Source organism: Lolium perenne, chromosome 3, assembly GCF_019359855.2.
Source record: "Lolium perenne isolate Kyuss_39 chromosome 3, Kyuss_2.0, whole genome shotgun sequence".
Classification (NCBI taxonomy): Eukaryota; Viridiplantae; Streptophyta; class Magnoliopsida; order Poales; family Poaceae; genus Lolium; species Lolium perenne.
Window position 1 is genome coordinate 337,428,570 of NC_067246.2, and position 72,089 is coordinate 337,500,658.

A 72,089-nucleotide genomic window follows, 5' to 3' on the forward strand; every position below is an offset into this window, starting at 1 on the left:
TTGACGTGGTAAGTGTAGAGATGTTGATAAACATGATTAAAGGCTCAGACGAGAGGCCACATTGGGATGTGGTGGGTTGTTTCGTTTCTGCCGACCCTAGGAACCGAGTTCTCGCCTCTTGAACCAAGACCGAGCGTACAACCACACGAGGCCCTATTATGGTACCCTCTCGACTCACTAACTTGCCTAGTAGATTCCATGAGTCACATAGTTTGCGCGTTATTTGGACATATGCATGGAAAATGTTTGTGAAAAGGTGCATAGCATACAGGTAGGTAAGCGTGGCCGAGGTGGCTTGGGTTAGAGTCCCTGGTGAAACCCACCTCGCCTCACATCGTTAGGGACCGACTTCGGGACTTGACCCGTTACGGTGGAACAATCCTTAGCGCGTGACTCATGGTCTCGGCGACAGCAAGGTAAAGGTCGTGGTCGACCACCCTCTGCCGGCTTTCCACGGAAGAGAGCTAATATATTGGCATTAAGAGTCGGTTGGCACGTGTGGGTAAAGTTGTGCACCCCTGCAGGGTTAAATCTTTTCGAAAAGCCGTGTCCACGGTTATGGACGACTTGGGAATGGATTCTGTGATCATAGACAACATGAACCTGATCGTAAAACTTGGCAATCAATGTGTGTTTGCGGATACCTTCTTCGGGTGTTGAGGGGGTGATCCGAGGATAGTGGTTCGAGATGATGAAGATTGGTGGATACAAGATGATGATCAATAGAGATAGAGATGTCGCTCTCTTATCCCTTTTCAAAGGTTCTGAGTAGTCGAGCTTCTCTTCTCTCTTATCTTACAAAGGAAAACTGGCTTTACGCAAAAGAAGATCTACCACAAAGCCCGCATACCCGCTTTGCTAAAAGGTTGTACTAAGTCTTGCTGAGTCCCTGTACTCAGCTTTGCATGCTTTTGTTTCAGATGAAGTTGCTGCAGCCGAAGGCGGTTTCTACGTTAACATCGACGGTTAGTTTGGAGTTCCCAGGCAGCAGCCTGCGACTGATGGGCTGGGACGTCGCTTTATGTTATGGCTTCTTAAGCCCTTTGCTATCTTGTTATTTAGAATAACATAATTTGCTTCCGTTGCTTGTTGAATGTTGGGTCAGTGACCTCTGCGTGTAATAATTTGGATCTTACTCTTCTAAGAGTTGTAATATATTCTTTTGAGTCGTAGAGTCACTGTTGTGTTACCGATTCTCTCACTGTAGTCTCTCGAGCTCAAGGTTAGGCTTATGTCGGACGAAGATCTGGTATTTGTCTAACCCTGATCCCGAGGGTGCCACAGGTTTTGGTATCAGAGCAGGACTGCCTGTAGGAAACCCTTGTTCACTGGTCGATGTTGAGTCTAGTTGTTGCGAAAACTATTTGAAAGCTAAAGTTTATTTGCAAAACTCTGAATAGGATTCTTTTTACTCCTTATCTGGTGTCACTCTAATGCTGAGTCATGTTATCTGGTTTTGATTGGAAAAAGATTTCTCTTCTTTCCTATCAATTCAAATCTCTAGGATACACGGGTTTGGGTTATTTTTCTCCAGTACTCCGTATCTGGTTGCTTGTCTCAGAGTTTCCAGAATGCCTCAGTTCATCTGAAGCATTATTCCTTTATTCTTGCTTCGGGTGCTTAGCATCCAATTGTTTGCCTTTATGTGACATGGTGATGGTATGTCATCTTTGCATTCCATCTTCATGGTTTGTGAGTCGGTTAGTAGTGTGTACATTTTGTATGCTTGTTCAACTACTATGATCGATACGATGATATATCTTCATATCACATGTCTTGTCCTTCAGCATGCACATTGCATTCGGTACATGCTATCCTTTTGTTAAATCCTTCTGGTGAATCCATGTCTCATGGTTTTTGTTTTCTCCTCAGGATGTCAGGCGGTACTAGAAGTGGTGCTGGCCATGGTCGTGGTCGTGGTCATGGCCGTGGCAATGGCCGTGGAGATGGCCACGAGGAGAATGCTGACCTTCCTCCTCCCCCTTCTATGGTCCAACTTATGGCCATGTATGAAGCCAATCGCGCAGACAACATTAGGCTCCTTGAAAGGATTGAGCGTAACACAGCTCAGCGTCATGAGGAACAAGTGGGGATCCGAAGCTTCATCCGCCTCACCCCACCAGTGTTCAGTTATTCAACCGAGCCACTTGATGCTGACTACTGGCTCCGCACCATCGAGCGCAAGCTTGAGGTTGCCCAAGCTGCTCAAGCAGATTGGGTGAACTTCGCCACCTACCATCTTGAAGGAGCTGCTGGTTCATGGTGGGAAAACTTCCTGTTGATGCAGCCTGCCGGTCATGTCGTAACTTGGCCAGAGTTCAAAGCTGCTTTTCGTGCATATCATATCCCAGAGGGTCTAATGGATGAGAAAAGAGAAGAGTTTCTGAAGCTAACGCAGGGCAGTGGTTCTATCTGTGATTACCAAGGTAATTTCTATCGTCTTGCCTGCTATGCTCCTGAAGAAACTTCCACTGATGCCAAGAAGCAAGCCTTGTTCCGCAAGGGACTGGATCCTGATCTTCGTCGAGATCTTCATCTCCTGGACTTCCCAACCTGCCAAGATCTTGTCAACAAGGCTATGAAGGCAGAAAGAGGAAAGGTGGACTATGAGGAAAGTCGCAAGCGTACTCGAGATACTTCTCAGTCTTCTGGATCAGGCAATCAGCGCCGTCGTGTTTTCATTCCATACAGTGCTGTGCCTCGTGCTCCTAATGCACCAAAGTCTTCTGGTTATGCTCCTCGCCCACAAGCTCCAAACAATGCTGGTGGAACAAACTATCGTTCCGCTACGGGTACTCCAGGCAGTGGTGCATGCTTCACTTGTGGTCAACCTGGTCACTATATGAAAGAGTGCCCCCACAATACTTCTGTTCGTGGTGCTCCACCACCAAAGAAGTTTACCAATCCTCCAGTTGCTGGTCGTGGTCGTATGACCCATGTCACTGCTGAGGAAGCTGAAGCAGATCCAAGCGTCATAATGGGTACGCTTCGAATCAACTCCATTATAGCTACAGTTCTGTTTGATTCTGGAGCATCGCATTCATTCATATCCCAAGAGTTTGCCCAATTGCATGGGATAACCTTTGTGAAGTTGCCTACTACTCTAATGGTTCAGTCCCCGGGTTCCACTTGGCGAACCAATATGGTTAGTCATGGGAATAAAATTGAGATTGGATATCTTCTTTTTCCAATTCCCCTCATTGCCCTCAAGTCAACCGACATTGATATCATTTTGGGCATGGATTGGCTAGCTAAATATCAGGCTGTCATTGATTGTGCAGCCAGGTCTCTTACTCTAACCGATCTTTCCGGAAGCTCCATTCTGTATTGGTCTCCATCAGCAACACCTCCATCAGCAGTACATATTCCTGATGCTGAGTTGTATGCCCTTGATGTCTTACCTCCGCTTGAAATTTCTGATGTTCCGGTGGTTTGTGACTTCCCTGATGTCTTTCCGGAAGAATTACCTGGCATGCCACCTGATCGAAGTGTGGAGTTTGTCATCGAGCTGGTTCCTGGAACTGCTCCTGTATCTCGACGTCCTTATCGTATGCCTCGAGAAGAGTTGGTTGAACTGAAGAAGCAGTTAGAAGAGTTAGAAGGGAAAAGATACATCCAACCTAGTACTTCTTCTTGGGGATGTCCTGCACTCTTTGTCAAGAAGAGGGATACCAATGTTCCGCGTCTGGTTGTTGATTATCGGCCGCTCAACGCAGTAACCATCAAGAACAAGTATCCTCTACCTCGAATCAATGATCTTTTCGATCAATTGAGTGGTGCCACAGTCTTTTCCAAGATGGATTTGAGATCAGGCTACCATCAAATCAAAATCCGAACGGAGGACATTCCAAAAACGGCGTTCATGACTCGTTATGGTCTTTACGAGTACACCGTCATGTCCTTTGGCCTCACAAATGCTCCAGCCACTTTTATGCGGCTCATGAACTCAGTGTTTATGGAGTATCTTGACAAATTCGTCATTATCTACATTGATGATATTCTGGTCTACTCCAAAACCGAAGAAGAACACACCGAACACCTACGTTTGGTGCTGACCAAGCTTCATGAACATCGCCTCTATGCCAAGTTCTCTAAATGTGAGTTTTGGTTACAAGAGCTCATCTTTCTTGGCCATGTGGTCTCTGCAAAAGGTGTTGCAGTCATTCCAGATAAAGTTCAATCCATTCTTGACTGGAATACTCCTAAGTCAGCCAAAGAGATTCGGAGTTTTCTTGGATTGGCGGGGTATTACCGTCGATACATCGAGAATTTCTCCAAGATCGCCAAAACAATGACTGATCTTCTGAAGAAAGATAAGAAGTTTGAGTGGTCAGAAAAGGCTGAAGAAAGTTTTCAGACACTGAAAATAAAACTGACTACCACTCCTGTACTTGTCCTTCCAGACACAAGCAAAGACTTTGTCATCTTTTGTGATGCATCTCTTCAAGGGCTCGGATGTGTGTTGATGCAAGATGGCCATGTAGTGGCTTATGCCTCTCGACAGTTGAAACCACATGAGCTCAATTATCCAACTCATGATCTAGAGCTTGCAGCTGTGGTCCATGCTCTTAAGCAATGGCGACCTTACCTTTACGGTAACCGTTGCGAGTTGTACTCAGATCATCAAAGCCTGAAGTATCTCTTTACCCAACCGGATCTGAATCTCAGGCAGACAAGATGGTTGGAACTCATCAAAGACTATGATTTGGGTCTTAACTATCAGCCCGACAAGGCCAACATCGTTGCTGACGCCCTAAGTCGGAAGTCATATTGTAACAATCTAATGCTCAAGCAATGTCAACCTGCCCTCCATGAGGAATTTGCAAGACTCAATCTTGAAGTTGTTCCTCAGGGATTCCTTGCTAACTTAGAGGTGAAACCCTCTCTAGAAGACCAGATCAAAGACGCTCAGAAGCGTGATTTGGGTATCACTAAGATCAAAGAGAACATTGCTAGCGGAGATGCTAAATGTTTCTCCGTCAACGATCAAGGTGTTGTTTACTTTGGTAACCGCTTGGTGGTGCCGAAGAAAAAGAGCCTAAGAGAGCTTATCCTCCGAGAAGCTCATGAGTCTCCTCTATCTATTCATCCTGGAAGTACAAAGATGTATCAGGATCTTCGCCAAAGGTTCTGGTGGACCCGGATGAAAAGAGAAATTGCTCGCTTCGTAGCTGAATGCGACGTTTGCCGTCGTGTAAAAGCTGAGCATCAAAGACCAGCTGGTACTCTTCAACCTCTATCTACTCCTGAATGGAAATGGGATGAAATTGGTATGGATTTCATTACCGGACTTCCCAAAACTCAGAAAGGAAGCAATGCTATATGGGTAATTGTTGATCGCCTATCCAAGGTTGCTCACTTCCTTCCTATCCGAGAAGACATTACTGCTAGCAAGTTGGCAGATCTGTATGTTTCCAGAATAGTATCTCTTCATGGTGTTCCAAAGAAGATTATCTCTGACCGAGGAAGCTTGTTTACTTCCAAGTTCTGGGCCAGTTTCCAACAAGCTATGGGAACTCGTCTTTCCTTCAGCACGGCCTATCATCCTCAAACTGGTGGTCAAACCGAGAGGGTGAATCAAATCCTTGAAGACATGCTCAGAGCCTGTGTTATATCCTTCGGCAAGAATTGGGAAAAGTGCCTTCCATTTGCTGAATTCTCCTATAACAATAGTTTCCAATCTAGCCTGGGCATGGCACCTTTTGAAGCTCTTTATGGACGGAAATGTCGAACCCCTCTGAATTGGTCAGAAACCGGTGAAAGACAGTTCTTTGGACCGGACATGATCAAGGAAGCAGAAGATCAAGTTGGCATTATCCGAGAGCGTTTGAAAGCTGCTCAGTCTCGTCAAAAGAGCAATTATGATCGTCATCATCAAGAAGTTCGCTATGAAGTTGGCGAGCAAGCTTATCTTCGAGTCACTCCTTTAAGAGGTGTCCATCGTTTTGGTATAAAAGGCAAACTAGCTCCTCGCTATGTTGGTCCTTTTCGCATCCTTGCTAAACGAGGTGCACTTGCCTACAAGTTGGAACTCCCTCCAACTTTTCCTGAAGTTCATGACGTCTTCCATGTCTCCCAACTCAAACGTTGCTTCAAAGATCCCATCCGTGGTGTTGATCACGAAACAGTTGACCTCCAAGAAGATCTGACCTATCAAGAGTATCCTATCCGTATCCTTGATGAAGCTGAGCGTAAAACTCGGCGTCAAACCATCAAATTCCTGAAAGTTCAGTGGTCTCATCACTCTGAGTCAGAAGCAACCTGGGAACGAGAGGATCGTCTCCGATCTGAGTACCCTGCCTTCTTTTCTAAAACTTAGGAATCTCGGGGACGAGATTCTTGTAAGGGGGGTAGAGTTGTAACAGAACCACTTTGCTAATAAAGTAATGTTGCTAGTTTTTCATGTGCATGCATGCATTTGCATTAATTTGAGAAACTTTGCACTAAAATGTTATGAAACAATGTTGCAAATAGTTGTAGTTTGCTCTAATAAAAATTTGTGCAAAAATCCCCTCAAATTTTGGGTCAAAACACCCCAAAAATCATCAAAATCTACCATGTTTTTCTTTTTCCAGAGAAACCCCAAAACCCAGGGGGTTATGGGCAAAATCGCCCCCCTGTCTTCTTCTCCACGCACGCAGGCACGCAGCTGCCTGGCGCGCCCCTTGCCGTCGATGGCGCCGGCGGCCTGGATGGCTCCCGCCGCCCCCTGGCCGCCTATAAAGGTCGCCGCCGACCAGGGGAGAACCTCCATTTCGCTTCCCCTCCCTTTTTCCCCTTCTCTCTGAGCCGCGCCCTAGCAAACCCTAGCCCGGCCGTTCGCCATCGCCGCCGCTCCGCTCCTTCCCGCGCTCCGCCGACGAGCCAGGGAGCTCCGCCTCGACGCCCTGGACCTCCTCCAAGAAATGCCGCCGCCGGGAGCCCCCAATCGCCCCAATTGGACGGGAGCCCGAGCTCGCCGGCCACCGCCTATCGCCGCCGTTTCCGGCCACCTCCGGCGACGCCGTCTTCACCGGCGTGCTCAGGGTGAGCCCCTGGTTCTCCCCGTGCCCCTGGCCCTCTCTCTCTCGCTCTCTACCGCCGCCTCCACACGGGCCTGCAAGCCCCGCCGTCGGCCATCGCCGCCATGGTCGCTCCGGCGACCATTGGTGGGCGGCGCAGCCACCAACGAACTCCCCGCGACGCGCTGAGTCGTTTGCCCCCGCGCCCTCGCCCTATCGCGGCCTCAATCGGCCGATTGCTGCGGCACCTGAGAGCTCAAGGTCGTGCTGACGTCAGCATGACGTCAGCATGACACAATAAATCTTTTTCTATTTCTGTTTAATTCCAGTAATTGTTTAATAATTCATATTAATTCAGAAAATGATGAATTTATATATCAATTTGATCAGAAAAACATTTCATATTCGTTTATCCATGTTTCATACATGTTTGAAACAATTAAAGGTGGAGCTTATTAGAAAACCCTAATACACCCCTCTCATATGGCGGTGTCCGATGCCGGAACCCCTTTAATCTGACGATGCACCTAGGGTTTACCGAATTCCTGTAACCTGACATATCATTCATATTGGATGCGCATTGCATTATGCCATGTGGTGATTGTTTATTTCCCTTTCCGGTGTTTGGTTCTTCGCGATAGGATCTGAGCCGGAGTCCGACGTCAACGCCACCGAAGAACAGTACTCATCCGCTGAGGGACAAGGCAAGCCCTAACCTGGTTCATCTATGATTTTGAAATGCTTTTATCTGTGGTTCCTACATATCGCATACGATTCAACTGTCTTTTACCGGTAGATAGAGTTACCCTATCTATTGTATGTCCGACCTTTGTAGCCTCGATACCCTGATCCACTGCTCCTAGCATAACTAGGTTTGGCATGTGTGCGTCGCGAGAGCCTTTATCTCTTTATGCTTAGCCATGCTTAGTTTGTTGCGCTACTACTCCGGTCTTCGGACTGGAGCCTTACAATGAATTGAATCTAGCATGACAGGTTGACGTGGTAAGTGTAGAGATGTTGATAAACATGATTAAAGGCTCAGACGAGAGGCCACATTGGGATGTGGTGGGTTGTTTCGTTTCTGCCGACCCTAGGAACCGAGTTCTCGCCTCTTGAACCAAGACCGAGCATACAACCACACGAGGCCCTATTATGGTACCCTCTCGACTCACTAACTTGCCTAGTAGATTCCATGAGTCACATAGTTTGCGCGTTATTTGGACATATGCATGGAAAATGTTTGTGAAAAGGTGCATAGCATACAGGTAGGTAAGCGTGGCCGAGGTGGCTTGGGTTAGAGTCCCTGGTGAAACCCACTTCGCGTCACATCGTTAGGGACCGACTTCGGGACTTGACCCGTTACGGCGGAACAATCCTTAGCGCGTGACTCATGGTCTCGGCGACAGCAAGGTAAAGGTCGTGGTCGACCACCCTCTGCTGGCTTTCCACGGAAGAGAGCTAATATATTGGCATTAAGAGTCGGTTGGCACATGTGGGTAAAGTTGTGCACCCCTGCAGGGTTAAATCTTTTCGAAAAGCCATGTCCACGGTTATGGACGACTTGGGAATGGATTCTGTGATCATAGACAACATGAACCTGATCGTAAAACTTGGCAATCAATGTGTGTTTGCGGATACCTTCTTCGGGTGTTGAGGGGTTGATCCGAGGATAGTGGTTCGAGATGATGAAGATTGGTGGATACAAGATAATGATCAATAGAGATAGAGATGTCGCTCTCTTATCCCTTTTCAAAGGTTCTGAGTAGTCGAGCTTCTCTTCTCTCTTATCTTACAAAGGAAAACTGGCTTTACGCAAAAGAAGATCTACCAGAAAGCCCGCATACCCGCTTTGCTAAAAGGTTGTACTAAGTCTTGCTGAGTCCCTGTACTCAACTTTGCATGCTTTTGTTTCAGATGAAGTTGCTGCAGCCGAAGGCGGTTTCTACGTTAACATCGACGGTTAGTTTGGAGTTCCCAGGCAGCAGCCTGCGACTTATGGGCTGGGACGTCGCTTTATGTTATGGCTTCTTAAGCCCTTTGCTATCTTGTTATTTAGAATAACATAATTTGCTTCCGTTGCTTGTTGAATGTTGGGTCAGTGACCTCTGCGTGTAATAATTTGGATCTTACTCTTCTAAGAGTTGTAATATATTCTTTTGAGTCGTAGAGTCACTGTTGTGTTACCGATTCTCTCACTGTAGTCTCTCGAGCTCAAGGTTAGGCTTATGTCGGACGAAGATCTAGTATTTGTCTAACCCTGATCCCGAGGGTGCCACAATCCGTCTTCTTCCTCAAACCCATTACCTTGGCGTTCGAGTTCAACAAAGCCACGACCGCGGTTACCACGCCCAACACCACGACCAACACCAGGTGCTTCATCTTGAAGCTCAACATCTTCATCCTCATGGTGTTGTTGTTGTTGGGTCAAATTATCAACAGCGAGTGTCAAAGCTTGAATATTGCGCTGAATATCCGTCATTTGATCTTGCATAGCATTGACGGTCGCATTAGTAGTATCCAGCTTTTTGGAAACCCCGTCAATGGTCTCCTTTAGTTCTTCGTCCTGAACACGGAATTCACGTCGCATCTCATTACGAAGAGCTTCATACTCCCTCCATGTCATCACATCAGCAGCATCCTTGTTTTTCTGGTTAACAATTTTCTCATCACTAGAAGACATGGTTAGTAGATTAGTGGACTAAAACAAATATATATGGTGGTACTCTCACAACTCACTCAAAACTGATAAGAAAAGGAAATCTTACCGCTCCAAAGTGAATTAGTATTGCTTACCACTGATATGTCTCCAAAGTATCGATAATTTCTTATGTTCCATGCTTGTTTTATGATGATACACACATGTTTTATACATATTTTATGTCACATTTATGTATTTTCCAGCACTAACCTATTAACAAGATGCCGAAGAGCCAGTTGCTGTTTTCTGCTGTTTTTGGTTTCAGAAATCCTAGTAAGGAAATATTCTCGGAATTAGACGAAATCAACGCTCAGGGTCTTATTTTCCATGAAGCTTCCAGAAGTCCGAAAGGGAAACGAAGTGGGGCGACGAGGCGGCGACACGCCAGGGCGGCGCGGCCCACCCCCTGGCCGCGCGGCCCTGCTATGTGGGCCCCTCGCGTCGCCCCTAAACCTACCCTTCCGCCTATAAGAAGCCTTCGTCGATAATAACTCCAGTACCGAGAGCCACGATACGGAAAACATTCCAGAGACGCCGCCGCCGCCAATCCCATCTCGGGGGATTCAGGAGATCGCCTCCGGCACCCTGCCGGAGAGGGGAATCATCTCCCGGAGGACTCTTCACCGCCATGGTCGCCTCCGGAGTGATGTGTGAGTATTTCACCCCTGGACTATGGGTCCATAGCAGTAGCTAGATGGTTGTCTTCTCCTCATTGTGCTATCATTGTCGGATCTTGTGAGCTGCCTAACATGATCAAGATCATCTATTTTTAATGCTACATGTTGCGTTTGTTGGGATCCGATGAATATGGAATGCTATGTTATGTTGATTATCAATCTATCATCTATGTGTTGTTTATGATCTTGCATGCTCTCCGTTATTAGTAGAGGCTCTGGCCAAGTCGTTACTTGTAACTCCAAGAGGGAGTATTTATGCTCGATAGTGGGTTCATGCCTCCATTAAATCTGGGACAGTGACAGAAAGTTCTAAGGTTGTGGATGTATTGTTGCCACTAGGGATAAAACATTAATGCTTTGTCTAAGGATATTTGTGTTGATTACATTACGCACCATACTTAATGCAATTGTCTATTGTTTGCAACTTAATACTGGAAGGGGTGCGGACGCTAACCCGAAGGTGGACTTTTTAGGCATAGATGCATGTTGGATAGCGGTGTATGTACTTTGTCGTAATGCCCAATTGAATTTCACACTACTCACCATAACATGTATGTGCATTGTCATGCCATCTTTATTTGTCAATTGCCCAACTGTAATTTGTTCACCCAACATGCTATTTCTTATGGGAGAGACACCACTAGTGAACTGTGGACCCCGGTCCATTCTTTTACATCGAATACAATCTACTGCAATACTCGTTCTTACTGTTTTCTGCAAACATCATCATCCACACTATACATCTAATCTTTTGTTACAGCAAGCCGGTGAGATTGACAACCTCACTGTTAAGTTGGGGCAAAGTATTTTGGTTGTGTTGTGCAGGTTCCACGTTGGCGCCGGAATCCCTAGTGTTGCGCCGCACTACACTCCGCCGCCATCAACCTTCAACGTGCTTCTTGGCTCCTACTGGTTCGATAAACCTTGGTTTCTTACTGAGGGAAATTTGCTGCTGTACGCATCACACCTTCCACTTGGGGTTCCCAACGGGCGTGTGCTTTACGCGTCAACAAGCTAAATTTCTGGCGCCGTTGCCGGGGAGATCAAGACACGCTGCAAGGGAAGTCTCCACTTCCAATCTCTTCACTTTGTTTTTGTCTTGCTTTATTTTATTTACTAATTTGTTTGCTGCATTATATCAAAATACAAAAAAATTAGTTACTAGTTTTACTTTATTTATTATCTTGTTTGTGTTCTCCATATTAAAAACACAAAAAAATTAGCTACTTGCATTTACTTTATCTAGTTTGCTTTATTTACTATTGCTAAAATGGGTACTCCTGAAAATACTAAGTTGTGTGACTTCACAAACACAAATAATAATGATTTCTTATGCACACCTATTGCTCCACCTGCTACTACAGCAGATTTCTTTGAAATTAAACCTGCTTTACTGAATCTTGTTATGAGAGAGCAATTTTTTGGTGTTAGTTCTGATGATGTTGCTGCCCATCTTAATAATTTTGTTGAATTATGTGAAATGCAAAAGTATAAAGATGTAGATGGTGACATTATAAAATTAAAATTGTTTCCTTTCTCATTAAGAGGAAGAGCTAAAGATTGGTTGCTATCTTTGCCTAAGAATAGTATTGATTCATGGACTAAATGTAAGGATGCTTTCATTGGTAGATATTATCCTCCTGCTAAAATTATATCTTTGAGAAGTAGTATAATGAATTTTAAGTAATTGGATAATGAGCATGTTGCCCAAGCATGGGAATGAATGAAATCTTTGGTTAAAAATTGCCCTACCCATGGACTGACTACTTGGATGATCATCCAAACCTTTTATGCAGGATTGAATTTTTCTTCGCGGAACCTATTGGATTCAGCTGCTGGAGGTACCTTTATGTCCATCACTCTAGGCGCCGCAACAAAGCTTCTTGATAATATGATGATTAATTACTCTGAATGGCACACGGAAAGAGCTCCACAAGGTAAGAAGGTAAATTCTGTTGAAGAAACCTCCTCCTTGAGTGATAAGATTGATGCTATTATGTCTATGCTTGTGAATGGTAGGACTAATGTTGATCCTAATAATGTTCCGTTAGCTTCATTGGTTGCCCAAGAAGAACATGTTGATGTGAACTTCATTAAAAATAATAATTTCAACAACAATGCTTATCGGAACAATTCTAGTAACAACTATAGGCCATATCCTTATAATAATGGTAATGGTTATGGTAATTCTTATGGGAATTCTTACAACAATAATAGGAATGCAACCCCTGGTCTTGAAGCCATGCTTAAAGAATTTATTAGTACACAAACTGCTTTTAACAAATCTGTTGAAGAAAAGCTTGGCAAAATTGATATACTTGCTTCTAAAGTTGATAGTCTTATTGCTGATGTTGATCTTTTGAAATCGAAAGTTATGCCTAATGAAACTAAAGATATTAAGTCATTTGCTACAGCAAACGCCATCCAAGTTAGAATTAATGAGAATATTAGATTGATGGCCGAATTGCGTGCTAGGTGGGAAAAAAGAAGAGGATGCTAAAGAGAATAATATAGCTAAAGTTTGGACTATTACCACCACTAGCAATGAAAATGCTTCACATGTTGGCACACCTCCTACTATCAATGGTAAAATAATTGGTTTTGGCAATGTTTCTACTTCTAATGCAAAGCTTGCAAAACTGCCTGAACCTGCTAAAACTGCTGAAATTGCTTGTGATAAAACTGTTGAATTTTTTTCAAATATTGGGGACAATGATCCCATTGCTTTAGATCATAATGGTTTAGATTTTGATGATTGTCACATCTCTGAAGTTATAAAGTTCTTACAAAAACTTGCTAGAAGTCCCAATGCTAGTGCTATAAATTTGGCCTTTACAAAACATATTACAAATGCTCTCATAAAAGCTAGAGAAGAGAAACTAAAACTTGAAACTTCTATTCCTAGGAAGTTAGAGGATGGTTGGAAGACCATCATTAAGATGAAGGTCAATGATTTTTATTGTAATGCTTTATGTGATCTTGGTGCAAGTATTTCCGTTATGCCTAGGAAAATCTATAATATGCTTGACTTGCCACTATTGAAAAATTGTTATTTGGATGTTAATCTTGCTGATAATTCTACAAAGAAACCTTTGGGGAGGATTGATAATGTTCCCATTACGGTTAACAATAACCTTGTCCCCGTTGATTTTGTTGTCTTGGATATTGAATGCAATGCATCTTGTCTCATTATATTGGGAAGACCTTTTCTTCGAACTGTTGGTGCTATTATTAATATGAAGGAAGGTAACATTAAATATCAATTTCCTCTCAAAAAAGGTATGGAACACTTCCCTAGAAAGAGAATGAAGTTATTTTTTGATTATATCATTAGAACAAATTATGATGTTGATGCTTCATCTCTTGATAATACTTGATACACACTTTCTGCGCCTAGCTGAAAGGCGTTAAAGAAAAGCGCTTATGGGAGACAACCCATGATTTTACTTCTGCACTTTTATTTTATATTTGAGTCTTGGAAGTTTTTACTACTGTAGCAACCTCTCCTTATCTTTATTTTATTGCATTGTTGTGCCAAGTAAAGTCTTTGATAGTAAGGTTCATACTAGATTTGGATTACTGCGCAGAAACAGATTTTTGCTGTCACGAATTTGAGCAGTATGCTCTGTAGGTAACTCAGAAAAATCTGCCAATTTACGTGAGTAATCCTCAGATATGTACGCAACGTTCATTCAATTTGAGCATTTTCATTTGAGCAAGTCTGGTGCACCTAAAAAATTCGTCTTTACGGACTGTTCTGTTTTGACAGATTCTGCCTTTTATTTCGCATTGCCTGTTTTGCTATGTTTGATGGATTTCTTTATTCCATTAACTTTTAGTAGCTTTGTGCAATATCCAGAAGTGTTAAGAATGATTATGTCACCTTTGAACATGTGAATTTTGATTATGCACTAACCCTCTAATGAGTTGTTTTGAGTTTGGTGTGGAGGAAGTTTTCAAGGATCAAGAGAGGAGGATGATACAATATGATCAAGGAGAGTGAAAGCTCTAAGCTTGGGGATGCCCCGGTGGTTCATCCCTGCATATTTCAAGAAGACTCAAGCATCTAACATCCCCTTCTTCATCGACAACATTATCAGGTTCCTCTAGTGAAACTATATTTTTATTCTGTCACATCTTATGTGCTTTACTTGGAGCGTCTGTTTGTTTTTGTTTTTGTTTTGTTTGAATAAATTGGATCCTAGCATTCGTTGTGTGGGAGAGAGACACGCTCCTCTATTGCATATGGACAAATATGTCCTTAGCTTTATTCTTAATGTTCATGGCGAAGGTTGAAACTGCTTCGTTAATTGTTATATGGTTGGAAACGGGAAATGCTACATGTGGTAATTGGTATAATGTCTTGAATAATTTGATAATTGGCAATTGTTGTGCTCATATGGATCATGTTTAAGCTCTTGCATCATATACTTTGCACCTATTAATGAAAAAATACATAGAGCTTGCTAAAATTTGGTTTGCATGATTGGTCTCTCTAAGGTCTAGATATTTTCTAGTAAGGGTTTGAACAACAAGGAAGACAATGTAGAGTCTTATAATGCTTGCAATATGTTTTTATGTGAGTTTTGATGTACCGGTTCATACTTGTGTTTGCTTCAAACAACCTTGCTAGCCTAAGCCTTGTATTGAGAGGGATTACTTCTCATGCATCCAAAATCCTTGAGCCAAAAATTATGCCATTTGTGTCCACCATACCTACCTACTACATGGTATTTCTCTGCCATTCCAAAGTAAATTGCTTGAGTGCTACCTTTAAAATTCCATTCTTTGTCTTTGCAATATATAGCTCATGGGAAAAATAGCTTAAAAACTATTGTGGTATTGAATATGTACTTATGTATCTTATTTCCTACTCCCTCCGGTCCTAAATATAAGCCATATAGTTTTTGGCACGGAAATTAAGAAACACACTTTTGGGAAAAATTACACCTTGTTTGGTTAGGATTAACCCTAGGCAATTAATGTGAGCTAATAGAGGACTTTGCATAAGCTAAGAAAACATAATTGAATCACCAAAAATATTTTCTATACAAGTGGGGCAACGCAGTAAACCTTATATTATGGAATTTTTCTCAAAACACTATATGGCTTATATTTAGGACCGGAGGGAGTATTAAGTTGCTTGTTGAGCGATAACCATGTTCCTGGGGACGCCATCAACACTTTGTTGAATATCATGTGAGTTGCTATGCATGTTCGTCTTGTCTGAAGTAAGGGTGATATATCATGAGTTGAATGGTTTGAGTATGCATATTGTTAGAGAAGAACATTGGGCCGCTAACAAAAGCCATGATCCATGGTGGAGTTTCAGTTTTGGACAACGATCCTCAATCTCTTATGAGAATATTATTTGTTGTTGAATGCTTATGCATTAAAGAGGAGTCCATTATCTGTTGTCTATGTTGTCCCGGTATGGATGTCTAAGTTGAGAATAATCAAAAGCGAGAAATCCAATGCGAGCTTTCTCCTTAGACCTTTGTACAGGCGGCATAGAGGTACCCCTTTGTGATACTTGGTTAAAACATATGTATTGCGATGATAATCCATGTAAATCCAAGCTAATTTGGACAAGGTGCGGGCACTATTGGTAATCTATGCATGAGGCTTGCAACTTGTAGGATATCTTATACATAATACATATGCTTCATTACTACCGTTGACAAAATTGTTTCTTGTTTTCAAAATAAAAGCTCTAGCACAAATATAGCAATCAATGCTTCCCTCTTCGAAGGGCCATTCTTCTACTTTTATGTTGAGTCAGTTTACCTATTTCCTTCCATCTTAGAAGCAAACACTTGTGTTAACTGTGCATTGATTCTTACATACTTGTATATTTGCATTCATCATATTACTTTATGTTGACAATATCCATGAGATATACATGTTACAAGTTGAAAGCAACCGCTGAAACTTATATCTTCCTTTGTGTTGCTTCAATGCCTCTACTATGAATTTATTGCTTTATGAGTTAACTCTTATGCAAGACTTATTGATGCTTGTCTTGAAAGTACTATTCATGAAAAGTCTTTGCTATATGATTCAGTTGTTTAACCATTGTCTTTATCATTGCTTCGAATCTCTGCATTCATTACATGTGCTTACAATAGTATTGATCAAGATTATGATAGCATGTCACTTCAGAAATTATCTTTGTTATCGTTTACCTACTCGGGGACGAGTAGGAACTAAGCTTGGGGATGCTGATACGTCTCCAACGTATCGATAATTTCTTATGTTCCATGCTTGTTTTATGATGATACACACATGGTTTATACATATTTTATGTCATATTTATGCATTTTCCGGCACTAACCTATTAACAAGATGCCGAAGAGCCAGTTGCTGTTTTATGCTGTTTTTGGTTTCAGAAATCCTAGTAAGGAAATATTCTCGGAATTGGACGAAATCAACGCCCAGGGTCTTATTTTTCCACGAAGCTTCCAGAAGTCCGAAAGGGAAACGAAGTGGGGCGACGAGGCGGCGACATGCCAGGGCGGCGCGGCCCACCCCCTGGCCGCACGGCCCTGCTGTGTGGGCCCCTCGCGTCGCCCCTAAACCTACCCTTCCGCCTATAAGAAGCCTTCGTCGATAATAACTCCAGTACCGAGAGCCACGATACGGAAAACCTTCCAGAGACGCCGCCGCGGCCAATCCCATCTCGGAGGATTCAGGAGATCGCCTCCGGCACCCTGCCAGAGAGGGGAATCATCTGCCGGAGGACTCTTCACCGCCATGGTCGCCTCCGGAGTGATGTGTGAGTAGTTCACCCCTGGACTATGGGTCCATAGCAGTAGCTAGATGGTTGTCTTCTCCTCATTGTGCTATCATTGTCGGATCTTGTGAGCTGCCTAACATGATCAAGATCATCTATTTGTAATGCTACATGTTGCGTTTGTTGGGATCCGATGAATATGGAATGCTATGTTATGTTGACTATCAATCTATCATCTATGTGTTGTTTATGATCTTGCATGCTCTCCGTTATTAGTAGAGGCTCTGGCCAAGTCGTTACTTGTAACTCCAAGAGGGAGTATTTATGCTCAATAGTGGGTTCATGCCTCCATTAAATCTGGGACAATGACATAAAGTTCTAAGGTTGTGGATGTGCTGTTGCCACTAGGGATAAAACATCAATGCTTTGTCTAAGGATATTTGTGTTGATTACATTACGCACCATACTTAATGCAATTGTCTGTTGTTTGCAACTTAATACTGGAAGGGGTGCGGACGCTAACCCGAAGGTGGACTTTTTAGGCATAGATGCATGCTGGATAGCAGTCTATGTACTTTGTCATAATGCCCAATTGAATTTCACACTACTCATCATAACATGTATGTGCATTGTCATGCCATCTTTATTTGTCAATTGCCCAACTGTAATTTGTTCATCCAACATGCTATTTCTTATGGGAGAGACACCACTAGTGAACTGTGGACCCCGGTCTATTCTTTTACATCGAATACAATCTACTGCAATACTCGTTCTTACTATTTTCTGCAAACATCATCATCCACACTATACATCTAATCCTTTGTTACAGCAAGCCGGTGAGATTGACAACCTCACTGTTAAGTTGGGGCAAAGTATTTTGGTTGTGTTGTGCAGGTTCCACGTTGGCGCCGGAATCCCTGGTGTTGCGCCGCACTACACTCCGCGGCCATCAACCTTCAACGTGCTTCTTGGCTCCTACTGGTTCGATAAACCTTGGTTTCTTACTGAGGAAACTTGCTGCTGTACGCATCACACCTTCCACTTGGGGTTCCCAACGGGCGTGTGCTTTACGCGTCAACAACCACTTGTAGTGATGACTAGTGCACGGATGTAGCGAAGCGAATATCAATGGTATAAGAACAATCGCACGGCAAAGCAGGGTATATGTGGGGCTGTAGGTGGGCTACCTATTTGCACCAATAACAAGCTCTAGCGCTGACCGTAGACAACCACTGATACTCACACAAGGCGATAAATGTGGCAATGGAACTATATGGAAGAAAGGTTGCAATGCACTCGAGAGACGCTATCAAAGCTCAACGGGACATGCACAAGATTGCTCAACTACGGGTGCAGTTAAAGAAAAACTTAGGCCTTCACTTGATTCTACTAGCACTTCACTTTTCTTTTTGGATTTTCTTTTGTATAACACGCAGCTATGTAGCTCTTTTTTCTTGTTTTCAATTTTTTTTGATTTTATGACTCAACTCCTTGATAACACGGCCAACAGATAATGCAAAGCACCAAAACCCTAATGAGCAGCCTGTCGAGCGGTAAAACTAGTCTCTTCCGGGGAAGTTCCTAGTAACTTATATCGAAAGGCTGTGGCTATGGTTTGGACAAACACACTATATGCTATGTGGACCGGAGCAACAAAAGCTGACTCTAGATGAAAGCTGAAACACAAACCCTAACAATACTAGATGGAAGAAAAAAGATACGCAAAAACAACTACGAAAAGCAACTAAAACTCGAAATTAGTGCAATCTAAGGCTATGACAAACCCTAAACATAATATTTTTGGCTTTTTATGGATAGGAAACACTCACAACTCAACTATGGGGTGGATTGTGGATGGCTTACGGAGGAAACACTGAAATCTGATACCAAGATGATAAGGGGTGGCCCGATCTTCTCAGTAAGCAATGGTGGTAATGATGATCACGGGATGAACACATCGGAGATAACTTGATAATGAAGTGGAAGATAACTTGTATGACGCAACGAGATCTCTCGATTGGTCCCTGTCGCCAATGCAACAACTCTCAACCCTGCAAGATATTCGCAATTCCACACACTTGCGCACGTAGCTGCTGACCACGAAGCGGTAAGTTGCAACCTTCTAATTCCCAATGGAACATCAGATCACACAAGACTTTTAGAATTACACCAAATCAAGACAATATGGTGTAGGGATTCAATAGAGTTGCCAAGCAATCAAATATGAACTAGGGTTTATCTTAAACGTGGTCTAAAGCTATTATGGGGGCGTCCCGGGCACTTATATAGGTGTTCAGGACGACCTCAGGTCGAAAAGATACAAAAATAACCGACCCAGAATAGATCTGGTCGAGACAGACTTGGACTCGGCCGGCCTCGGGGTCGGTCGACCGGGCCTGGGGCCAGGCCAGTCCGGTTCAAACCGGGCCTGGCGACGGGTGGCGATCGGAGACGTGTCGTGTCTTGCAGTACAACTTACGGTTGGCATAAGTGCAGCGTCCGGTTGGCGCCGGGGCGAACCCGGCATGCCGCCCAGTTGGACCGGGCCAGGGACCGGGTGCGCCGGCGTGGCGGCCGGTCTGACCGGATGCTGGGCCGGCCTGGACTTGGGCTTCCTCTCTCGCGCATGCCTCCCGCTCCTCCCTCGCGCGTCCATGGGATGTCTTCATGTCCAGCTCCATGTCCAGCTTCACGTCCATCTTCACGTCCAACTACTCCTCTCCTCCTCGTGCGATGCTTGCTCCCTCTTCATACCTGATCATACTTAAGTAACATGACTTAGGCAGTATAAAGTTCTCATCAATCAAAGTATCATTTAGGAACAAGTTCACCTGTTGTTTAAGTAGCTTCACACGAGCCCTTGTAATAGGTCCAATGCTAACTTCATGACTTGAGCTTCACAGCAGCTTCATCTTCATCTTGCAATGACGGAGGTAGTAGTGTAGTAGGGATGTCCTCATCATTACTTTACGGTCTTGCATTAGAACACATCCAAGTCCATTCTTGGAAGCGTCACAGTATACCGTGTAATTCTTTCCAGGTTCTGGAACTGCTAACACTGGTGCTGCGGTTAACTTCCCCTTGAGTATCAAAAAACTCGCTTCACATTCCTCAGTCCACACAAATGGAGTGTTTTTCTTGAGTAACTTGGTCATTGGTCCTGCAATCTTTGAAAATCCCTCGATAAATCTTCGATAGTAGCCTGCCATTCCAAGAAATCCTCTTATTTCCTTCGCATTCTTGGGTGAATTCCACTCCAACACCGACTGAACCTTGATTGGATTTACAGCTATCCCTTTTTTGGTTATGACATGTCCAAGAAATTCGACACTATCCAACCAAAATTTGCACTTTCTAAACTTAGCATACAACTGATGTTCTCTCAGGATTTGCAAAAGTATCTTCAAATGCTTTGCATGTTCTTCTTTATCTTTGGAATATATCAGAATATCATCTATGAAGACTATCACGAACTTTTCCAAGTACTTCATGAATATCTTGTTCATCAAATTCATGAAAATAGTTGGTGCATTTTTTAGTCCAAATGGTACAACCAAGTATTCATGGTATCCATACCTTGATACAAAAGCTGTTTTGGGATCATCTTCCTTTTTAATCTTGATTTGATGGTATCCTGACCTCAAATTTATCTTCGAGAAGACTCCTGCTCCTTGAACTTGATCAAAAATATCTTGGATTCTAGGTAAAGGATACTTGTTCTTGATTGTTACATTGTTGAGATTCCGGTAATCTCCACACATTCTCTTGCCTCCATCTCTTTTATCCACAAAAATGACTGGTGTACCCCATGGTGATACACTTTCTTGGATAAATCCCTTCTATTCCAGTTCATCAATCTGAGCTTTCAACTCTACTAACTCCTTTGGTCCCATCTTGTAAGGTGGTTGAGCTATTGGTGCGGTGCCTGGAATCAGGTCAATAGTGAATTTTATCTCTCTATCGGGTGGCATACCCGATAACTCGTTGGGAAATACATCTTGAAACTCATTTACTACAGGGATTTCTTCAATTTCCGCCTTCTTCAAGCTATTAAGCTCCAATCCTATCTCTAATTGAGTTATTTGTCCCCCTGAAACACTATCTGCCCTCCAATGGAATTGCAGAGTGATACTGTTTTGTCTCCACAGTTGATCACTGCTCCACTCTCCATCAACCAATCCATCCCTAGGATGACTGATATATCTTTCATGGAAATGATGAAAAGGTCCACGAAACAAACACAATCACATATGGTCATGAACTGTGCCTCTTTCACGTGGGTTACTAAGATCATTCACCCCGCAGATAAGACAGTTATGGGATATTCTAGCTTAGAACATCTAATCCCGTATTTCTCCACAAACTCCCGTGCAAGAAATAATGTAGTGGCTCCCGTATCAAATAATACTTTTCTAGGATGAGAGTAAGAATGCTGAGCGTACTTAGGACTGCTTGATCCGACAACAACCTTGTTCCAAGGTTGTTGTTGTTGTTGTTGTTGTTGTTGCCGGCTCGTCCTCCTCCTAAGTTTTGTCCACTCCACGATGCCTTGTTCGGACACTCTGGCTTGATGTGTTCATCCTTCCCGCAACCGTAGCATATGATCCTAGACTTCTGACAGTCCTTCTGCACATGTAGCATAAGATAACCCACGGTGTTTGTAAATACTCCCCGAGATATTGAAATTTTTCTGGTTGGCGCCCGTGGTTTCCCCCCTCCGTTGGAGGGATTTTCCATGTTAAATCTTGTGTCTCCGCTGCGATTTCCTTTTTGTTCTTCGTTATTTGCTTGTCGCATTTATAACACTCCCATTACTACATTTTTTCATATCCTCTCGCGAATAATCTAGCGAGTACATTACCCCTAGATTTTTGCTCCACAGTTTTCACCTGTTAAATGCAATACATTTTCCTCTATCATAAGGATTCCTCTCACGTCAATATGAAGATCTTCTTGTTGCTTGCCTTATTCATATGGCCGGAGCGTCAAGTTTCGGAAGGCTTCGCTGGTGAACTCCATTGGGCGTATCATGCCTGGAACTTGTTAGATCGGATGAGATTCGATCATGCTCACCCGTGTTTTTTCCGAACGTTTGGTTTTAGGAGGGAGCGGCGTGAAGCTCTGCTATCATTTGCCATCTTGGGACATATCTTCTACATTCCATGGTGAAGTTAGCTACGGAGAATGTCATGAAAGCTGAGATTCGAGGACTTGTAATGGTGGTTTAAGTCTTCGCGGCGATGAGGAATTTGCTTGGTGATTCAGAACTCATAACAACAGTATGCAAGTGAGGGCGACAACATAGGAAAAGTTCAAAGTCTGACTTTTCGAGCGAAAATCCAAGGCCTGCCCTTAATTGGTTGTGTCTGACAATGACCTTGTTGAAGGCATCGTTTTGAGACTATGAACTTTCTCAAGAGTGAAAACCTGTGATTTATGATCGCGCGACTACGGTGTTTGTGCACCGTTTCCTTCTTGGAGGCGTCGCTTTTGGAGAATTTGGACTTTATGTGTTATCTTGATGGTGTTTGTACTGCTGCTATAAGGAGTAGATCACTGTAGCACGACTTTCCTTTGTAAAAGTTTTTAAACTGTGTGCATCCGTAGTGCTATTAGGGTACTACGTTGTTGTAGAGACTAGATGTAATTAGTATCTTTGCGATATTAATATATTTTCTTTACCTAAAGAAGAGTGCATGCCTGCAGCCGATGCTTCATTTACAGATGCTGGCCTTGCACACTCTCAAATTGGATCCGACAATGAAACACGGGTTGCTCGCTAAGCTGGAACCATGCCGTGCCAATTTTGTATTTTCCTGAAAAGGTAGACTTTGTCAAAACCTAAAAGTAGGCCGGCCCGCATTACATCCTCCAAATAATAGACATTTGGAAGTCCAAATGAAATGCATCCGTTGTACATAACACACAGTTCATGACACGTGCAACATTCTAAATCACTGTTTGTTGACTTAGTAAACTAGAAGTTTTTGAAGAACCTAACTGCCGCTCTCCTTGTAGTGTGTGGACTATATGAAAACGACATCCATATATATATATTAGCCTGTTGATGTGTTACTAATTAAATTAAATGAACCTATAGAGAAGTGAACTGCATACTCACTCATCATTCTCTGGGTAGAGATCAGTTGTAAGTAGTAACCAAACAAGAGCACATCATCGTGCCTTAGCTAACCAAACAAGAGTACTCGATCAGCGCCAAAGTCCTTGCATCATTGCATGGCTTCCCACCTTGTACTTCTCTTTCTCTCCGCCGTCGTTGCCTTGCTCTGCGGCGCGGAAGTTTGTCACGGCGGCCGGCTGCCGTTCTGCTCGACAACCGGCAACTACACCGACGGCAGCCAGTTCAAGAAGAACCTCGAGGAGCTCCTCCACAGCCTCTCGGAATCCGCCGCAAGATCGAGCTGGTTCAACACCAGCACCGTCGGGACGGGCGGCGACCAGGTGTTCGGCCTCATCATGTGCTACGCCGACCGCAACGCCACCGAGTGTCTGGACTGCCTAGCCGCGGCGCCGGAGAGGACGGTGACGCTGTGCCGGGGCAGCCGGAACGCGAGCGCCAACTACGACGCGTGCCTGCTCCACTACTCGGACACGCGCTTCTTCGCTTCAACCGACTTCACCTACGGTGCCGACGCCGCCGACGAAATGATAATGTCGTCGTCTCCCAACACCACGGACGTGGAAGCCATGAGCCCCGTGAGGTCGCAGCTGATGGAGGAGCTCATGGAGAAGGCCGGCGACAGGCCAGAGCGGTTCTACAACTACAGCCTGCCATACAGGGACGCGGTGCTGGGCACGGACGTGATCAGTGGGCTGGCGCAGTGCACGCGGGACCTGGCGCCCAGCGAGTGCAACCGGTGCATCTCCGGCTGCTACTACCCGTATGTGCCGACCTTTTTCTCGAACAGGACCGCAGGGAGCATCAAGGGATACAGCTGCTACCTGAGGTACCAGCTCGGCGCGATCGATATCACCCCGCCGCCGGCGCAGGCAACTCTGGCCCTGCCGCCCCCGGCTGTGCCTGCGTCCACGTCGTCTCCAACGCCAGGAAGTAAGTCTTCTTCCAACCTCTGTTTAAAATAGCCGGCTATAGCCTGGCTTCCGCGAGGCCTGCGGCTATAGCTAGAGGCTTTAGAGGCTATAACAGAAATAGCCGCTAATAGCCCGGCTAAGGCTATTTACCCTTAATTTAGCCTTCCGCTAACTTCCCGCTCAATGGGCCCAAAATTTTGGATCAAAAATTTCAGTCGATCGGCCCATTTGCTTGGCGAAATAGCCACCAAGCTCTAGTTATGTAATTATGGGCATAACTATGTCCTAAAATACGTAATGATATTGTAATATTTGGACAAAACTACGTATTTAACTATGTGTGAACTATTATGTGTATCTCCTATGTGAAGAAGTTATTATGTTATTAATTTGTGAATTATTGATATATATATGACTATATGATGCCCAATTTTTTTTTCATTATTTAGCAAATCCGCTATATGGCTATAGCCCGCTATAGCCCGGCTATAGCCTTTCATAGCTTCAAAAAAAATCGCGGCTATCGGCTATAGCCGGCTATTTTAACCAGAGCTTCCAACTGATTCCATGCTCTGGTCATGTCGCTTGCTGCATAATCGGGAGGAGGCTGGCTCTCGCATCTCCTACGTAATGAAAAATTGATCCACCGACCTAATCCTAAATTAACCAGGGCTTGCGATCAAGCTGTACGTCGGGTCGGCGTCCTTCATCGTGATCTTCTTCGTGACCTTGCTCCTCGTGCGGCAATGGAGAAACCAGGCTAAGATCCATGTCGACGATACGCTCTCGGATGACGAGCTGGCCCTGGAAGACGACTTCGAGAAAGGGACCGGGCCAAGGCGGTTTCGGTCCAGGGAGCTGTCCCTTGCAACCGATAACTTCTCCGACGACAGGAAGCTCGGGGAAGGTGGCTTCGGATCCGTGTATAGAGGATTCCTCGGGGAATCAAAACTTGAGGTTGCTGTCAAGAGAGTGTCCAAGGGCTCCAAGCAGGGGAAGAAGGAGTACGTCTCTGAGGTGAGGATCATAAGCCGGCTTCGGCACCGGAACCTCGTGCAGCTCATCGGCTGGTGTCATGGCGGCGGAGAGCTGCTCCTTGTCTATGACCTCATGCCCAACGGAAGTCTTGACACTCATCTGTACCATTCTGAAAACATACTGCCGTGGAAAGTGAGGTATTTATTTAAGCATTCATTCATATCCCCTCCATCCAAATTAGTACTAGCTCTGTCTATAAAAGGATATCTTAGATTTGTATTTATACAAATTAACTCTTATATATGCTTTCAATCTTATTCTTACAAGTGGTTCCTATTAATTTTCCATGTAGGTATGAGGTTATTCTCGGACTAGGCTCGGCCCTCGTCTACCTGCATCAGGAATGGGAGCAATGTGTTCTGCATCGGGACATCAAACCGAGCAATATAATGCTAGATGCACCGTTCAACACCAAGCTTGGCGACTTTGGCTTGGCAAGACTCGTGAACCACGGACAAGGACCGTACACTACAGGTCTTGCCGGAACTATGGGCTACATGGACCCCGAGTGTGTGGTCACCGGGAGGACAAGTGTCGAATCCGATATCTACAGCTTTGGTGTTGTCCTCCTAGAGATCGCCTGTGGCAGGCGGCCCGCGGTGTCTCGGGAAGAAGCCGGGGACGTAATCCATCTTGTGCAGTGGGTTTGGGATTCATGGGAATGTGGAAGGACCCTAGAAGTCGCCGATGTGCGTCTCAATAAACAGTTCGATGACCGTGAGATGGAGTGTGTCATCACCGTCGGCCTCTGGTGCGCACATCCTGACCGTAACATGAGACCATCAATTAAGCAGGCGGTGAACATGCTGCAGTTCGAGTCCCCACTGCCAAGTCTTCCCCTAAAGATGGAGATTATTGCAACCTTCAAGCCGTCATTCCACACGTTCGTTTCTGCTTCTCAACTGACGGGAGGCAGATGACATTATTTGCCAAGTCCTAGATTGTTGATTATAAACCCATACGTTAGATGTCATATTTTTTCATAACGATGTAAATTCTCATTAGTTTAAAATTTGAAATTATAGTGCAATGTTGAAGTTCACAACAATGCATCTCAATAGGTAAGGCAAGATCTTTCTGAACACTACTAGTACTAGTAAAATGTTTGTTCGTTGCGATGGGTCCTTCAATTTTTCCTTATTAGTTTAACATAATGCAAAGTTCGAAAAAAAAAGTTTAACATAATGCATGGAAAAATCCTACTCAGTTGTACAGAAAATATTACAACCACTGGATTGTCTCAGCCGCTCGTGGCACTCAACTGTGTGTATTCACATGCAGAAAGAAAAATGATTAAATTAGGCCGGACTCATGATTCTAAGAAAAAATAACTTGAAAACATTAAGTGAATATTGTGAATGCATTTTTTGAAGTTACCAAATGCGTCGGGCGCTAGGCTGTCCCCTACCCATATGGGCAAAGGTGGTTGGACATCCATTTTAGTGTCCGTGGATCAACCTAAACGAACCAAAAAAGACACATCAAGTGTCCGAAATGGATCGGACTGCTGGAGATGCCCTTAGAGCCATTTGGAGCTCAAATTTGGGCCCATGACTGAGCCATGGAAGACACAACACGCTTCGTGCGCGCGTCCTCTCCATGCTTCCCGAGACACAACTGGCATCGACTGCTTCTCGCTTAGCCTTCCGTGCCAGACATTGATGGCAAGGGCACTCCTGTGCTTATTAAGGGGTGTGGCCGCCCCCACGCCATCGCCATTGCCCCTCGTCCAGTTACACATAACTCAGAGCAGAGTCGCCATGGGGAAGTCGTGGTTGTTTCAGGAATGAACAATCACGAAGCTCGATCGTCAAGCTGAAGGCACCGCCGTAAGGAGAGGTATAGGTGGTATGTCCCTGTGGACTATGACCCGTTGGTGCCCTTGTCGCACGAGGGAAGAACCACGATGCGACGAGAACCATCGTCACCATTTCATCCTTCTGCGCAATCTACGGGAGGACCCATCATACACGCTGGGTGAGGGTTTGACCCACGCTGCCACTCGGGGTAACTGGCGACGTGGCCTGCCTGAGTAGTAAATACGGCGGTGGCCACCAATGAGAAAAGGACAAGGTGTTCACGGTGATGATAACCACTTCGACAGCAACGATGAATCTCCCGATGCTCTTGTCGTTAACGCTGGTCTTCAACCTCCCGACCCGAGCAAGGAGGAGGCCATCAAGCTGGCCAAGGCCTGGAGCGAGCTCGACGAGCTCACCAAGTGGGATGGCCTCGCTGTCCAGCTACGGGAATCCCCGCTGGCGTAGTCAGTGACGGCTCCATGCACTCCTTCGTACAGCCAGGCGCGCTCAGCACCGCCTCCACGCCAGTTCCTATGCCGCCGCCACCTGCGACTGCAAAGGCGCTAGCAGCTGGACCTCCTTTGGCGCATCGTACTGGCCCTGGCCATATGGGAGCTACCAGTCTTCATTGACCTCAGTGATGATGAATAGGTGGCCACGGCGCGAACCCTAGTTAGCTAGGGTTTTATCGATTTTATTTTACATTTTTTTTAAAAAATAGCCCTATGTAAATTACATTTTATTACTAATATATATTTTGAAAAAATATATTTACATTGAGCCGTTGGGCAAACTCTCACCCAAAAAGATAATCACCAAGTTTTGCCCCTTTTTTGTCCACGAGCCCATAAAAAAGAATATGTTTGGTTTGTGATTTGCGGTCAGGCTGCTGATATGCCCTATCAAATTAGTGATGCAGCAGAAGCTGAGGAGCTACTGTACTCCCTCCGTCCCAATTCATTGGACTTACGCGTATTTTTAGGTTGTACATTTGAGATGATAATTCAACATATTTAGTAAAAAATATGTGTTATTAGAAAGCTTAGGTATTCTACTTTCTAATGAATAGGGATAAGCGTAAGTCCTGTAATAAACTACTTAAAGAAATTTTCAATTTAAATGTTGGCATTTACATGTCCCTAGGGTAAACACCTTCGGGTGTGGATTTTAAGAGGGGTGCAACCCAACAACGTCAAGAAAAGTAAAACCCGGAAGAAACACAGAAAGTCAGAAACGGAGTCATGGAGGCGAGGGTTGCAGCAGGAGCGCCCCGAGTCGACGAGGAGTCCGGGCTGCTCCCCCGGCCCCGCGCTCCGGCGGCCGGCGGCCGGCGCCCGCCTTCCTCCTTTGCGGCCGCCCCGCGCCGCGCGCCCCCTCCGCCGCCGGCGATCTGGGCGACGGTGGACGGGCCCCTGGGGATGCCGCTGGAGGACGCGGAGGGCCACGCGCGGCGCTTCTTCCTCTGGGGCTTCGCGTGCCTCCCCTTCCTCTGGGCCATCAACTGCTGCTACTTCTGGCCCGTCCTCCGCTCCCCCAAGGCCTCCTCGCCCGCCGCCTTCGCCCCCATCCGCCCCTGTAAGCTAACCCGATCCTCTTCCCCGTCTCGCCCGTTCTCGTGTGGGAGTAGGAGATCTCATCTAGTTTTTACTATATCTCTGCATCCGTCTATTTGGTTGGAATCGACCTTTGTTGCTATCGAACTAGCATCCTTGATGAATTACCTAGAATGTCTGGTTGCTGAGATTACCGAATTCTCTGTGAGATTGTGCTGCAGTAATGAGGTCTCTGGTGCTGCTTAGCCCGTTAGTTATTTTTTGAGGATTAAACAGTACTGTAGTTCTAGTGATATGGATAATTGGGTGCTCTTTGTATGAGTCGGAACTGGGAACACTGTGTGGTCAAACCGGAGGGTTCTCTGGTGGAGAATTGGTTGTTAGCGGCAGTAGGTTAGTAAATTTCAGTTCAATCGTATGGACCAGCCAGGTTTAAGGAGCACGAACTAGGATGTCTTCAGCCAATGGAGTTAGTTAACATTGATCTCAAGGCGCTGAGTTATCCACAGCAAGAACCCTACAAGTTCTTCCTTCGGCCTTCTTTCAGATGAACAATTGTTCGATGTGTCTTATTTGTTTCTGGTTCTGTTATGTAGGCGGGTGGTGTATAAATCTGATGGTAGTGGACGTTTATAGTTCATTGGCAGTTTCGAACTACAGTGCACATTGCAAACTGCCTGGTCTTTCTGGAAACGAAATTATCCCAGAATAACTGGAGTGTAGTTGGTCTGGAAGTAACAAAGACCAGAAGAAGTAGTGGAACAACTCGCCATTCTTGAGATCAAATTTTATCACTTTTTAATTCAGGGAAACTTCCATTATATCTTTATCTTGACTCTTTTGTGTACCCAACTCTAATTTGCTTTTGTACATAGGCAAGCATAACAGAATAATCTAATATCTATGCATGGAAAGAGAGCTTTCTCTATGCTTTTGTGTATCTCATAATTCTGCGATTGCCCCTTTGGGAATCCAATAAAGTATCACTGCTAGAAGCAAATGAAAGTTATTGAATTCATACGAGAATAAGAACTGAAGCTGGGGCCTACGAAATAAGACTAAAGTAAGAGTATTTGAACTGAACTGACACTCTTCTCTCTAGGACTGAAACCTGGTAATAATTTATAACTTGTAGGATTCCCCTACTTTTCTAATGGAACCAGGAAGCGAGTGGGATGGCTTTAAACCGAGAGTCAATTCATATTCCTTTTCCCTGTGCGTGCGGCAGCTGGTATTGAATCCAGTTCCACGCAAATGAAAACAAATATGAATTGGCTCCCCATGTAAAAGCCACCCTGCCCACTTCCTGGCTCCTTTAGAAATGTAGCTGAATCCCTTTTGTGTATCTTCTTATAATTCATATTCCCGCTTCCTGGCTCCTTTAGAAATGTAGCTGAATTCTACAATTTATAACTTATAACTGGATTTCGGTCCTAGTAAGGAGAAGAATGCCTGTCCGATTCAGATACTGATACTTTAGTCCTAATTCATAGCCCCAACTTTAGTTCTTTATCTTGTTTTACAGATGATTGATTCAATTACTTTCATTGCCAAAAACAAAGTAGAGAGTTGGGTACGGGATTCCCAGTTCAGGTGGTTAGGTGATAAATAGGCCCAGTTCCCAGTGCTAGATTTCCTTAACACGGGCATCCAATTCTTGAAACAAATCACGCTCCTTTCTCTTTCTACTTTCACTTTCATGCCCAGTTCTTTTTCGACTTGCAATCGTAGCAATTTATGTAAAGTATCGTGCTCCGGATAAACATGCTTGATACATTCTAGTAAACTATGAAGAGAAGCTAGAACGGTGGAAGCCTGAATCCAGTGAGTCTCATTCTTAACAAACTTGGGAATAAGAGCTCCTATGGTTTCTAAGCTAGTGAGTGAAACACTATCAATTTTATGAGCGGATATAGGAAACTATATGTCAAAGTGATCAAGTGGGATGCCGTGGGCGAGAATACTTCTGTCACAGTAGAGGTGTTCTTTTTTAAATTTAAGTTCGACTAGCTTCCTCCTCAACTGATATTACTGAAAATCTAGAAAGTGTACAGTAAATTCGAGATGAATAGCTGAACAGATTCAGGGGAAGTCCAGAACGGCAGTGACATGTACACACATATAGTTAGCTGCATTTACATTGATATATAGATGTACTAATGTTCATATATGAAGGATTTCTTGAAATAACACTATGTTCTTCTACAGTCATACACATATTAATGAATCTAAGAAATAACTATTTTATTCATTTTATCTTTGCAATGCTATTATTTATTATGGCCATGTAGTTAATCAGGGCATGACATGAAATTTTTTGAGCTGCTTTTCAGAAATTGAATAAAATAAGTTCTTGTTTGTTGGAGGTGTGGATGACTCCATCTCCGAGTCAGTTTGTAACTAGCATATTCCCTGATGCTAGTAGTTCGTCATTAGACTTCATCTCGATATATATTCCTTTTAGAGATGAGTTACACCTTTTTCTTTCATCCTGTCTGTTTTGAGATCGGTTGCTGTCATATGTGTGGTAAAAGAAATTACTTGAACTTCTTTCATGCTGAGGTTCTCACATAGCATGTCCATACTTCCTTTATCTGCACTTGCACTTGATTTCCTAGACAAGTTTTACCACTGACACGGTTGAACATTGTCTTGCGGCATTCATGCCATTTGCATCTCGTAACAAATTCTCATCAATCCCTTGCAGATGTTGTTAAATCTGCAATTGGCTTCACCATCTTTGCTGCGGTTCTCCTCACATGGGCCACGACTTTCATCATCGGAGGCGAGCGGTTGTTCGGGCCAGTGTGGAATGATCTCGTGATGTACAATGTCGCAGACAAACTTGGTCTCACCGGATTCATGGGTTAGATTCTGTTGCAGGCATTGCTTCGTGAAGAGGTCATGCTTACTCCAGCCATTTGATTGCCTCACTTGTAGTAGTAGTGCCATGTGTTGTTGATGCTCTGTAATATCAGCCACTGGTCAGACTGAAGCCCGTAGAAGCCCGTATTTAGTAATTGAGGATTTTATATGTATAGTTGGGTCAGCCCAATCCAGGATGTGCTGAACCTAGGGGGAAAAAATCAAACTGCTCTTAAATATGCTCATACACTTTCTTTACTTAACATATTCTAGGCCCAATTTTAGGCAACATAATCTATTGCTCGGTAATCCTCAGTGTGTTGCAACTCGGATGTGGTTGTACTAAACAGCTTTATGTGCTGTCACTGGAACTAAAGCTGATCAAATCTATCTTGAAAATCTGAAGAAGGAAGACCTTGAGTATGTTGCTGGTATGGCTGTAAAAAGTTTGACAAAAACGTGTATGGTGAGGAATGCAGTGCTGCCTTGCCCAGCAGCACCAGTCTGGTAGCCGTAAGTCAATGTATGAGAATGCTTTTGCTACACGACAGGCTAGAGATGCTGCTGGTGCAGTTTGATTTCGGTTCTGGAGATGCCAGTCTTCTCCAGTTCTTCCAGAGGCGTACTCTCGAAAAAAAAGAGTCCAAACCATGATACGAGACCTGATAATCTGTAATGGAGCTCACAGACTCCTGAACCGGCCACAGGTCAGCTGTTGGTTGGACCAGAAAGTGGTGGTCTCCATGGCTGTGTTTACCAAAAACTATTTTGCGTTTTGGTGCTTGTTATTCATGGTTTGATCATATCCTCCTAGTTTTTGTTAGAACAATGTTACAAGCGGCCCCACACACTAACGAGAACCACAAGCGGCCGAATGGGCAGATCCTGCACCACATGACGGGGGAGCGTACTTGTTCAAAAAAATAGAAATATTTATATTTAAAAAATTCGAATTTGTTTTCTTAATCAATTAGAAAAATAAGAAACAGAAAAAGCAGAAAAATAAAAAACGAAAACCGAAGAAAACTAACCAAATCGAAGAACCTTAAAAAGAAAAAAACCGCGCGTAAACAGAAAACCCACGCTAATGGGCCGCGGCCCAAGTCGCCCCGTTAATGGGCGGGGCGTATTCCTCGCCGCTAACGGGCGATGTATAGGATTTGCCCACTCGCTCCATTTACAAGACACAAGCGGAATCATGGGCGGCGCCGGAGGAGGAGGAGATCGCCTCCGCCGCCGCGTCGACATCGTCGACATCGCTTCTCCATCCACTTCAGTCGAGGTACGTCCGCTCCCTAGGATGATCCGACCACCTTCCCGCCCCTCCCTCTGATTAAGTAACCTGGTTGGATAATCTGACGCAAGAACCCTAGAACTAGGACTTGAAGCATGGAACCCAACCATGATACACTTTTAGGTCTGGATGGAGGACTTCAGCTCTTCAGCCTGTATATATGGGATTATCGTGTACTAGGGTCGGTGACTGTTGTTGATCTGAAACCCAAGGGATTAATCCGTATGGTTCTGCAATGTTTTAGTATTTCTCACGTGATAATAGAAGAATAACTAGTATCACTATGACATTCAAGTAGGATGGAAATCATTGCTGTAGCCTGCATATATGGGATTTCTCCCGTTTCTTCCGACAAGATTGAAGTAATTTGTTCATGACGGAACAGTAAATTAGACTTTAGACTGCAGGGTGGAGGCTGGATGCATTTTTAGATATACTGTCGGACCATTGGTGTCCAATTATCGACGCAGTATTAGAACCAGCGTAGTCCGTAAAAATTCCCATCATATTCGATGTTTTTCTGGAAAATGTTGCATCACTGGTAACTTTGTACTAGCTTAGTTTGTTCCTGTGCTCACAGCGAGGCTAGTACTCCGTACATATCAGAAACAGTACAAGCACGAGCCATTTTTTCTTTTATATCGGTGGTTTCTGAAACCCAATGGGACTAACACGTACTCCCTCTATCCCAAAATAGGATGCATATAGTTTTTGGTCAAAGTCAGCAAATTTAAAGTTTGACCAACTATATAGAAAAAATTATATACATCTATATATAATATCAAATGCACACCATATGAAGATATATTTCATAATTGTTCTAAAAACTCTGATTTGAGATAATAAATGTCAATACATTTTGCTATATAGTTGGCCCAATTTTAAAAAGTTTGACCTTGACCAAAAACTATATACATCCTGTTTTGGGATAGAGGGAGTTTGGTTTTGCAGCATTTTAGTATTTCTAACGTAATAATACAGCAACTGGTATGGACTTTCAATGTGATGTAAATGTAGCATGTATATATGGCTTTTTATTTATTTTCGTTTCGTCTGACGGGATCACCATCTCTTTGAAGTAATTCGCGATGTGCTTAGGACGGGATAGTTAGATTAGAGTTTAGACTGCAGGGTGGAAGCTGGAGGAATTTTAGATAAACCGTCGATGTCTGATTATCGATTCCATATCAGAACCAGCATAATCCATAAAAAAATCTCATCGTACCAATGTCTTGATGGTATGTTGTATCACTAGTAACTTTCTACTAGTTTAGTTTGTTCTCTGTCATAGCTAAACTAGTATATATCATGAACCATACATGTAGTCCCTCCGTCCCTTGAACCAAATTTAGACAAGTTACGACACATTTCATGCGACGGAGTTAGTACAAGGCATTTTTTATATCGGCCAATCTTTCCCTTTTAGTTCTAGTGCATTCTCGTATTGTGCGTCTTTTGATTCATAACTTGCTGCAGGTCAACCTGTCCGTGGTCCATGCAATGTATGAGCTTCAAGGTTGGGCAGATCTCCCTGATGGCCTGCTTCACTCAATCGTTGCTCTGTTGTGCTCCTTCCCTGACCTTCATGCCTTCTCTTCTACCTCCCGCTCTTGGCGTGCTGCCTTTTCCTCGTACCCTTCCAAACAAACATTTTCGACACTCTTCCCACCTCTTCTCTTACAACCCGATATCCCTTGGTGCTCTCCTTGTCCTTACCCTATTAGCAACAGCTTTGTACCTCGCCTATGTCATGTCACTGATATAATGAACGAAGACACCTACTGTTGCTGTCAGATTCCCCTTTTTGCTCAGATAAATACCCCACTGAGTCCACTGGATGAGTTCTGTTTCAGGGGTTCTTCTTATGGTCATCTCATTTTGTCTAGCAAAACATCATGTCTCCTTGTTGATGTGTTCACAGGTGTTACTGTTTCACCTCCACAATTACCAGTCAACCAAGCGACTCATATCTACTATGGCGCCCTGACAGCCCCTCTAGCATCACCCGACTCACATCTCATTGTCTCGACTGATAATCACAATTTATTTTGGCATGTCGGTGATCGCTCTTGGTCAGGACGTTCTCTTCCCAATGGAAGGCTCACCCAGATCGTGGTTTTCGAAGGCAAGGTCTTTGGCATGGATGCTGAGCGCAATATCTTCACGGTGCACTTGTCACCCCTGATTCACATACAAGAAATATCAGTTTCTTTTGAAGAGCGTGTCATCAGGAGGCGTCTTGGCATCGCATGGTTGGTGGCGTGCACTGACATGCTTCTCTTGGTTGGCTGTCAGGGATCATCTTATGTAAGAACAGGGCAAACCTTTGAAGCATTCCGCCTTGACCTATCAACTGAACCTGCAACTTGGGTGAAGGTTGACATTTTGCAGAATAGGGCGATCTTCCTTGGCAGTGACGAGAGAAGCCGGCCATTCTGTTGCATGAACCCAGAGAGATGGGGAGGAAAGAGCAATTGCTTATACTACTATACTAACAATCGAAAAAATTGGACTGCAGTTGAGTTGGGTGAGCCGCTGAAGGGACATGCATCAAATACAAGCATATTTATGTTCACATCTTGTTTCACTATGCTGACACCTATGTGGGTTGTGCCCAGCAAGTTCTCTTCGTGAATGTGATTGGCTCATCGTCTTGATGCATCGTTTGTGTTGCTCGCCATACTAACTTTGGCTGTAAGATTACAAGATATTTCGACTCTCTGTAGTCGTGGACTGCCAAGTTCAAAAGTTTGATATGTGCGATCATATTGGCACTACTCATATTTATTTGGACTATTATGACAGCGAACCTGTTGACCTCTTGGTTCAAGGAAGCTTTTGCAGATGGGAGCAGTAGTACTGAAGCTTTTGTAGTTAGTTTCATCCTTCAGTTAGTTCACGCCTTGATGCATGACACTGTTGTGGTTTGTTTCTTCTTTCAGTTATTTGTGCTGCTTAACTACTTATTGATTCTTCTTTTGGTTGGACCACGGACCGGCAATTTCTATATGTCTTTTCTATCTCCATATGAGATTCTTATTCAGTTCTGGTAGCAAGACATGTGTGCTTTGGTTCCATCTGGCATCAAACTTAATGATTGCAAAGGAAAAAAAACAGAGCAGAATTTTAATGCTTATGCTTTGGTTCCATCTGGCATCAAACTTACTCAATCTTTCTGTAGTTTCTGTGCATCTGCTCTTGACTTACGAGAAAATTGTTCTTTGTTCCAATTTTTTGTTGTTGTGCGTTTTTTTTTTAAACTAGGCATAAGCAAACCGTGCATGATTGTGTTCCGAAAAAGTTGTGTTGTGCAGTTTTACTCGTACCATTGTGCCTTTATAGGGTAGATAAATTAGATTAGGGCTAGACTTTTCTCGAGATTATGTTTGTGAGGAAATGCTAAATTGTATTCTTTGGCACATAATTCTAAATTATGCATGCATTTGTAACGAAAAATGATCATAGTGTTGGATTATTAGGCAATTTCCGTGTGAGTTTAATTACCGAAAGCAAGATTACAAATGCGCAAGCATACTTAACCACACACATCAGACTAAGCACATGCATCAGATCTGAACATGGAACAAGTAGCAGTGCAAGGTAGAAGAGGAAAAACACGTACATCGCGACCGGGAAGGTCGCACCAGCACCACCACCACCATGGGAGTTGTTGATGTCGCCCATGGTGTCATCGGATCTATCGATGAAGCAGCCGAACCGTCGATGAAGACCACGAACAGCAGCGAGCAGTCGCGCCGAGACGCTCCCCAAAAACCTTATCGCCCGTCTCCCGGTGCAGGATCTCAACGGACGAGGTTTCAGAGGCCTGCTCTCCCGGACGGCTGTGCATGCAGTCGCCGGGATGGGGAAGACTAGAGAGTAGTACATCAAAAGGAACTTCGCGAGAGAGATCTAAGAGCACTGTTTTCCAGATCTGATCGGTCTCCTTGTATAGCCTGGGAGGAGAGCCGCCCCGACCATGTTGACACGCATAGGAAGCCAGGGACACGTGGCGAGCATGCACATGCATGTCGACACGTATCCAACTCAGTTGGTGCACCAAGCAAAAATTTAGGCTTCCTTGAGTGTGTCTCGAACTCGAACTCGAGTCACGAAACGCGACGTGCGTGCCGTGCCGTGCCGAGCCGAGGCGGGGCGGGCGGAGGAGGAGGAGTGCGCGAGGGCTTCTTCTATTCTCACTCACTTGGAATGACTAGAACATCAGCCCTTATATACCACTCCAACTCTCTCCCAACTAGCAATGTGGGACTAAACTTTGTCCCCCAAGGCTGTCCCAAGCTGCCAACGTGATGGGCCTTGAGATTTCAGGAATTGTAGACTACATGGGCTGCCTTATTGGGCTGCAGTCCATCAACATTCAACAATCCCCCACCAGATCTCATATGCACATCAGATGACACATTAGTTCCATTCACTGTTTAATATACCTGCACTTCAGTGGAGACTGTTAAGTTGAACTTCCACCTAGGCAAGGTGCTACACTTGACTACAACTGAACAATGGATTATGCCTTGAATTGTCAGTCTTTGTGCAGCAAGTTTCGCTCAATGCCGACACGGTACTAGGCTACCTTAGCCTTCCTCTCGGGTGGAGCTTATAAGTCATACTCCTCGGCCCTTCATGAGCTTACTAGAGATTCACCCAAATCTCCCATACTATGACCAGTAGTGTCACTCATATAGGTGTGTTCTTCAAAAGATCGCCCTGTAGGACAGCGTCTTCGCTCATCAAGAGCCGCTCAGAACACATTAAGACATTGTCAACCTGCCTTATAGTAGCTATGAGAGAATTGCATCTGCAGCGGAGTGGGAGTATTAAATTTTCTCTCAACTCAGTTACTCCGGTTTGTTTTCCTAGATCCTAGTTCACGGAATTTCCGATCACATAGGTTGGGTTACCCCCTCGGCAACTCAGGTGGGTCTCAAACCCATCTCCCTCGATGCAAGGTCTATCATGTTTCTTGATAGTCCTTTTGTGAAAGGATCTGCCAGTTTTTTAGCACTTTGGACATAATCCAATGCTATCACTCCGGAGTTTTTTCAGTTTTCTGACAGACTTCAATCTCCTCTTGATATGTTTGGAACTTTTCATATTATCCTTAGAACTTCTCACTTTGACAATCACAGTTTGATTATCACAGTTCATGAGGATGGCCGGTATTGGTTTTTCAACCATAGGCAAGTCCATCAAGAGCTCACGAAGCCATTCCGCTTCGACAGTAGCTGTATCTAATGCTGTGAGTTCTGCTTCCATAGTTGACCTCGTTAAGATGGTCTGCTTGCAAGACTTCCAGGAAACAACGCCACCACCAAGAGTGAAAATATATCCATTTGTGGCTTTCATTTTAGCATCAGAAATCCAATTTGAATCACTATACCCTTCAAGTCCTCTTGGATACCCGGTATAATGAATTCCATAACTCATGGTTCCCTTTAGATAGCGCATTACTCTCTCAAGAGTATGCCAATGATCATCTCCCGGGTTGGCCACAAACCGGCTAAGTTTGCACACAGCAAACGAGATATCAGGCCTCGCAGCGCAAGCTAAATACATGAGTTAACCAATGATTTGAGAGTATATCAATTGATCTCTAGTTGCCTTTTCATTCTTTCGAAGCAAGACACTAGGATCATAAGGTGTGAGAGAAGATTTGCAATCAGCATAGCCAAATCTGTTCAACACCTTCTCAACATAATGAGATTGCACAAGTGTAATTCCATTATTCTCATCTCTCAGTAGCTTGATGTTTAATATAACACCAGCTTCTCCAAGATCTTTCATCTCTAAACACTGAGATAAGAAGGTTTTTACTTCCTCAATCACTTTGAGACTTGTCCCAAAAATTAGTATGTCATCCACATACAAGCATAGGACAACTCCCTCACCCCCACCATGGCGATAGTACACACATTTGTCAGCTTCATTAACAATAAAGCCCACAGATGTCAAAGTTCTTTCAAACTTCTCATGCCATTGTTTGGGTGCTTGTTTGAGACCATACAAAAATTTCTTTAATTTACACACCTTTCTTTCTTGACCTTGTAGTACGAAACCATCAGGCTGTTCCATGTAAATTTCCTCGTCCAACTCTCCATTTAGGAAAGCCGTCTTAACGTCCATTTGATGAACGAGAAGACCGTGTGAGGCAGCCAATGACAGTAGTACTCGAATGGTGGTCAATCTCGCCACAGGTGAGTAGGTATCGAAGAAATCTTCGCCTTCCTTTTGGGTATAACCTTTGGCTACAAGCCGAGCTTTGTACTTCTCAATAGTACCATCAGCTCTAAGATTCTTCTTAAATACCCATTTACATCCTACAGGTTTGCACCCATAAGGACGCTCAGTTAACTCCCACGTTCCATTAGTCAGGATGGAATCCATCTCGCTTTGAACCGCTTCCTTCCAGTAGTCTGCATCAGGAGATGCGAGAGCTTCTGAGATAGTAGTGGGAGTATCATCCACAAGATACACAATGAAATCATTACTGTAAGGGTATTTTACCCTTATCCATTATTTTGGTAACAATGACACCGTGCTAGAGTATTTGGCCTAATACGTTTATAAGGATAATCTCAGGTATTAGGCAAAGAGGCATAAATGGTGTATCAAAGGAACAAGAAGGCTAAAAGAGAACCCCCACTTCAACAACAATCGAAAAGGGGTCTACAGCAGAAATCCGGTCTGCCGCCCGGTCAGCCGGCCTCCAGACCGGCGGGCTCGGCGTGCCGTCCGGTCGACCGGGCGCCAACCGGGCTCCAAACGAGCACCTACCAGATCCGGTTTGCCACCCGGTCAGCCGGCCTCCAGACCGGCGGGCCCGGCGTGCGGTCCGGTCGACCGGGCGCCAATCGGAGGAGCTCCTGGACGACGCAAAGTGTCCCCCAGTCAGGGTCCGGTCTACCATCCGGTCTGGACCGGCTGGTCCGGTCCCTGGCCCGGTCTGACCGGCCTCTGCACCGAACAGTCTGGTCAGTGGTCCGGTTGACCGGGTTTGTCGGGAGAAAAGATGAGGTGGCAAGTGACCAACGGCCATATTTCGAAGAACACTATAAATAGGCCTTCTCCTACCTCTGAACAGCTAGGCACTACACTATAAGCTGTTCTTGAGCTCTCTCTCTCTTACTCCATTGCTAGAAACACCAAAAGCCTCCGATCTCCCTCCTCCTCCACCCAAACTTAAATCCCTCCGGGGAATCGCTAGAGAGGACCCGATGTACTGTTCTACCAAGCCAAATCTCATTCCCCCTTGTATTCATCGAGAAGCTTGCTTCCTAGGGTTCCTTGGAAACCCTAGGTGGGCAAGAGGAGTCCGGAAGCATCCGGGCTGTGGATTTGCTCCGGGCAAGATTGTGAAGGTTTGGAGGCTACCTCAAAGTCTACCAAAAGTGAGTGAGCTATTCCTTCGTGGGATAGGCTCCGGAGAATAGGGTGAGACTTCGTGGTGTGGGGAATCCTTCGTGGGACCTCCACCCCTCCAAACGTGACGTACCTTCTTGCAAAGGAAGGGAACACGGGAATACATCCTCGTCTCCGCGTGCTATCGGTTATCTCTAACCGAACTCCTTACTTGTGATTTAACTGCCTGTGAGAGCCTTCGTGCTCGAGTTAGTTGTATCCTCATATAGGTTGCTTCACCTAGTTTGCATTAGGCTCACCTTTATATTCCGCAAAGCCTAATATTGCAAAGAAAGAATTAAAATCTATAGAAACCTATTCACCCCCCTCTAGGTTTACCATCTGTATACTTTCAATTGGTATCAGAGCCTGGACTCTTATTAAGGGCTTCACCGCCTTAAGAGTGAGATGGATAAACTATTCGAGGGTCTAGATGAAAACTCTAACCTTTCGGTTAAAGAGATGAAATCTAGATTCTTGGCATATGATGCCGAGAAGAAGAAAAAGGAGGATGAACTTCAAAGCCAAATGGCAGAGATGTCTGCCATGCTTAAGAACTTGACTAGTGGGCCTCCTAGTACGGCTTCGGGCTCCCTAGGGAGCTATCACACAATCAACCATGACTATCCCAAAAACACTTCACCCATGCCTCATATAAAACATAGTGGGAATGTTCCCCATTTTGATGGAACTCACTTTCCTTTTTGGAAATCTTCTATGGAATCTCATATTCGTAGCTGCAGTGTGGAGTTATGGGAGATCATTGTTCATGGATACCGGGAGCCACAAGATCCCATTCGGTTGACCTCCACCGAATTCTACAACCGTCAACTCAATGCCTCCGCACGTGACAAGATTAGAAGTGGCATCAACCGCAAGCTCCTTGATCAAGTCAACGACATAGACTCCGCTAAAGAGTTGTGGGATCGAATCATAGTACTCCAAGATGGAACCGATTTGATTCAATCGGCTCTTTATGAGACCGCAAAGCAAGAGGCCCATCAATTCATGATTCGAGAAGGAGAATCCGTGGCCGATGCTTATGCAAGGCTTGGTGCTCTTAGAGTAAGGGTCAAGGGACTTGGAGTTGAGAAGTACAATGACGGCTTTGAAATGAATGAAGCATTCATAAAGTCCAAGGTCATTGCTATGATTGCCGTCAATCAAGAAGACACCAACCTTGCACTCAACTTGCAAATCATGACCAAGAGTGTCGATCTCAACTCCGATGATCTAGTCTCCTATATGGCCGCCAATGAAAACATGGCCAAGGCGGGAAAGAGGCTCATGGCAATGAACCGTGTTGATGAAGCCTCACACAACCATGAAGCGTCACACAACCTTGCTCTCAAAGCTAGGGCCGATCATGGAAGCAAGGAAGACTATGAAATTGAAGAAGATGAAGAGATGACTTCAACTAGTGACATTGCTACCGACTTTGCCTTCTTTGCCAAGAAGTACAAGGCAAAGTTCCCAATGCTCCTCAATGACAAGAAGAAGAAGAGAACTTGCTACAATTGTGATGAAGATAGCCAATTTGCAAATGAGTGCCCTTATGAGAAAAGGGTAGACAAGCCAAAGTTCATCAAAGGGATCAAGCCAAGATTGAAGCCAAACCCAATCAACGATCGATACAAGAAGAACAAGGGAAGAGCGTTTGTTGGGGCCAAGTACTTGTCCGATGAAGAAGAGGAAGATGAGGAGAAGGAGGCCGGAGTGGCCGATTTGGCTTTCTCTAAGCCCGGGTCACTCTTCACATATGACTACTCCAAGGATTACTCCATGGAGAATGATGTTGGCTCTTCCTTCATGGCAAGAACAACTCAAGATGATGACTCCGATGACTCTCCCTCCTCTACAATCGTTGGCTCTTGTCTTATGGCAAGGGAAACCAAGGTAATGGAACCTCCACCTTCCCTATCTAGTGTTCTTGATGATGAAAACGAAAATCAAGAAGAATTTATTGTGCTTAAGGAACTCTATGATGTTAGATGCACCCTTCGTGGAGAAGCTCTTGTCAAGTTTGATTTCTTGATGGACTCACTCAAGGAAAATGATGAGTCCATTGAGGAGTTAGAATATCATTTGAATGAGAAGTAACGGAGATTCAATCTCCTAAGACAAGAGCTAAAAACCGAAAGGTGCATATCTCAAGGCCTTAAGCAACAAATTGAAACTTATGAACTTGATAAAGTTAAGGACCTAGAAACTATTGATAGGGCTCAATCATTGACTCAAGAGCTCAATGCCTCAAAGGAGGAGCTTGAAGTTTCTCATGCTTCTCTCACTAGGGATCTTGACCACCTTGAAAAAGCTAACAACCTTGTTAAGGATGAGCTCAAGAAACTTGGAGAGAACCATGACCTACTCCAAGAAACCTACAAAAAGGCTCTTGTATCAATGAAGGATCCCATTGTTGTTGAAAAGCTTGCTTGTTCCTCCACTTCCTTTACTAGTGAGCATGCTAAACTTGTTGAGGAACATGTTTGTTTACAAGAGGAACTCTCTTTGCATGTTGAGACCAATGCATATCTTGAATCCTTGGTGACCAAATATGGTCTCGACTATCATCCTAATGAATATTCTTATGAGCAAGCATCTATTCTTGAGGAAAATGTTAGGTTAACAAAGGAACTTGCAAAGTTCACCACCGCCAAGAACAAGATGGGATTGGATGACCTCTTGAGTAAGCAAAGGTCAAACAATCAAAAGTTTGGACTTGGATATGTTCCCAAGTCTCACAAGAAGAACAACTACAAGAAGGAGAAACCCGCTCAAGATAAGAACAAGAAGGTCACTAATGTTGGCAAAGCCTCAAAGGGCAAAGCCACTAGTGGTGACCGCACGGGGCCAAACGATCACTATGCATTATTTGTTGATTATTATGGTGATGTCTATGCTAACTATGTTGGCCCTCCTAATGGCTATGCTTGTAGAGAGTACTCAATTTGGGTACCAAAAGATATTGTTGCCATTGCAAATGAACCCATTAATCGATGGGTTCCTAAATCCTCTACTTGATTTTGTAGGGGTATTCCTCCGGTGGTCCAAAATGGGTATTTGATAGTGGATGCACCAATCATATGATCGGAGGAAGAGGTGTGCTTGATCAATTCATTGAAGATATCAACAAGAAGTCAAGCATCACCTTTGGTGACAACTCAAAAGGAAAGGTACTTGGGTATGGCAAGGTAGCAATCTCTAAGGACTTGTGCCTTGAGACGGTTATGCTTGTTGAATCCCTTGGCTATAACTTACTCTCTATATATCATCTTGCCGATGCCGGTTACAATTCATATTTCACTAATTATTGTGTGAAAGTCTTTAGGAGTGACAATCTCAAATTGGTCCTTGTTGGATATGTGGAGAACAACCTTTACGTGGTTGACCTCTCGAAAGAGAGCTCCTCTCCCTCCACATGTCTAATGGCGGCCAAGCATGACGAAGGTTGGTTGTGGCATCGCCGCCTTGGTCATGTTAACATGAGAAATCTTAAACAACTCCTAATGGTGAGCACATTGTGGGACTAACCGGCATTTCTTTTGAGAAAGATCGTGTTTGTAGTGCATGTGTAGCCGAAAAGCAACTCAAGAAGAAACATCCTATCAAGAGTATTGTTACCACATCTAGGCCCTTGGAGCTCCTTCATTTGGATCTCTTTGGGCCATCACATTATGATACTCTTGGTGGGAGCAAGAATGGACTTGTCATTGTTGATGATTACTCAAGATACTCTTGGGTCTTTCTCCTTTAGTCTAAGGACGAGACCTATAGAGAGTTCATCACCTTCGCTAAGAAAGCTCAACGCATGTATGAATCCGAGATCAAGGCAATTAGGACCGACAATGGCACCGAGTTCAAGAACTACACTATGCAAGAATTTGTTGATGATGAGGGCATCAAGCATGAGTTTTTGGCGCCATACACCCCTCAACAAAATGGTGTTGTTGAAAGGAAGAACCTGACTATCATTGAGATGGCAAGAACCATGTTGAGTGAATTCAACTCACTTCACAACTTTTGGGGAGAAGCCATCTCTACGGCCGTCCAATACTCCAACCGGCTCTTCCTCCGTCCCCTCCACAACAAAACTCCATACGAGCTTCTTACCGGTAACAAGACTAATGTCATGTACATTCGTGTCTTTGGATGCAAATGTCTTGTTAAGAACAACAAAGGAAATCTCGGTAAATTTGAAACTAGAACCATAGAGGGTATATTTGTTGGATATGCGGAGAACTCTCACTATCGTCGTGGTGAACGAGCAGATGCCATGGGATGGCTTAAGTTGGGGCCGAATGGGCGCTAGAGGATTCGGGGGAGGGTTTGCGACTAGATGGGATGAACTTTCGGATGCTTTCCTCAAGAACTCAGCCGAAGGCCGGTATGCAAGAAGGGAGACAAGAGGAAGAACTCTTTACTAGATCGCTAGCTTCATTGATCTCAACATGGTTACAGGTTCTTGGATACAAGGTCTCTCGTCTAATCTCTTCTGTCAACACGCGCCTGTAAGAGGCTGTGCCCCCTCTCCTTATATAGGGGAGAGGGTGGCTTACAGAGCAAGAAACCCTAATGGCATCTTTGACTGGACAAACTACTTTACAAAGCTACTTTAATCATGGATGACGCCGGGGTCTTCTTTAATCAGGGACGCTGACGTCCTCCGGCTTCTTTCAGCGTCACCCCTCTCTTTGGCGCCAGGGCCCCGATTAAAGTCACTTTGCTTAGCTCATCCTTGTCTTCTAGCTCCGAAGAGAATCTTTGACCGGTCTTGCCGACATGCCCTTCTTTCCGGTATCTTCTTTATTCGGTTCCGGTATACCCCTCTTGGGGATACCGGCTTAGCTTCGCTTAGCCAAATTCTTATCTTTGTGCTCTGGTAAGAATATTAAACCGGTATCTTGATGGCTTAAACCATCCGGTTTGGCATGCCTTTGGCATACCGGGGGCCATCCCCCCAACATTAGTCCCCGAAGCTGGTGTAGTCTGTCGGATTCTATCCTACAGACCATGCCAGGTTCTTATTTTATAGGATACCGGTTTAATCATTCCGGCGCTTAGCTTGAATCCGGCATCTTTGTCCTGACTTATCTTTTCTCTCTTTGCAAGGTATCTTCCGGCATCTTTGCCCGGACTTTTCTTTTCTCTTTTTACAAGGTATCCTCCGGCATCTTTTTTCTCCGGTATCTTCCGCATTTACTCTTTCCTCGGCGAGGTCGAGAATATCTCGGGCCCCGCACCTGTCAGTGACATGCGCACTGTTAACTGGCGTGCCAGTGTCAGATGTCACTTCCCTTCGACTCCCGCGCGTGTATTAAATGCTCCTCAGCGGATCCCACTCACCGCTTCAGATCCGTGTGTGCCTCCGTGTGTCTTTTTATTTTTTCGCGTGTACCTCCTCGCCACGTGGCGGCCCGTGGTGCGAACCGTCGCGGCCCACGGTGCGAACCGCCGCGGCCCGACGGTTTTCGGCCCATCTTCTCTCTTCTTTATAAGGAGAACTGCCCCTTCTTCTTCCTCTTCTTGCATTCTCCATCCTTCGCGCATAGTGTTCTTCGCTCGCTGCGCCTCCGCCGTTCTCCGTTCGCCGCCGTTCGCTCGAGCTCTACCGCCCGGCGAACTCAGGCCGCTTCTCCGCCGGACCTCCCCGTGCGGAGATTCGTCGCAGTGCCCTCGCTGCGAGTGCTGCATTCAAGCTTCTTCGTGCCCTTCTCCGCTCCGCCGTCGACGGTGCTCGTCGGCGACCGTAGGCCCGCTCCTTCGCCAGTGAATGTCTTCCCCAGCGACCGCGCCGCCTCAGGTTAGTACCAATCTCAGTCTGCTCGCCCTTTGCTCGTTTTCCAGATCTTGGGTCGACAGTGTTCTTATTTCCTCTTTTTCTTTGATTTTCCTCTTACTCGTAGATCTTCGCGCGGGGGCCAACCGTGGGATTTCTGTTTTTCTACCTCTAAACCAATGTCTAGCGAGGGATCTTCCTCTGCTTCCTCCTCTTCCTCTTCTTCCGGTAGCCGGCGTAGGCAATCTTCCGATAGATCCGCCGATTCCGCTTCGATGGATACCGATTCCGGTAGCCACGGAGAATCCGGTAGCTCTAGCCAAGCTTCCGGTGTAAACCCTTCACCTATCACTCGTGGAGCCTGGATGGGCTCCAACGTTACTGAATACGAGATTGATTGGCTTTACCAGTCGCGAAGGATTCCGGAAGGGGTAACCTGCCGGCTTCCTGGCGACGAGATCGAACCGGTGCTCCAACCCGGTGAACACGTTGTTTTCCTTGCTCATTTTGAGCGCGGCTTCGGCCTTCCGGCCTCGCCGTTTTTCCGGAAGTTCTTAGATTTCTATGAACTCCAACCTCATCACCTCCCTGGCAAAGCCATTTTTTATCTTTCCTGCTTTGCCACCTTCATGGAGGCCTACATTGGCATTCGTCCCACTCGTGAGACGTTTGCCCGCTTCTTTGCTCTGCGGATCAATTCCGTTCAGGGCAAGGACATTCCTAAGCCCAAACCCCCGGTACAGTGCGGGTCTTGCATTATCGGCTCCCGCCAAGGGAGCACTTTCTTCAAATTTTCCGGCCTCGAGTCCTGCCGCGAATGGCAAGGGACCTTCTTCTACGTGAAGAACAACGGCCCCGCGAACCTCATTGATCTGCCGCCCTTCAACGCGGCGCCGCCCAGCAGAGCCAACTGGAGCTACAACCCGAAGACGGATCACATCGAAACCAACCGGGTGGTACGCTTCATGGCGAACCTCATGAAGGAGACCAACATCTGCTCGGATGATATCATCCGCACTTTTATCTCGCGCCGGGTGCTTCCTCTTAAGCGCCGGCAGCATAGGATGAGCGAGATGTATGGTCCTGGCGATCCCACCAAGATCACCGGCCTTCCCCTCTCCAAGAAGGACGTCGTCCGCAAGGCTAGGCAGATCTGCCAGACTGCCATGCCGGTTGACTGGGAATGGGGCCTCCTTCCTCTCAGCACTACTAACCCTCCGACCCAAGAAGTAAGAAATTACGCAACTCGGGTCGGTTTACCGGTAACTTTTACTGTGATTAACCTTCTTTTACTTGTTTCAGGCCAAGGACCGCTTCCCCACCATCCTCGCAGAGCGACGCGGGATTTGCGTGAAGCGTGCGCTTGATTCTTTCGATCCGGATCCGTACATCGGTTGGAAGGATCTGAAGATGGGCAAGACCCAAGCCTCGCGCCTCGGCAGATCCATGCCGAAACCAACCGGTTCCTTCGATGACCTGACCTTGATCGAGGTACCTTTCTTTTCCGGTTTCTTTTTCTTCTTTCATTATTGTTCTTTTGCGGATCTTTTCTCAGCTACCTTGAACTCGTAGATCCACGAGCACGTGCCGCCCTTGCAAGCCGAGGCCGGTCATGAGTTTGTGGACAAGCTCATGGCCCAGGGCCAGAAGAACAAGGCACCGGCGTCTGATGCCGGTTCCAGCCAGGCCCCTCCCTCTAAGCGCTTCCGGACGGAGCCTCTGGGGGAGAAGGAAGTGGGCATGCGGCGCTACAAGCGCAAGCAGATGCCGACCGCCACTGGGTAAGCTTCTTCCTTTTCTCTTTACTTGTTTCTTCTTACCAAGTTCTTTTGCCGGTTACTTTTTCTAACTCTTTGCTTTTTCTCTTGTTTAGCCCTGCGCTGAAGCTTGGCTCAAGGCCAGCGGGCTCTGAGGGTTACGCGAGGACCTCAACCCCTCCTCCTCACTGAAACCCGGCACCTTCTGGTGCCGGCAACATTTCTGCCTCCCCTCTGGGGGGCACTACAAGTTCGGGGCGTGCGGCCCTGATGCGTGTAGTTGACACGTCCGTTGGGAACCCCAAGAGGAAGGTGTGATGCGCACAGCGGCAAGTTTCCCTCAGTAAGAAACCAAGGTTTAATCGAACCAGTAGGAGTCAAGAAGCACGTTCAAGGTTGATGGCGGCGGGATGTAGTGCGGCGCAACACCAGAGATTCCGGCGCCAACGTGGAACCTGCACAACACAACCAAAGTACTTTGCCCCAACGAAACAGCGAGGTTGTCAATCTCACCGGCTTGCTGTAACAAAGGATTAGATGTATAGTGTGGATGATGATTGTTTGCAGAAAACAAGAGAACAAAGATTGCAAGAGATTGTATTTCAGTATAGAGAATTGGACCGGGGTCCACAGTTCACTAGAGGTGTCTCTCCCATAAGATAAACAGCATGTTGGGTGAACAAATTACAGTTGGGCAATTGACAAATAAAGAGGGCATGACCATGCACATACATATTATGATGAGTATTGTGAGATTTAATTGGGCATTACGACAAAGTACATAGACCGCTATCCAGCATGCATCTATGCCTAAAAAGTCCACCTTCAGGTTATCATCTGAACCCCCTCCAGTATTAAGTTGCTAACAACAGACAATTGCATTAAGTATTACGCGTAATTTAATCAGTGACTACATCCTTGAACATAGCACCAATGTTTTATCCCTAGTGGCAACAGCACATCCATAATCTTAGAGGTTTCTGTCACTCCCCCAGATTCACGGAGACATGAACCCACTATCGAGCATAAATACTCCCTCTTGGAGTTACAAGCATCTACTTGGCCAGAGCATCTACTAGTAACGGAGAGCATGCAAGATCATAAACAACACATAGACATAAATTTGATAATCAACATAACAAGTATTCTCTATTCATCGGATCCCAACAAACGCAACATATAGAATTACAGATAGATGATCTTGATCATGTTAGGCAGCTCACAAGATCCGACAATTAAGCACAATGGGGAGAAGACAACCATCTAGCTACTGCTATGGACCCATAGTCCAGGGGTAGACTACTCACACATCACTCCGGAGGCGACCATGGCGGCGTAGAGTCCTCCGGGAGATGATTCCCCTCTCCGGCAGGGTGCCGGAGGCGATCTCCTGAATCCCCCGAGATGGGATTGGCGGCGGCGGCGTCTCTGGAAGGTTTTCCGTATCGTGGCTCTCGCATCGGGGGTTTCGCGACGGAGGCTTTAAGTAGGCGGAAGGGCAGGTCAGGGGGCCACACGAGGGGCCCACACCACAGGTCGGCGTGGCCAAGGGCCAGGCCGCGCCGCCCTAGGGTTTGGCCGCCTCGTGGCCCCACTTCGTCTCCTCTTCGGTCTTCTGGAAGCTTCGTGGCAAAATAGGACCCTGGGCGTTGATTTCGTCCAATTCCGAGAATATTTCGTTACTAGGATTTCTGAAACCAAAAACAGCAGAAAACAGCAACTGGCTCTTCGGCATCTTGTTAATAGGTTAGTTCCAGAAAATGCATGAATATGACATAAAGTGTGCATAAAACATGTAGATAACATCAATAATGTGGCATGGAACACAAGACGATACGTCGGAGACGTATCAGCATCCCCAAGCTTAGTTCTGCTCGTCCCGAGCAGGTAAAACGATAACAAAGATAATTTCTGGAGTGACATGCCATCATAACCTTGATCATACTATTTGTAAAGCATATGTAGTGAATGCAGCGATCAAAACAATGTATATGACATGAGTAAACAAGTGAATCATATAGCAAAGACTTTTCATGAATAGTACTTCAAGACAAGCATCAATAAGTCTTGCATAAGAGTTAACTCATAAAGCAATAATTCATAGTAAAAGCATTGAAGCAACACAAAGGAAGATTAAGTTTCAGCGGTTGCTTTCAACTTGTAACATGTATATCTCATGGATATTGTCAACATAGAGTAATATAATAAGTGCAATATGCAAGTATGTAGGAATCAATGCACAGTTCACACAAGTGTTTGCTTCTTGAGGTGGAGAGAAATAGGTGAACTGACTCAACATAAAAGTAAAAGAATGGTCCTCCATAGAGGAAAAGCATCGATTGCTATATTTGTGCTAGAGCTTTGATTTTGAAAACAAGAAACAATTTTGTCAACGGTAGTAATAAAGCATATGAGTTATGTAAATTATATCTTACAAGTTGCAAGCCTCATGCATAGTATACTAATAGTGCCCGCACCTTGTCCTAATTAGCTTGGACTACCGGATCATCGCAATACACATGTTTTAACCAAGTGTCACAATGGGGTACCTCCATGCCGCCTGTACAAAGGTCTAAGGAGAAAGCTCGCATTGGATTTCTCGCTATTGATTATTCTCAACTTAGACATCCATACCGGGACAACATAGACAACAGATAATGGACTCCTCTTTAATGCATAAGCATGTGGCAACAATTATTATTCTCATATGAGATTGAGGATATATGTCCAAAACTGAAACTTCCACCATGAATCATGGCTTTAGTTAGCGGCCCAATGTTCTTCTCTAACAATATGCATGCTTAACCATAAGGTGGTAGATCGCTCTTACTTCAGACATGACGAACATGCATAGCAACTCACATGAAATTCAACAAAGAATAGTTGATGGCGTCCCCAGTGAACATGGTTATCGCACAACAAGCAACTTAATAAGAGATAAAGTGCATAAGTACATATTCAATACCACAATAGTTTTTAAGCTATTTGTCCCATGAGCTATATATTGTAAAGGTGGGGAATGGAAATTTAAAGGTAGCACTCAAGCAATTTACTTTGGAATGGCGGAGAAATACCATGTAGTAGGTAGGTATGGTGGACACAAATGGCATAGTGATTGGCTCAAGTATTTTGGATGCATGAGAAGTATTCCCTCTCGATACAAGGCTTAGGCTAGCAAGGTTATTTGAAACAAACACAAGGATGAAGCGGTGCAGCAAAACTCACATAAAAGACATATTGAAAACATTATAAGACTCTACACCGTCTTCCTTGTTGTTCAAACTCAATACTAGAAATTATCTAGACCTTAGAGAGACCAAATATGCAAACCAAATTTTAGCATGCTCTATGTATTTCTTCATTAATGGGTGCAAAGTATATGATGCAAGATCTTAAACATGAGCACAACAATTGCCAAGTATCACATTATCCAAGACATTATAGCAATTACTACATGTATCATTTTCCAATTCCAACCATATAACAATTTAACGAAGAAGAAACTTCGCCATGAATATTATGAGTAAAGCCTAAGGACATACTTGTCCATATGCTACAGCGGAGCGTGTCTCTCTCCCATACAGTGAATGCTAGGATCCATTTTATTCAAACAAAACAAAAACAAAAACAAACCGACGCTCCAAGAAAAGCACATAAGATGTGATGGAATAAAAATATAGTTTCAGGGGAGGAACCTGATAATGTTGTCGATGAAGAAGGGGATGCCTTGGGCATCCCCAAGCTTAGACGCTTGAGTCTTCTTGATATATGCAGGGGTGAACCACCGGGGCATCCCCAAGCTTAGAGCTTTCACTCTCCTTGATCATGTTGTATCATCTCCCTCTCTTGATCCTTGAAAACTTCCTCCACACCAAACTTAGAACAACTCATTAGAGGGTTAGTGGACAATAAAAATTAACATGTTCAGAGGTGACACAATCATTCTTAATACTTCTGGACATTGCATAAAGCTACTGGACATTAATGGATCAAAGAAATTCATCCAACATAGCAAAAGAGGCAATGCGAAATAAAAGGCAGAATCTGTCAAAACAGAACAGTTCGTATTGACGAATTTTATCGAGGCACCAGACTTGCTCAAATGAAAATGCTCAAATTGAATGAAAGTTGCGTACATATCTTAGGATCACTCACGTAAATTGGCATAATTTTCTGAGTTACCTACAGAGAAAACAGCCCAGATTCGTGACAGCAAAGAAATCTGTTTTTGCGCAGTAATCCAAATCTAGTATGAACTTTACTATCAACGACTTTACTTGGCACAACAAAACACTAAACTAAGATAAGGAGAGGTTGCTACAGTATTAAACAACTTCCAAGACTCAAAATAAAAACAAAGTACTGTAGTAAAAACATGGGTTGTCTCCCATAAGCGCTTTTCTTTAACGCCTTTCAGCTAGGCGCAGAAAGTGTGTATCAAGTATTATTAAGAGATGGTGCATCTACAGCGGGATGCGGAGTTTTCTCAACCAGGCATAGTATATTAGATACATAAGTTTTAGCGTCCCCCTTTTCATTAGTCTTGGGCTTGCTACTCTCATCAAACAAATTTTCAGGAACAAGCCAAGCATAATTATTTTCTAGTGCATCATTCATCGCTAGGAGCTTACATGGTATTGGTGCTTTGATCTCCCCACCATCATTAATATTATTAGTGTAATTTATTCTATCCATATCCATCTTTTCAAGGAGACTAACAAAATTGGTATAAGAACCAAGCATATTATATTTAGCAAAGACCTTTCTAGCCTCTATTGCTATACCACCAAATTCTCTAAGAAGGGTTTCTAAAACAAAGTCTTTCTTTTCCCCTTCTTCCATATCACCGAGTGTAAGAAACATGTGTTGGATTATAGGATTGAGGTTAACAAATTTAGTTTCCATCATACGAACTAAAGCAGCAGCGGCAATTTCATAGGTAGGAGCAAGTTCTACCAAGTGTCTATCTTCAAAATCTTCAACGGTACTGACATGATTGAAATTTTTTTCTATATTATTTCTCCCAATTATAGACCCACGTCCTACCGGTATGTCTTTCGTGGTAAAATTAAAAGGAAACATGATGAATCAAGTAAAGTAAATGCAAGTAACTAATTTTTTGTGTTTTTGATATAGAGTGCAAGACAGTAAATAAAGTAAAGCTAGCAACTAATTTTTTTGTATTTTGATTTAGTGCAGCAAACAAAGTAGTAAATAAAACTAAGCAAGACAAAAACAAAGTAAAGAGATTGGGAAGTGGAGACTCCCCTTGCAGCGTGTCTTGATCTCCCCGGCAACGGCGCCAGAAATTTGCTTGATGCGTGTAGTTGACACGTCCGTTGGGAACCCCAAGAGGAAGGTGTGATGCGCACAGCGGCAAGTTTCCCTCAGTAAGAAACCAAGGTTTAATCGAACCAGTAGGAGTCAAGAAGCACGTTCAAGGTTGATGGCGGCGGGATGTAGTGCGGCGCAACACCAGAGATTCCGGCGCCAACGTGGAACCTGCACAACACAACCAAAGTACTTTGCCCCAACGAAACAGCGAGGTTGTCAATCTCACCGGCTTGCTGTAACAAAGGATTAGATGTATAGTGTGGATGATGATTGTTTGCAGAAAACAGTAGAACAGTATTGCAGTAGATTGTATTTCAGTATAGAGAATTGGACCGGGGTCCACAGTTCACTAGAGGTGTCTCTCCCATAAGATAAACAGCATGTTGGGTGAACAAATTACAGTTGGGCAATTGACAAATAAAGAGGGCATGACCATGCACATACATATTATGATGAGTATTGTGAGATTTAATTGGGCATTACGACAAAGTACATAGACCGCTATCCAGCATGCATCTATGCCTAAAAAGTCCACCTTCAGGTTATCATCCGAACCCCCTCCAGTATTAAGTTGCTAACAACAGACAATTGCATTAAGTATTGCGCGTAATTTAATCAGTGACTACATCCTTGAACATAGCACCAATGTTTTATCCCTAGTGGCAACAAGACATCCATAATCTTAGAGGTTTCTCACACTCCCCGCATTCACGGAGACATGAACCCACTATCGAGCATAAATACTCCCTCTTGGAGTTACAAGCATCTACTTGGCCAGAGCATCTACTAGTAACGGAGAGCATGCAAGATCATAAACAACACATAGACATAAATTTGATAATCAACATAACAAGTATTCTCTATTCATCGGATCCCAACAAACGCAACATATAGAATTACAGATAGATGATCTTGATCATGTTAGGCAGCTCACAAGATCCGACAATTAAGCACAATGGGGAGAAGACAACCATCTAGCTACTGCTATGGACCCATAGTCCAGGGGTAGACTACTCACACATCACTCCGGAGGCGACCATGGCGGCGTAGAGTCCTCCGGGAGATGATTCCCCTCTCCGGCAGGGTGCCGGAGGCGATCTCCTGAATCCCCCGAGATGGGATTGGCGGCGGCGGCGTCTCTGGAAGGTTTTCTGTATCGTGGCTCTCGGTACTGGGGGTTTCGCGACGGAGGCTTAAGTAGGCGGAAGGGCAGGTCAGGGGCCACACGAGGGGCCCACACCACAGGTCGGCGCGGCCAAGGGCCAGGCCACGCCGCCCTAGGGTTTGGCCGCCTCGTGGCCCCACTTCGTCTCCTGTTCGGTCTTCTGGAAGCTTCGTGGCAAAATAGGACCCTGGGCGTTGATTTCGTCCAATTCCGAGAATATTTCGTTACTAGGATTTCTGAAACCAAAAACAGCGTAAAAACAGAATCGGCTCTTCGGCATCTTGTTAATAGGTTAGTTCCAGAAAATGCACGAATATGACATAAAGTGTGCATAAAACATGTAGATAACATCAATAATGTGGCATGGAACACAAGAAATTATCGATACGTCGGAGACGTATCAGGCCCCTACACCGCCAGAACACCGCACGGAGGAGGACTTTGTCTCCCCTCCAGAGACCCAAGATACCGGCGCCAGCAACATCGGCGCCGAGGAAGAAGCTGCCGGGCGGGCGGAACCTTTGGTTCCTCCCGTCCTTGAAAAGAAGACAACTTCCGCGCCGGAAGGTTCCAACCGGGGTGACGCGCCTAGCGCTCCCCCTTCTCCACGATCTGCTCCAACACCACCGCCGGATGCTCCTCGCATCAAGCCCTCCGGGGCTGCTCCAACTGCGCCGCCGCCCAAGATCTCCAAGCTTATCAAGGGGAATGCGACGGCCTCCAACGCCCCCTCTGACGGTCAGCAGCCTCTGGTGCTACACGTCTCCAAGGCTGCTAGCGCTGCCAGCGAGAAGGCCACCGGCTTGCTCGGCCGCATCACTGAGTTCCGGCGCGGGGGCCGGGAGCTGGGGCATCTGCTGCCCTATGCCCAGAAGTGGAACGCCGCGGATGTGACCCCGGCGACCCGCGGCGTGGGCAAGGACAGGCAGCCGGCGCCAGACCCCGCTGGGGACCGATCTTCCGAGGAGCATTTCATGCGGCTCCGCCGAGCCGTGAAGGAGCTCGACAATGCGTGGTTTGACTCCACGAACAATCTGAGGGTAAGTTTCCAGCAACTCTTTTCAACTTTTGCCGGTTTCCTTACTTCCGGATTTTTTCCTATCTTTTCTTTAGTTTCATGCCGGTTTCTCTCTTGTCTATCTTCCCAGTCCCCGAGTTTTGTGTTGACAGCGTAGCTCTTAGCACGAAACTTAACTTTAAAAACTTAGCGCGAAACCGGCATTGCCAGTCCCCGAGTTTTGGGTTAAGAACTTTGTTCTTAGCGCAAAACTTATCTAGAAATGCGCGAAACTAGCACTGCCAGTCCCCGAATTTTGGGTTAAGAACCTTGTTCTTAGCGCAGAACTTTAACTAATCTCTTTTTCTTGAACAGATCACGGCTGACGCTCGGAAGGTCCTCTTTGAGGAGCTTCTATGGGAGCACCGGGATCTTGCTGAGGCACATGACAAGTGCCAAGGTAAATTTTTGTACCACCGGCATCTTTTTACCGGAAATCTTTCTTTCTCCTAACACTTACAATCTTCGTTTAACAGTTATCCCGGAAGCTTCCATTGAGGCCCTCAAGGAGCAGCTCGCCGCCGCCCAACGTACGACTTTCCTGTTCTCCGGTTGGCTTGCTTTTCTGTTCATCTTAACAATACAACTTTGTTAATATCTTCTTTTCCGGGTTTCAGGGGAGAAGGAGCAGCTTATCCGGCAGCACCAGGAGGAGCTGGGCGCCCAGAAGACCAGCTATCAGGAGCTCAAGTCTCAGTTCATCCAGCTGGGCCTTGACCATGCCAAGGCGCTAAAGGCTGCTGAAGCCGACGCAGCGGCCAAGATGCATGAAGCTCTTGAGGATGCCGGCAACTCCAATATGGTGTTGCAGGCCGGGCTGGAGGAGTCCGCCAAGGCGCTGAAAGGTGCCGAGGACAAGGCCGCGCGGCTGGAGGCGGAGCGGAAGGAATATGAGCGGCTAATCACGCAGACTGATGCGCATGCCTTCCGTAAGTTCCTTCTTTTTCCCTTTTCCGATTTCTGCTTATAAGCTTTTTTTCTTCCGATTGCATTTTCTTTCGGTTGTCTTTCCTTCCGGTTGTCTTTCCTTCCGGTTGCATTTTCTTCCGGTTGCCTTTTCTTAGCCTCTTTCTTTCTTCGCGCAGGCCTCTTCCCGGACTCCCAGGCGTTCGCCATAAAGAGGGTTGAGGAGCACCGCGTTAGCCAGGCCCAGGAGAATCTTGGCGTGCCATGGACCCCCTATGACCATCTGGTTGCGCTGAACGCGCGGGTGTCTCACATGCGCGCCATTGATCGTAACCTCTCTGATATTCCTGATGTAGCCACCTAGCTCTTCAGGACTCTCTGGCCTGGCGAAGTGGTGCCGGATACCTTCACCTTGATCAGCGACCGTCTCAAGGGTGCCGGCAGGAGGATCCGCGAGTGGCAGTGCTCCGCTGCCCGTGCTGGGGCAGACTCTGCACTCCGCGTCGCCTGCTCTTGGTATCCGGAGCTGAACCTAGACGCCCTCACTGGAGTGCGCGAAGGCGCGGAAACCGATCTAGACCCGATCCTCACTGCTAAGCGGCAAGATCGCGCGTACCACATCGCGGAGTACGCCGATATGCGCACCTTCATCCCTCCCCCTCCTGACGTCAAAGACTATCTCGATGAGGAGGAGGATGAAGCCGATGAGGAGCCTCTGGACGATGCTGGTGCTGGCGATGCTCCTCCGGAAGCCCCTGCTGCCTGATGACCTTCTACTGAATGTTTGCCTGTGCTATGTCTGTTGGTCCTGTTTGTCTCAAAACAATGCTCGTTAAATTCTACCCCGGTATGCCGGGGTTTATGATGTAAAACTTAAGCTTGCTTTTGGTTGTGGCACAACAGTTTATGCCGGTAAATTATACAGGTAGTTAATTATCTTATGTTTGCTCTAGCATATTTGCTCATGGTTTTGATTTTATCCTGCACCGTAAAGATTTCCAAATTGTTTCCGCATCCAACTCGATGCACATTTGGTTCTTTTGCCTTGGCTCTGCCTGCCTTCTCTGGGCGTTCTTTGGCATATGAGTGATACGTCTCCAACGTATCTATAATTTCCGATGTTCCATGCTTGTTTTATGACAATACCAACATGTTTTGTTCACACTTTATATCATTTTCATGCATTTTCCGGAACTAACCTATTAACAAGATGCCACAGTGCCAGTCCCTGTTTTCTGCTGTTTTTGGTTCCAGAAAGGCTGTTCGGGCAATATTCTCGGAATTGGACGAAATCAACGCCAAACCTCCTATTTTTCCCGGAAGCGTCCAGAACACCGAAGAAGAGTCGGAGAGGGGCCAGGGGGCCACCACACCACATGGCGGCGCGGGCCAGGCCTAGGCCGCGCCGGCCTAGGGTGTGGCGCCCCAGTGTGCCCCCTGCGCCGCCTCTTCGCCTATAAAAGCCCTTTCGACCTAAAAACGCAGTACCAATTGACGAAACTCCGTAAAGACTCCAGGGGCGCCGCCACCGTCGCGAAACTCCAATTCGGGGGACAGAACTCTCTGTTCCGGCACCCTGCCGGACGGGGAATTGCCCCCGGAGCCATCTCCACCGCCGTCTTCACCGCCATCTTCACCGCCATCGCTGCCTCCATGATGAGGAGGGAGTAATTCACCCCCGAGGCTGAGGGCTCCGCTGTAGCTATGTGGTTCATCTCTCTCCCATGTACCTCAATACAATAATCTCATGAGCTGCTTTACATGATTGAGATTCATATGAGTTTGTATCACAATTTATCTATGTGCTACTCTAGCAAAGTTATTAAAGTAGTTCTATTCCTCCTGCACGTGTGTAAAGGTGACAGTGTGTGCACCGTGTTAGTACTTGGTTTATGCTATGATCATGATCTCTTGTAGATTGCGAAGTTAACTATTGCTATGATAATATTGATGTGATCTATTCCTCCTACATATGCATGAAGGTGACAGTGTGCATGCTATGTTAGTACTTGGTTTAGTCTGTTGATCTATCTTACACTATAAGGTTACTTAAACATGAGCATTATTGTGGAGCTTGTTAACTCCGGCATTGAGGGTTCGTGTAATCCTACGCAATGTGTTCATCATCCAACAAAAGTGTAGAGTATGCATTTATCCATTCCGCTATGTGATCAATGTTGAGAGTGTCCACTAGTGAAAGTGTAATCCCTAGGCCTTGCTCCTAAATACTGCTATCGCTACTTGTTTACTACTGCTGCGTTACTGCTGCTTGTTTACTGTTTTACTGCGTTACTACTGCTGCAATACTACCACCATCAACTACACGCCAGCAAGCTATTTTCTGGCACCGTTGCTACTGCTCATATATATTCATACCACCTGTATTTCACTATCTCTTCGCCGAACTAGTGCACCTATTAGGTGTGTTGGGGACACAAGAGACTTCTTGCTTTGTGGTTGCGGTGGTTGCATGAGAGGGATATCTTTGACCTCTTCCTCCCTGAGTTCGATAAACCTTGGGTGATCCACTTAAGGGAAAACTTGCTGCTGTTCTACAAACCTCTGCTCTTGGAGGCCCAACACTGTCTACAGGAAAGGAGGGGGAACGTAGACATCAAGCACTTTTCTGGCGCCGTTGCCGGGGAGGAAAGGTAAAAGGCACTCATACTTCGGTTCCAGGTAAAGTACTTTTCTGGCGCCATTGTGTTTGTGCTCGAAGCTATTTCCTTTAGATCCTGCAATTGCATCTTTTTGTTTCTTGTTTACACTAGTTAGGCATAATGGAAAACAACAAAAAAATTGGTGAGCTTTTTAATCTTTTTCCTGATTTAGAATTGTTTGATGCGAAAATTAAAAAACCTATGGAACCTTATTTGCATGCTAGTAGCGATGTTATTAGTATGAATGCAATTACTGCTAATACTATGGATAAGTCTAAGCTTGGGGAAGCTAGTTTATATAAGAATAATCTTTTTTGCTCCTCAGCTTTGGAAGAAATATTTTGCTCTGATAATGCTTTATCTCCCATATGCGATAACTCTAATGATGTTTCTGATATTTTAAATCCACCTGCTGAAAGTATTCCGTATAAAATACCTATGAAAATTATCGAATGTGTTATGGACAACCACTATAAAGGGGATGGAACTGTCCTCCTAGAGATCATTTACTGTTTTTGCACGAATTATGCGGGTTATTCAAGTGTGCAGGTATCTCTATGGATGAAGTGAGGAAGAAGATATTCTCTGTTTCGCTGTCTGGTAAAGCGGCGCATTGGTATAAATTGTTGGAGAATAGACATTCTCTTGGTTGGGAGGAAATTGCATCTCTCTTTTATTCTAAATTTTATCCTCCTCATGAAGTGCATATTGATAGGAATTATATTTATAACTTTTATCCTCGTGATGGAGAGAGTATTTCTCAAGCGTGGGGGAGACTAAAGTCACTAATGCTCAAATGTCCCATTCATGAGCTCCCCCGTAATGTTATTGTTAACAATTTTTATGCGAGACTTTCAGGACAACACAAGGACTATCTGGATGCCTGTTCGGAGGGATCTTTCACAAGCAAGGAGATTGAAGCTAGGTGGGATCTTCTTGATCGGATTGAGGACAACGCTGAAGGATGGGAGAACGACAAAGGTAAAGAGTCAGGTATAAATTATGATTATGAATGCATTGAAGCCTTTATGGATACCGATAAATTTCGAAATATGAGTGCTACTTATGGTCTTGACTCTCAAGTTGCTGCAAATCTTTATAAATCCTTTGCTTCTCATTTTGAATTGCCTAAGAAGAATTTTGATAAGTATCATGAACCTTTTAAAGAGGCTTGCATGAAGAATGAAATTGTTGTTAATTATTGCAATAAGCATGCTCAAACTCCTAAGAATGCTATTTCTTATAAGCATGTTAATTTTTGTGGAATGCATAGACCCTGTGGAATTAATCAAGTCAAAGATGAATATTGCATCCATCATATTAATGAAAAAACTAGAAAGTGGCTTAGGGCTCTAGATGATCTTGGTAAAAAAGTTTGTGCCCTCTATCCTTTTATTTGTGAAGTTTGCCATGAAGTGGGTCATTTTAATTTTCAATGCTCCTCCAATGATAATTTGAACCCAATGAGTGCTGCAAATTTGTATTGTGATGATGAAATTACTCCTAATCAGCATGATGAACTTACTTTATTTTTGGGGTGTGAAGAACTGTCGAGAAAAATCTCTTTGTTACATATGAGTGATCTTGATATTGATGATGTCCTGCATGGGTGTTTTTCTTATTGCATTGATAATAGCCATACAAATACTTACATACAAAATATTTTAGAAGATGACACCTTGCCAAAATATGATAGGACCGCTGTGTGTTTTCAACTAATTAATGAAAAGGAGGGATCCTCCCAAGTTTCTTCTATTGTTTCTGAAAGTAAATCAGGTTATGCGGACGAGCCACCCTTCAAGCCTCTTCCTCCTAAAGAAGGGAACGAGGAGAAGGAAGAGAAGAAGAAGAAGAAGGGAACGAAGAAGAAGAAGAAGAAGGAGAAGGAGAATAAAAAGAAAGAGGTAACGGCGTATCCCCTCGTGAATGAGATAACGCTAGGTAACCGTAAGTATGTTGCTCCTAATGATTATTGTGATAATGAATCTGAATACGATGATCTTCCTATGCCCTTTACATACATTAGCAATCATGATTTGAATGAACACACTACTTTTGATATTGCAAATCTCTGGGAAACTAATTCTGAAAATGATGATAATAATTGCCATAGTGTCAGTGCTATCCATGCTTCCTCCCATAATAATATAGAAAGCTGTAAGCTTGGGGAAGAGGTGTTTGAAAATCCTTTTGCTACTGATCATTATGTGTTTGATACATCTCCTTCTAATAACAATGATGGTATGGTTATAGATAAACCGACTGTGAAAGATAACTATTCTATTTCTTATGATGACACTGTGCCTCCGATCTTTGATGATTATTATAAAGAATGCTATGATATAGGTTATAATTATCCTTATGAAACTTGTCATAGTCATGATTGGATTACCAAAAACAATTCTTTTAATATGCAACTTGTTTACCATGTTCAAATTCTTGATAATAATCTTGCTCCAATTACTAATAATGAGAATAACTCTTTTTATGCCAAAATTAATGATACTTCTATGCATATGAACCATGATAAGAATGTTTTAAGTGATGGGTATATTGTGGATTTCATCAATGATGCTACCGAAAGTTATTATGAGAGAGGGAAATATGGTTATATGCATCTTAATAATATTAAGTTTCCCCTCTTTATGTTGAGAATCTTGAAGTTACTCGTGTTTTATCCTCTTATGCTTGTCACTTTGTTCTTCATGAATTCATTTGTGTACAAGATTCCTCTTCATAGGAAGCATGTTAGACTTAAATTTGTTTTGAATTTGCCTCTTGAAGCTCTCTTTTGCTTCAAATACTATTTCCGCGAATGGATTATTAAAACTACGAGCCCATCTTAATGGCTATAAAGAAAGAACTTCTTGGGAGATAACCCATGTGTTATTTTGCTACAGTACTTTGTTTTATATTTGTGTCTTGGAAGTTGTTTACTACTGTAGCAACCTCTCCTTATCTTAGTTTTGTGTTTTGTTGTGCCAAGTAAAGCCGTTGATAGAAAAGTAAGTACTAGATTTGGATTACTGCGCAGTTCCAGATTTCTTTGCTGTCACGAATCTGGGTCCACCTCCCTGTAGGTAGCTCAGAAAATTAAGCCAATTTACGTGCATGATCCTCAGATATGTACGCAACTTTCATTCAATTTGAGCATTTTCATTTGAGCAAGTATGGTGCCATTTTAAAATTCGTCAATACGAACTGTTCTGTTTTGACAGATTCTGCCTTTTATTTCGCATTGCCTCTTTTGCTATGTTGGATGAATTTCTTTGATCCACTAATGTCCAGTAGCATTATGCAATGTCCAGAAGTGTTAAGAATGATTGTGTCACCTCTGAATATGTTAATTTTTATTGTGCACTAACCCTCTAATGAGTTGTTTCGAGTTTGGTGTGGAGGAAGTTTTCAAGGGTCAAGAAAGGAGGATGATATACTATGATCAAGAAGAGTGAAAGCTCTAAGCTTGGGGATGCCCCGGTGGTTCATCCCTGCATATTTCAAGAAGACTCAAGCGTCTAAGCTTGGGGATGCCCAAGGCATCCCCTTCTTCATCGACAAATTATCAGGTTCCTTCTCTTGAAACTATATTTTTATTCGGTCACATCTTATGTGCTTTACTTGGAGCGTCTGTATGCTTTTGTTTTTGTTTGTGTTTGAATAAATGCTTGTGTGGGAGAGAGACACGCTCCGCTGGTTCGTATGAACACATGTGTTCTTAGCTCATAATATTCATGGCGAAGGTTGAAACTGCTTCGTTAAATTATTATATGGTTGGAATTGGAAAATGCTACATGTAGAAATTGGTGTGATGTCTTGAATAATGTGATACTTGGCAATTGTTGTTCTCTTGTTTAAGCTCTTGCATCATATACCTTGCACCCATTAGTGAGGAAATACATAGAGCTTGTTAAAATTTGGGTTTGCATGAGTGGTTTCTCTAGAGTCTAGATATTTTCTAGTAAGATGTTTGAACAACAAGGAAGACGATGTATAGTTTTATAATGCTTGTAATATGTCTTTTATGTGAGTTTTGCTGTACTAGTTCGTGCTTGTGTTTGCTTCAAACAACCTTGCTAGCCTAAACCTTGTATCGAGAGGGAATACTTCTCATGCATCCAAATCCTTGAGCCAAACAACACTATGCCATTTGTGTCCACCATACCTACCTACTACATGGTATTTTCCGCCATTCCAAAGTAAATTGCTTGAGTGCTACCTTTAAAATTCCATCATTCACCTTTGCAATATATAGCTCATGGGACAAATAGCTTAAAACTATTGTGGTATTGAATATGTAATTATGCACTTTATCTCTTATTAAGTTGCTTGTTGTGCGATAACCATGTTCACTGGGGACGCCATCAACTATTCATTGTTGAATTTCATGTGAGTTGCTATGCATGTCCGTCTTGTCTGAAGTAAGAGAGATCTACCACCCTATGGTTAAGCATGCATATTGTTAGAGAAGAACATTGGGCCGCTAACTAAAGCCATGATCCATGGTGAAAGTTTCAGTTTTGGACATATATCCTCAATCTCATATGAGAAAATTATTAATTGTTGTTACATGCTTATGCATAAAAGAGGAGTCCATTATCTGTTGTCTATGTTGTCCCGGTATGGATGTCTAAGTTGAGAATAATCAATAGCGAGAAATCCAATGCGAGCTTTCTCCTTAGACCTTTGTACAGGCGGCATAGAGGTACCCCTTTGTGACACTTGGTTAAAACATGTGCATTGTGATGATCCGGTAGTCCAAGCTAATTAGGACAAGGTGCGGGCACTATTAGTATACTATGCATGAGGCTTGCAACTTGTAAGATATAATTTACATGATACATATGCTTTATTACTACCGTTGACAAAATTGTTTCATGTTTTCAAAATAAAAGCTCTAGCACAAATATAGCAATCGATGCTTTCCTCTTTGAAGGACCATTCTTTTACTTTTATTGTTGAGTCAGTTCACCTATCTTTCTCCACCTCAAGAAGCAAACATTTGTGTGAACTGTGCATTGATTCTTATATACTTGCTTATTGCATTTGTTATATTGCTTTGCATTGACAACTATCCATGAGATATACATGTTACAAGTTGAAAGCAACCGCTGAAACTTAATCTTCCATTGTGTTGCTTCAATGTCTCTACTATGAATTTATTGCTTTATGAGTAACTCTTATGCAAGACTTATTGATGCTTGTCTCGAAAGTACTATTCATGAAAAGTCTTTGCTATATGATTCACTTGTTTACTCATTGCATTTACATTGTTTCGAATCGCTGCATTCATCTCATATGCTTTACAATGGTATGATTAAGATTATGTTGGTAGCATGTCACCTCAGAAATTATCTTTTATCGTTTACCTACTCGAGGACAAGTAGGAACTAAGCTTGGGGATGCTGATACGTCTCCAACGTATCTATAATTTCCGATGTTCCATGCTTGTTTTATGACAATACCAACATGTTTTGTTCACACTTTATATCATTTTCATGCATTTTCCGGAACTAACCTATTAACAAGATGCCACAATGCCGTCCCTCGTTTTCTGCTGTTTTTGGTTCCAGAAAGGCTGTTCGGGCAATATTCTCGGAATTGGACGAAATCAACGCCAAACCTCCTATTTTTCCCGGAAGCGTCCAGAACACCGAAGAAGAGTCGGAGAGGGGCCAGGGGGGCCACCACACCACATGGCGGCGCGGGCCAGGCCTAGGCCGCGCCGGCCTAGGGTGTGGCGCCCCCAGGTGCCCCCCTGCGCCGCCTCTTCGCCTATAAAAGCCCTTTCGACCTAAAAACGCAGTACCAATTGACGAAACTCCAGAAAGACTCCAGGGGCGCCGCCACCGTCGCGAAACTCCAATTCGGGGGACAGAACTCTCTGTTCCGGCACCCTGCCGGACGGGGAATTGCCCCCGGAGCCATCTCCACCGCCGTCTTCACCGCCATCTTCACCGCCATCGCTGCCTCCATGATGAGGAGGGAGTAATTCACCCCCGAGGCTGAGGGCTCCGCTGTAGCTATGTGGTTCATCTCTCTCCCATGTACCTCAATACAATAACCTCATGAGCTGCTTTACATGATTGAGATTCATATGAGTTTGTATCACAATTTATCTATGTGCTACTCTAGCAAAGTTATTAAAGTAGTTCTATTCCTCCTGCACGTGTGTAAAGGTGACAGTGTGTGCACCGTGTTAGTACTTGGTTTATGCTATGATCATGATCTCTTGTAGATTGCGAAGTTAACTATTGCTATGATAATATTGATGTGATCTATTCCTCCTACATATGCATGAAGGTGACAGTGTGCATGCTATGTTAGTACTTGGTTTAGTCTGTTGATCTATCTTACACTATAAGGTTACTTAAACATGAGCATTATTGTGGAGCTTGTTAACTCCGGCATTGAGGGTTCGTGTAATCCTACGCAATGTGTTCATCATCCAACAAAAGTGTAGAGTATGCATTTATCCATTCCGCTATGTGATCAATGTTGAGAGTGTCCACTAGTGAAAGTGTAATCCCTAGGCCTTGCTCCTAAATACTGCTATCGCTACTTGTTTACTACTGCTGCGTTACTACTGCCACTAGTAGGAAAACCCTTATAGGCAAAAGCTTAGTTCTGTGGCGCACCACTAAATATGCGCCACAGAAACTTTTTTTGTGGCGCACCAGGCAAGGTGCGCCACAAAAATAGCTTAATTTTGTGGCGCACCAAAGAACCCTGCGCCACAAAAACTAGGTGGGCCCCACCAGCTGACACCCCCAATCATTGGTTTTACTATTTCTATGGCGCATGTACTGCAGTGCGCCACAAAAATAAGATATTCTGTGGCGCACGGCCACGGTGCGCCACAAAAATAAGCTATTCTGTGGCGCACAGCCACGGTGCGCCACAAAAATAAGCTATTCTGTGGCGCAGCTTGGCTCGTGCGCCACAGAAATAAGGTATTCTGTGGCGCATTTGTTCAGGTGCGCCACAGAATTAGCGAACCAGATCTACAAAAGTGAGCCAACCTCCCACCTACCACACTACACAAATCATTCTTCTTCCTCCATCTAGCTCGTCCCCCCCTTCTCTCTCATACCATTTTGACTCTACTTTTCACTTGCTTGGGTATTTATTGCACTTACTTTGGTTGATACTTAATTGGAGTTGAGGAGAAGGCTCTCCATACTCTCTCCTCCTCTCGAACTCATCGATCGCGGTCTCGTCTCGGTATCGAATCTAGAAGGTGAGTAGTTGGAGGAGACATACATATGCTTGGAGGAGACATGCATATGCTTGTTGATCTTGTGTGGCCGTCGTGTGTATGGATGCTTGTTGCAGGTGAAGCGCTTGTGTGTGTCGGTGTGGTGCATGGATGTTTGCCGAAATGTTGATTCATTTCCGTTTCGGCAAGTTTTGCACTACCCATATGTCCTACTTTGAGGAGAGGTCATGCCGAATTTTTCCGCTCCATGTAATACCTTGAGGAGAGGTACGGCCCATGCATGTGTGTGCATTTGGTGCGGTTCTAATTTCCTGTTCTATGTATACCATTTGCAGGCAAGCATGGTCCTCTCGATGAGTTCCGCTCGAATCTCTAGATACAAGATAGACGCGAAGGAGGACATGATTCGGAACAATAGGCGCCAGATAAGATGTCCGTGTCGATCATGCAAACTCGAGCGCTGGATCAACCCTGATTCCGGACAACTGGAGGAGCACCTGCTGAGGCGCGGTTTCATGCAAGACAACCAGGCGCGGCCGGCCCCATCAAATGGTGCGCATGAAGACCATGTCGAGCGAGATGACTATCATCATGAAGAAGACTATCATCATGCCGACGGGGACTATCATCATGAAGAAGAAGTCGGCGGAGAAGATCATCATGAAGAAGAAGATGCCGGCGGAGAACATCATCATGATGAAGAAGAAGATTCCGGCGCGACCCCGCTAATTTCGGCCTTGCGGGACTCTCATGTTCAAGATCTTCTCCTCCAGGAGACGAGCAACGATAGAGTTGCAGCTAGAGAGAGCCAAGCTGTCGCAAATGGAGAAAGACGGGATGACTCCGATCTTTCCTGGGTGTCGTCCGCAGGATACGCGCTTGCATGTAACGCTTGATTACTTGCAGATGAAGACGCAGAACAAGTGGACCGATTCCAGCTTCAGCAAGAACTTAAAATTCTGGCACGATCGTCTCCCGGAGGGGAACACATTGCCAAGTAGTACCGAGGAGGCCAAGAAAGTCGTGTGTCCCCTTGACCTACCGCACGAAAAATACCACGCCTGCATTAATGATTGTGTGATTTATAGGTGCGAGTACAAGGACAGAACCACATGTCCGGTGTGTGGCCACGGACGGTACAAGGTTGGGAACAAGAAGGTACCTCGAAAGGTGGTATGGTACTTTCCTATCACTCCCCGTCTGCAGCGGTATTTCGTGGACCCTAAGGAAGCAAAGCTCATGCAATGGCACGCGGAAAGGCAGAAGCCCGAAGAAGATCCGGAGATGGGCTATATGCTGACACACCCTTCAGACGCTGAACAGTGGCAAACATTGGACATCGCCTTCCCTAGGTTCGGGGGCGACGCAAGGAACATCAGGCTGGGTATGAGCACCGATGGACTCAATCCGTTCGGCAACCAGAGTAGCACGCATAGCACCTGGCCTGTGTTTGTATGGCCTTACAACCTACCCCCGTGGCTGTGCACCAAGCAAAGGTACATACACCTGAGTATTCTCATTCAGGGGCCGAAACAACCAGGCGTCGACATGCATTTGTATCTCGGGCTGCTGAAAGAGGAGTCAGACACGTTGTGGAAGACGCCACCCCGTACGTGGGACGCCTACACTAGAACTTATTTCGATATGAGAGCCGCGTTGATCACGACGGTCACGGACTATCCTGGTTACGCATATGTATCTGCCCAGGTGGGCCACGGATTCAACGGCTGTGTGAAGTGCATGGACGATACCCCGCATCTACAACTACCAAGGGATCCCGGGTCCTCGAAAACCGTCTACCCAGGTGCTCGAAGGTGGCTTCGCTTGGATCACCCGTGGAGAAAACGCGGTGATATGTTCAATGGTAAAGATGAGCCCGATGGACCCCCACGCCCGAGGAGCGGCGCAGAAATCGATGATCTTCTGAAAAATTGGAAGGAGTGCCCAGCGCCGGGAAAGAAGCGACCGAAGCCAGAGCCGCTGCTCGGTGTATGGAAAGCGAGGTCTGTTTTCCACGACTTGGAGTACTGGAAGGTCCTCCACACGCCCCACAGCCTCGATGTCATGCACATTACGAAGAACGTTACCGAGAGTCTGCTTGGCACTCTTTGCAACTCAGAAAAGTCCAAGGATGGACCGAAAGCAAGATACGATCTTAAACATTTTGGCATCAGGAAAGATCTTCAAGCCCCCGATACTGACGATGATGATGATGATGATGATCAGACGGAAGGGACTCAACGTCTCCGTAAAAGGGCTAAGAAGAACGCGGTGCAGCTTCCCGCTGCCTGCTTCACAACGAGTCCGGAGGAGCTCGAGCAGTTTTTCAGGTGCCTCCTAGGAGTGAAAGTTCCTCACGGTTACTCGGGGAATATAAGCAGATATCTGGACGTAGCGAAGAAGAGGTTCACCGGGATGAAGTCTCACGATTGCCACGTGCTAATGACGCAGATACTTCCCGTTGCGATCCGAGGCATAATGGACGAGCACGTCCGTGATACGCTGTTTGGCCTATGCAACTTTTTTGACGTTATCACCAGGAAGTCGATCGGCGTGAGGCAGCTCAAGATGCTACAGGATGAGATCGTGGTGATACTATGTGAGCTCGAGATTTACTTCCCGCCGCATTCTGTGATATATGCGTCCATCTCCTTCTCCATGTCGTTGAAGACATCAAGCAGCTCGGCCCAACGTTCCTCCACAACATGATGCCTTTCGAAAGGCAGAACGGTGTCATGAAAGGATACGTTCGCAATAGGGCCCGTCCTGCACGCAAGCATGGCCAAGGGGTTTCTAACCTACGAGTGCATCTCCTTCTGCCAGAATTATCTAAGCACCGAGGACGACGAGGATCATGTTGGTCTACCCCCCAGGACACACCTCGGGAGGCTCGCTGGAGTCGGTCACCGCGAGGGCTACCGCTCAGTCCATGTCGGCATTGAAAATCGACGCGACGACTTTGACAGGGCTCACCGGGTCACGCTACAACACTTAAAACTGATCGAACCTTTCGTGCAAGAGCACAAAAGCATGGTCGAGCAGAATTACATCGATATGGGCCGGCCGAGGAAGATGGGAGACGTAACCAAAGAGCACAACTCCAGCTTCACGCGTTGGTTCAAGCAAACACAACTGCTTGAAGCACAGAGAAATACGCCTTCTACCGAAGATGAAAAACTCATATACACCTTATCACAGGGACCCGCGCATAACGTAAGGACCTATCAGGGGTACGACATCAACGGTTACAGATTCTACACCGAGGAGAAGGACAGAAATAGTGAAAATCAAAACTCAGGAGTAACTATGCTGTCATACGCCGATGATGAGACTAATGTCAATGAAAGATTTTTTGGAAGGATCGAGGAGATATGGGAGCTCAATTACTGTGGAGAGACGGTGCCAATGTTTCGTGTGAGATGGGCCAAGAAGGTCGAAAAAGAAGGCCGATATTTCACAACCATGGTTATACCCGATGCAAAATCGAAGAACGCATCCGCGAAAAATGAGCCATGGGTACTCGGTAGCCAAGTTGACCAATGCTTCTTCATCACCGATCCGTCGAGGCCTAGCCGTGTTGTCGTCAGGAGGGGCAAGAGGAGCATCATAGGAATGCAAGGAGACGCCAACGAGGAAGACTTGGACAAGAACAGTGACCCGAAGATTGAGGAGGAATTCGACAGGCACTTCGACATGCCTACTACTAGTAAAGTAAGAAGGAAGACCTCCCTACCCTCTAAAGGTTGTCCGTTCACGCGAAGAAATCTCAAGGTGGCCGGCATAAAGTATTCAACCGCCAACAACCGAAAGGGCAAGAAGATTGCGAAGAGACGCTAGCTAGAGCTCGAAGCCGGGACGAAGAAGATCTTTTTTTGGTCTATCACATGTGTGTGTGAGTGTGTGTTAGACAAGTACATCCATGTGTGTGTGAGAGAAACAAGAACGTACATGTTTGTATGAGACAATTAATTTATAATACTCTACTAATTACTAAATAATGTTGTGTTATTTATTGAAATGTAACTAAAATGTGAAAAAAAGGAAGAAAAATTGTGTGGCAGCCAGGGTTCGAACCTGGGTACTAATGGGCTAACATTGACCTTAACCACTGGGCTAGTGCTAAGTAACTGTCAGTACACAGCAGTAAACCATTTTGTTTTGCTAAGTGCCTAAATTCTGTGGCGCACGCCCCTTTAGGTGCGCCACAGAATTAAGGATTCTGTGGCGCACGTCGTAGCCGGTGCGCCACAGAATGCTTAATTCGTGGCGCACATGGAGGGGTGCGCCACGTAATTTAGACACTTGGTGAAATATCGATCGACCCTTTCTTCCCCACACTCACAACAGCGGTTTCCTTCCCCGACAACCCTAGCGCCACCGCAACCACCACCACCGCCAAGCGCCGCGCGCCGAGGAGGAGGAGGAGGAGGAGGACGGCCACGCCACCGCCGAGCAGGACGCCCAAGCCCGAGCCGCCACCGCAGATCGAGGAGGAGGACGCGCGAGCCCGAGCCGCCACCGCAGAGGAGGAGGGAGGAGGACCGCCACGCCGCCACCTAGCGCTGCTGCCGCCGAGGAGGAGGAGGAGGACGGGCACGCCACCGCCGAGCAGGACGCCCAAGCCCGAGCCGCCACCGCAGATCGAGGAGGAGGACGCGCAGCCCGAGCCGCCGCCGCAGAGGAGGAGGACGTACAACGCCATCACCACCGCGCCCTGCCACCGCCGCCGTTCGGTGAGACTCCCTCTCCCCCTCCCCACTCCCTTGTCCCCCTCCCCACTGTCTTGTGCCCGAATTTCGGAGAAGAAGGGCAACATTGGTCAGATTTTGTATTGTCTCATGTTCTTGTTGTTTGCATTGCCATGATCCAAGCCATCCAAGCCATCAAAGAATTGCCATGATCCTAACAGTAGCTAATTTCTTGGTTATGGCATTATATTCTTTCTATGTGATGAAATTCAGGGGCTCCATAGCTAGATGTAGAAAGTTCTTGCTATTTTTTTAATTCATTGGTTGCTGTTTTTTTTAATTCATTGCTTGCACTAGAGCTAATTGGTTTTGCAGTAAACAATTAATTGGTCTCTTGTGTTTTGCAGTAAACAATTATACAATTTTAGGACAATTTTAATTAGTTGATAAAGTAGCATCAGTAGCTAGCAGTAGGTTTATTTAGTTGATATAATTTGGTGATTTAAATTTGCTACTGCTGGGTAATGCTATGCTAGCTATTGGTAGGTAATGCTATGTTAGCAATAGCTCATGCTCATTTTCTAAATTCGAATTGGCAGAGAAATGTAGATACAAATAATTGGTTGATTTAGGTTTTGAATGTAGTTAGTGAATTGGCAGATACAAATTGGTTAGTGAATGTAGTTAGTGAATTGGTTGATTTAGGTTTTGAATGTAGTTAGTGAATGTAGATACAAATTTACTACTGCTAGGTAATGTTTTGAATGTAGATGGTTTTAGTTCACCTTTGGCCACTGATTAAATAGATGGTTTTAGTTCACATATGACCACTAATTAAATACATGATTAAATGCATAGATGGTTGCAGTATATATACAGTATATATATAGTATATATGAACTGTGTTCGTTGAGAAAATGCAGTAGAGCTAATAAAGTTCTTGAAGTTCTCTCTGAAAAAGAATGAAGTTTGTTTAAATGAAAATTAAAATGAAGCTGCTACTACTCTGTTGATGTACATGGTTCAATAAAATGAACAATGCAGTAGGTTTTTTAATACAATGCAATAGGTTTTTTAATACAAATGAAAAAATGAACAAGCTAATGATGAAATGATACTGCCTAGTTGATTTTGAATGAAATGCTATGGCCTACTATTGAAGTCATTTTTCTAAGTCATTAGCTACTGCCTTGGCTGCACTAAATATGCTAACAGTTGGTTAAAAAGATGCTCCAGGTTTGTTGTAGTGCTCCAGGTGATTGCTCCAGGTTTTGTTTGATGTATTGTAGATTCTCCAGGTTAATTTGTTGTAGATGCTCCAGGTTAATAATATCTGTTGTATTGATGCTCTAGGTTAATAATGCCTCCTGTACTGATGCTCCAGGTTTTGTTTGATGTAT

At 44.8% G+C, this 72,089-nt stretch overlaps 3 protein-coding genes across 3 annotated transcripts; all 3 read left to right on the forward strand.

The window, feature by feature from the left end:
• Positions 1-23,294: 23,294 nt before the first annotated feature.
• LOC127338946 (L-type lectin-domain containing receptor kinase IX.1-like) lies at positions 23,295-26,201 on the forward strand. Its single transcript, XM_071827698.1, has 3 exons — positions 23,295-24,181; positions 24,833-25,337; positions 25,493-26,201. The coding sequence occupies exons 1-3, from the start codon at positions 23,347-23,349 to the stop codon at positions 26,118-26,120; spliced, it is 1,968 nt and encodes a 655-aa protein (XP_071683799.1). The 5' UTR covers positions 23,295-23,346; the 3' UTR covers positions 26,121-26,201.
• Positions 26,202-28,195: 1,994 nt separating this feature from the next.
• LOC127345942 (probable gamma-secretase subunit PEN-2) lies at positions 28,196-31,685 on the forward strand. Its single transcript, XM_051372483.2, has 2 exons — positions 28,196-28,577; positions 31,263-31,685. The coding sequence occupies exons 1-2, from the start codon at positions 28,244-28,246 to the stop codon at positions 31,424-31,426; spliced, it is 498 nt and encodes a 165-aa protein (XP_051228443.1). The 5' UTR covers positions 28,196-28,243; the 3' UTR covers positions 31,427-31,685.
• A 922-nt stretch (positions 31,686-32,607) lies between these two features.
• LOC127338947 (uncharacterized) lies at positions 32,608-35,650 on the forward strand. Its single transcript, XM_051364882.2, has 2 exons — positions 32,608-32,702; positions 34,191-35,650. Exons 1-2 carry the CDS (start codon positions 32,619-32,621, stop codon positions 35,346-35,348), a joined length of 1,242 nt encoding a protein of 413 aa, XP_051220842.1. The 5' UTR covers positions 32,608-32,618; the 3' UTR covers positions 35,349-35,650.
• Positions 35,651-72,089: the final 36,439 nt, after the last annotated feature.

Excerpts from the sequence above, each read along its gene's own strand:
- LOC127338946 (XM_071827698.1), top strand. The coding sequence starts at position 23,347 with ATGGCTTCCCACCTTGTACTTCTCTTTCTCTCCGCCGTCGTTGCCTTG. Across the intron at positions 24,182-24,832 it reads GTCGTCTCCAACGCCAGGAA|GGCTTGCGATCAAGCTGTAC; the intron begins GTAAGTCTTCTT and ends TAAATTAACCAG. Across the intron at positions 25,338-25,492 it reads ATACTGCCGTGGAAAGTGAG|GTATGAGGTTATTCTCGGAC; the intron begins GTATTTATTTAA and ends TTTTCCATGTAG.
- LOC127345942 (XM_051372483.2), top strand. The coding sequence starts at position 28,244 with ATGGAGGCGAGGGTTGCAGCAGGAGCGCCCCGAGTCGACGAGGAGTCC. Across the intron at positions 28,578-31,262 it reads CTTCGCCCCCATCCGCCCCT|ATGTTGTTAAATCTGCAATT; the intron begins GTAAGCTAACCC and ends AATCCCTTGCAG.
- LOC127338947 (XM_051364882.2), top strand. The coding sequence starts at position 32,619 with ATGGGCGGCGCCGGAGGAGGAGGAGATCGCCTCCGCCGCCGCGTCGAC. Across the intron at positions 32,703-34,190 it reads CTCCATCCACTTCAGTCGAG|GTCAACCTGTCCGTGGTCCA; the intron begins GTACGTCCGCTC and ends AACTTGCTGCAG.